Below are 72,089 nucleotides of genomic sequence, written 5' to 3' on the forward strand. Positions count from 1 at the left end.
CCAGACAACAACAAAAATAAAATGAAAAAGCATGTATGCCACTCCTTTATTCAACAATTATTTATTTGGCCTCAACTATGTATCACCCCATTTTAGTGATCACTTCCTATTTTCTGCCCTCCTGCCACCCCCACAGCCACAGCTCTAAACCCTAAAGGCACACTCATCACCTCTCAGCTGAACTTTAGCAACTGACTTCTACTTCATCTCCCCGTCTCTAGTCTTGCTTTTCTGTAATCTGCCATTTAACATTTAGAATGTAAAATCCCAAATCTATGGGATTTCCACTGTCCAGAGAAAAGAGCCCAGAAACCTTAGCTCTGTGAGGCCTTGGAACAAGGATTTTGGTTTAGATATGGCAGAGAATAAAAGCTGTTTCTAAAATGGTTTGTATGTCTTTTAAGTAATTACAGCTTTGAGTTAGAACAACGAATCTGTCATGAAGCCTGGTACAGACTCAAAGAGGCAAAGTGTAGAAAGAGCAACACATATGAACCCTAACTGTGTGCAGAATGTATCACAGGTAATATCTTAGATAAGACTTCCAGGGCACCTGGGTGGCTCAGTGGTTGAGCGTCTGCCTTTGGCTCAGGGCGTGATCCCGGGGTATTGGGATAGGACCCTGCATCAGGCTCCCCACAGGGAGCCTGCTTCTCCCTCTGTCTATGTCTCTCATGAATAAATAAACAAAAATCTTAAAAAAAAAAAAAAGACTCATTTCCATCTGACAAGGGAGAAATCACTACCCTCATTTTGGAGATGAAGGAACCAAGACTTAAAGAAATTATGTAACTTGCCAAAGATCACAGCAAATGACAGTAAATTTGAATCCAGATCTAGCTCCCTGTGAAGATTGTATTCTTTTAACTCTGTATTCGGATTGTATTCAATAACTCTGAGTGGTATAGAAGTCTACGTCATTGCCATACTTGACCAAAAATATGACAAGTCCTCTGAAATAAACACCATTTAAATTAACTTCTGGCTTTAAGATCTGGTTTATTTCATTGACAAGTAAGCAAGAAGACACATGGTATGATATAAACAATTCACATAACTTCTTTGGCCTTAGTTTATTCATCTAATTTGGCCATAATTATTCATTATTAGACAAACAGACTAATAATGATTACCTCCTAGAGTTGCTATGATGGACTAATGATTTAGTGACTTGAAAGTGCTTAATTAGTATTTGATACATACCAATACTTGATAAATATTAGCTACTGTCATTACTTAATAATACCATTCATGTAATAGCTCTAATCATTTAAATGTCTCTTTTATGAAAGAGACTAGAATAGTGGTAACCAGGGGCCGAGGGGTGAAGGAAATAGGGAAAAGTTGGTCAAATGGTACAAACTTCTAGTTGTAAGATGAATAAGTTGTGGGAATTTAATGTATACCATGGTGATTATAGTTAATGATACTATATTATATATTTGAAAGTTGCTAAGAGTAGATCTTAAATGCTCTCACCACAAATAAAGGAATGGCAATTACGTGTGTGACATGACACAGATGCTAGCTAATGTTAAGTGATAATCATTTTACAATACACAAGAGCAATATCAACACTGTTGTACCCTTTAAACTTATACAATGTTATATGTAAATTATATCTCAATAAAGCTGGAAAATAAAATGAAAGAAACATGAAATGAAATGCTTCTCTTCCAGATGCAAAACACCTCACATTTTGGATTAGGTGTAAGAATTAGTTTGCAAGTAAACATTTTGAAATGAGAGGCAACATATAAGTGAATCTTCTTTATATACTCTTCCTATAAATAGCTGTGCTATGGTCAAATCTATTAGAATTACTAAAAATTGGGGCAACCATGTCCATTACTGTGATTTTCTAAGACATCCCATGAAATATAAAATCAGACACATAATGAGGCACTGCTTTTGAACTTTTTATAAGCCCAAAAGGTACCACAACTTGTTTACTTGACAGCTCAGCCATTAATTTCAGAAAGGCTAAAATGAATAACCACCCAGGTTACAGTTGCCTTGCAGGAATCCCTCTGCTATAATCTCATAGTTTTTTCACCTAATTAATTTCCCCTTTCCTTGCACCAGAGTTTCATGAGTGTATCTTGTTTGGAGGAGATTAAGAGTCACACGCTTCATTAGCAAGGTGTAAATTATCAGCGAGGCCCTCTCCATCCACCTGCTTAATCGGGTTAATGAAGCACCTCTGCAGGGCCTTCCTCGTGCCCTCTCCATGCTCTCTGCAGGTTTTACCTCCCTTGGCTGCTTCAAAAACAGGGAAGTGTTTAAAGGTGCTACTGGCCTGCTCTGTTTCCAACAAGACTCTAAAATTCAGCTTAGCTTTGGTCTTTTGAAAGACAAAAATGTTGCTTAGGGAAAATTACCAACAGGTGTTTTTGCTTTCGCCTTCCTGTCTCCTGCTCTTTCAGAGAGTTTGCCCCGAGTGGGGCTTGAGTCAACTCTTGAGGGTAGGGTCGTGACCATCTAATAGAGAGTCCTAATCTCCTTTCAGGCCTCTTGAATCTCAGTGTAAATGTCAGGAAGGTAATCTTCATCGCAGTTTCTCCTGGTTATCTCTACTTTGGAGATCATCAGGGTTGCTTTTCTTTTTCATCACTGCTAAGTTCTTGAGTGTTGACTTAAAACCTCTGCCAAGAAATGTTTTAAAATGTGATACGTTGTAGGTTTCTGCAGTATCCTTCCTCATAAAGGAGTGTGCATGGTGGGTCTTCAAGCCCTCTGGGCAATCTGCAAGGCTACATGGAGCTGGCCGATCTTAGACCTATAGAGACAAAACGAGAGAATTACACAGGTCTAACGTAAGCATTTACTGGGACACTCTTAAATCTGCTTCTGTTCTACTCCCCACAGAGCTCTGTCCTCCAGGGGTAAAGCTAGAGACTTCGTGCTTTCCTCAGGTATGCATGTAGGTGCAGAGTGGATCCCTCTCTGGCATCCCCTCAGGCCAAATTTTCAATGAACTTAAAATCAGAGGTCAGGGGATCCCTGGGTGGCGCAGCGGTTTGGCGCCTGCCTTTGGCCCAGGGCGCGATCCTGGAGACCCGGGATCGAATCCCACGTCGGGCTCCTGGTGCATGGAGCCTGCTTCTCCCTCTGCCTATGTCTCTGCCTCTCTCTGTGTGTTTGTGTGTGTGTGTGTGTGTGTGTGACTATCATAAATAAATAAAAATTTTTTAAAAATCAGAGGTCAAAGTTGGATGTTAGTGAGTATCTTGGAAATTTTGTCAGAGAAAGAAGCCCATCGTGCTTAAATCCCTTGGCCATATGAAGTCAATCTCTTCTCAGAATTCACCTTCATCAGTTCACTGAACTGCGCGTCCCTGATGGCTGATAAGAAATGCGCTAGCCCTTGTTTTCTGAAACTCCCTAAAGTGTAGAAGACAGGTATGAAGAGAAAAAAAAAATCTTTACTAGATCAAGTTCCCCCTTTCACCATCTGTACATACTTTGATTCTGAGTGAATGGACTCAGGGGTGGGAGAAGAATAAAGATAGAAGTAGAAGGGAATCCGAAAGTACAGTCAACATGTGCACTTGTTTGGGGTACTCAGGTGGAAACTACCAAGTACAGGTGTGCTAAAGGCTTTAGTTTCTACTGTAATATTTATGCTCTTCACTTGATCCAATCTTCTGCACATTGAAATTTGAACTTTTAAGGCCATGTCTCATATGGTTAATGCCATCCCTTAAACATAAACATGCACATGAGCACACACATGCACAAGCACAGATGCATATGTATAGCCCTATATTTTACAAAAATCCTTTCTTCAGTCTCTTATGATAGGGCAATTTAAGGTGAATTATGTGACTGAGCAGATTGGTCCATCCGTAATGTCAACACTGATAATGCAAATATAGGAAAGGATTATAAACATGTAAGATTTTTCTTTTATTATTAATGAAAATTAATCAAATGACAGCTGAATGTGCTTCCATTCAGGCTGGTAAAACGGTGTTAATATTAATGTTGGCATATGTTTATTTTCATTCTCAGTCATGGTTACAATGATTATGTTGTTAAGATAAGGAACCTTCACACTTGCAGTAGGTCCCTCATTTACTTCCTTTATAATCACTCCCATTACAGTCACAACTACCCATTTCTGATGTAATAATTTTCTTTGCAGCCATGTAATCTCTAAGACAGCATTCATTAACATACACCACATTGACCTGAGGCCCCAAGAATTGTCCAGGGCTGCTTGGGGTGTCCAGGGGACAGCAGATAGCTCCTCCATTCAAAATGTGCTAGAAAGCAATGTACTGCCTCCTGTCCACATAAGGAATACTATTGCCCCTCTCTTCTCTGCAAGCAATTGCAATTTCTCATTGTCTTCAGCATAAATCTAAGGAAAGGATGTAGCCTTAAATTTCATACCTGGATGATGCCTGCATATGGGACCTGTTCTGGGATCTGATTTGTACCTCTTCCACACCATGCTGTTATTGTTGTTTTAAAGATTTTATTGATGTGTTTGAGAGAGGGACAGAAAAAGGGGCAGAGGGAGTGGGATTACATGATGTTTTTGAAGGCAAACTAGTAAAAAGAAACATCTCCCTGCACTGCAGGCACTGCTATGTTTGGACCATTCCCCACCAAGAGAACCATGTATTTCAGCCCTCTGTCCATTGCACCAAAAGTCTGCATTAACGCAGCCTGACAACTGTAGGCATTATGATCAGTGTGCAAATAATATCAAAGGATAGGTGAGAAACAGGATCTTTTGGGAGAACCACCTGCGATGTCAAATGATTCCCAAGAATGTGAGTGCAATCACATGATGCTCAACTGCCCCAAAGCTGTGAAAGTTGACTCTATACTGTTTTTTTTTTCTGTAGGCAACTTGGTATGTTTCTAGCTACTGAACTCTTAATAGCCACTGGTGTTTTTATGCCTTTAAATTTTCATTAATTAAATAAAAATCTAACGCAACTTTGAAGTCTTTTGATTTTCTGCTACCCTGAAAGCATGTTCTGACTTTTCAGATAAGATGATTTCATTCCATTAAGCTCCAACTTTCTCATATTCCTGATAAATAAGTCTGCATTAGGGAAGAAAAGAAAAAGAAAGCACACAATTTATAAGAATGAGACTTCCCTGCTGAAGGTAACTGCAAACTGGAGTGTCCCAGCTTTCACTGCTTTGACTCATATTTCATAGTCGAACACAAATCATTTCCGTTCATGTATTTATTCAACATTTGACAATCATTTACTGAATGCCAATACTCTGTGCTGAACACAGCACTAGACAATGGACTATATAGACAAAAGGCAATCCTGCCCTCAAAGAAACAACGGTCCAAATAGGAAGCAATACAACCTATGACCACAACATGTGGTATCAGTATGACAGGGATAGCTTCATGAGCACAGAAAAGGAGGCTAACTCCCATCAGGACAGGAGGAGATAAGGAAGGTTTCCTTGGTGAATAAAAACCAAAGATTTTATTTTTTTAATTTTTAAATTTTTTTAAACCAAAGATTTTAAAGTAGCAAGAGACCTTAAACATCCCACAATTCAACTCCCTTCTATAGACTACAGAAATTCCTTTTATTAAATATGACCAAAGTTTCATCCTGTTTCTGCATGAGTGGTTCACAGATGAAGGGCTCACTCCTCGGCAAGTCAGTGTTTCCCAGTATTTGGTGGCTCTCATTGTTGCTAAATTCTTTCTTAGGACAAGTCAAAAATTTTCTCCTTGTAATTCTATCTACCACCACTCCCACCACCTTTCGCTCTAAAATATAATTAATTCCTTCTTTACTTTTCCTATGCCTCACCTATTTAAAAGCAGTGATTAAATCCTCCCTATTCACTAAATATTCCAAACTTCCTCCAGCATTCTTCAACTGAGAGAATTTGCAAGTCACCATATTTTTCAAACTCCTTCATAAAGTGAACCCAGACCTGGTTGCAGTTCTGCAGTTATGATCAGGACATTGCAGTTCTACTAATTCAGTCTACAGTTGCATTTATTTCTTGATTGGGAAGTTCTCACTTTTCCTGCATTTCAACCCAATAGCTTTTAGAGCCCAAACCATTCTTTTCATGCTACTGCCTCCCAAATCATTTTTTTAAAAAGATTTATTTATTTGAGAGAGAGAGCATACACACATAGCGGTGGGGAGAGGGAGAAAGTCTCAAGTAGACTCCTTGCTAAGCTTGGAGCCCACCTCAGAGCTCAATCTCATGACCCTGAGATCATGATGTGAGCCAAAATCAAGAGTCAGACATTTAATCAACTGAGCCACCACATGCCCCCAAATCCTTTTCCATGTTTTCTTTTTAAGAATGTCATTGTATACACCCAAGCACCTAGATATGAAACCTTAAAGTCTTAAGTGGGTATTTATTATGTCTCACTTGAACTATTTATTTATTTTTTAAAAAATTTAAGTAAACCCTACCCCCAGAGTGGGTCTTGAACTCTTGACCCCAAAATCAAGAGTCACATGCTCTACCCACTGAGTCAGCTAGGTGCCCCATTTAAATGGCTGTCAACTGGTCTTTCTACTTTAAATCTCTCTTAGCTATAATTCATCCTTCAGCTACTACCACAGTCATCATCATAAGAAGACACCTCTGATCATGTCACTCCAAGCTAATATAAATTACGTATCTTTTTATTTATTTTTTTAAAGATTTTATTTATTTATTCATAGAGACACACACACACACAGAGAGGCAGAGACACAGGCAGAGGGAGAAGCAGGCACCATACAGAGAGCCTGATGTGGGACTCTATCCCGGGTCCCCAGGATCACGCCCTGGGCTGCAGGCAGCGCTAAACTGCTGCGCCACTGGGGCTGCCCTATATATCTTATTATACTTCACTTCTAATGGAAATGTTTTAATTTCTTAATCAAATATACATATTTTTTTTACTTGCCACATTCTATTTGTAATCCTATTATTACCATTAGGGTAATAACTGTGCGATTATATTTACAATCTCGGTTAATACTCCAAGTTCACTTTATTACTCATATACTCATGTATTCTATTGATATAGAACTATCCAAAGCCATAAGTATTATTTTTTACTTTCTATTCTGCTTTTCCTTCCATCATCAGGCATTTTTTCTAGCATGGTTTTTCTTCAAAAGCCACAACTGTTGATGTCCATAGTATCAACAAAGAAAGTTAAATATCATAAGAGAAATAAAGACAAAATGCTATTAAAGAGGGAGAATTTGAGTTGAACCTTAAAGGATGGGTGGGTGGGTACCGGGATGGCATACTTAGTTAAGCATCTAACTCTTGGTTTCACCTCAGGTCATGGTCGTGAGATTGAGCCCCATGTGGGGCTCCATGCTCATTGCAGAGTCTGCTGAAGATTCTCTCTCCCTCTTCCTCTGTCCCTCCCACTTGTGTGTGCTCTCTCTCTCTTAAATAAAAAATAAATCTTAAAAAAAAAAAAAAGGATGAGTAGGATTTTTGGATTGAGATAAGAGAAAGGGCATTATTGGTGTTGAAATTTAAAGAAGAATAAACTGGAAGTGGGCATAGAATTTTGATAGGTCTAACGGCCAAGAATATAAAGTTCATGAGAAAAGGATACAGGCCCTAAAAGAAAAAAAAAGCAATTAGATCTTAGTGTACTTGAATGCCAAATGGAGGCATTTGATACCATTAGAATGACAAACTTGCAATTTTGAGTGATCGAAATACCACCTGTGCCTCCAAGCTTTGGATTGCTTATCTCTTCAAAGTTGATAAAGATATATACTAGGTTAGGGTTTACACTGTGTCATTTGTTTCCATTTGAATCAGTTGAAGCAGATAGAGGGTAGTGGGTTTTATGATCCTTGCTACATATCACTATATAGTTCAGGAAGATGGGGACATTGCCCACTTTACCTTCACATAACCACTGCAGGCACACATCCCTTTGTGCTCCTCAGTATAGTAACAACACAATGTATCTTTCTATTGGGGACAGCAACAGAATTTCTTCTAATTGTTAAGACTTGTATGTACACTTTAAGATTCCTCCAAGTATTCCTTCACCATCCTCTTTTGAAAATCTCTGAGTTAACTCCACAAAGGAAGAGCTACTTACCTATTACAAAGCTCAGAAGCTGCCAGGTTGCTCCTCCCTCTCCTTATTATATTCCTTCACTACATGCCTCTTGTCACCAACTTTGTGCCATTTCTATGCACATGACAATTATTTTCCACCTAACTCACTTCTACCTCTGAGTACTCCAACCTCTTCAAAAAGGCAGAAAATTCTGCCTCTCTAGAACATGGATTCTTAATCTGAAGTTCATAGGATCAGTCCCCACATATACATATACCAAATAGTTTGTACATAGAGTTCGGGGGCGGGTGGTGGGTGGTGGTGGCCCATGAATTTGGATGGAAGAAAAAAATCACATCTTTAATTGTGATTCTTATAGAAATTTAGCATTTTTTTTCTATTATGAATACAAGCACCAAACTTCAGTACCTTGAGCAGTGCCTGTGACATCGTCTTGAATAGAGATCACAGATATTTTCATATTTCAATAGTTGCAGATATCTCAAAATATTGTTTAGGCCCATCAATACTTCAGAATTGAAGTCATTATTAGACTAATTGCTAGATCTTATTTTTAAGGCATTAAAAAAGGCACATATTACTATATCAAAGCTTTTTATTATTTTCATAACCATATTCAATTAATTGGTTTCCTTTGCAATTCTACATATTTTAATGTTTTATTTTGTTTTTTAAATGTTTTTCATTGTATTTCAAGTTTTTTTTTTAAAGATTTTATTTATTTATTCATGAGAGACATTGAGAGATAGAGAGAGAGAGGCAGAGACACAGGCAGAGGGAGAAGTAGGCTCCATGCATGGCGACCAACATGGGACTCAATCCCGGGTCCCCAGGATCACGCCCTGGGCTGAAGGTGGTGCTAAGCCGCTGAGCCACCGGGCTGCCCCAATTCTACATATTTGTAATGCATTTAAAAATGTTCTGAGGAGGGGCACCTGAGTGGCTCAGTGGTTGAGTCTCTGCCTTTGGCTGAGAGTGTGATCCGGTGATCCTGGGATCGAGTCTCACATCAGACTCCTAGCAGGAAGCCTGCTTCTCCCTCTGCCTATGTCTCTGCCTCTCTCTATGTCTCTCATGAATAAATAAATAAAATATTTTTTAAAAAGTTCTGAGGAGTTTATTAAAAAATAAAATGTTTTTTAAAAATATTTTTTAAAAAGCCTGGCTGGCTTGCTCAGTAGAGCATTCGACTCTTGATAGTAGTGAGGTCAAGCTCCAGATTGGGCATAGAATCTTCTTAAAAATAAAAAAAGCCCTTCAGTCCCTGTCCCCGAAGATGCATTACGTGGCCCCCTACCTGCTGGCCACCCTTGGGGGCAATGCCCCATCCAGTGCCAAGGGCATCAAGAAGATTTGGACAGTGTGGGCATGGAGGCTGATGATGACCCTCTCATCAAAGTCATCAGTGAGTTGAATAGGAGAGTACTGAAAATGTCATCACCGTGGGTATTGGCGAGTTGGCCAGCTTGCCTGCTGGGGGGCGCTGTGGCTGTCCCTGCTCTCCCAGAATGTGCAGCTCCTGCAGCTGGTTCCACTTCAGTGATCACAGAGGAGAAGAGACAAGGAGTCTCAGGGAGTCAGTCGATGACATGAGATTTGACTTGTTCCATTAGGCCCCATTCTCCTGCAAATAAAACCCTTTTGACATAAGAAGAAAACTTTTTTAATGTTCTGAAGAGTCTGTAAGTATCAGCTGACTCTCAAAGGAGTCCAAAGCACGGAAAGGGCCTAGGATGCCTGCCCTGGAGGGAAATCTCACTGCATTTAGAGTACATATAATTGGTGAATGCTTTAGGAAGCATACTTTGCAGAGCCCTAGAACTAGTCTATCCTTCCAGCATCAGAAAAATAGCTAAGAGCATGGCCTGGATCCACGAGTTGGGTTTCAAATCCCAACTCTATCATTTCCTGGGGATGCAGCATTGGATCTATCCTCAAAACTCTGTGTCTTTACTTACCTAAAAATAGGTTGTAAAAAAAAAAAAAAGTCTAGGAACGCCTGGGTGGCTCAGTGGTTAAGCGTCTGCCTTCAGCTCAGGGTGTGATCACGGAGTCCCGGGATTGAAGCCCACATCAGGCTCCCTGCATGGAGCCTGCTTCTCCCTCTGCCTGTGTTTCTGCCTCTCTCTGCCTCTGTGTCTCTCATGAATAAATGAATAAAATCTTTAAAAATATATATATCTCTAAATAATTAGCAAGTGCTTGGTACATAGTCATCATTCAGTAGATAAATAATAGCTATCAATAATAATTATAATCAATTATCACAGATGATAATATTAGTAATATTATTGATTATTAATATTAATTATTAATATAATTATGGTTTATCATAATGACTATGATCCCTTGTTACAGCATTTTAATTATTATTTAACGTCAACAAAATAGTGGCTGGGTGCCTATTTTATTAGATGAGTTAGTTACAGCATTTTAATTATCATTTAATGTCAATGATCCCCTGTGACTTCCCTTTCAATTCTGTCAAGATATCTTTTGTCTCAAAACATTCATCATTAAAAGTCTTCTGCAGAAGACTGATAATGAAAAATCCATTCAATTCAACTCAACTAGTATTTATTAAAGAACTATTGCATGTGCTATACGGTGCTGAGACTGTAAGATGGCTAAGGCTTGGCTGGCCCCCTGCCCTGTGTAGCTCATGGTCTAGCTGGAAAGACAATCATGTAAACAAACAGTTATGATAACTTGTAATAAGTGCTAAACATTAGTACTAGCAAAGTGCTGTGAGAACTTGGTAGACAGAGGGATTAGCTGGCCAAGGAGGCGGCAGCTGAGCTGGAAGTCTTCACAGAGATGGTGATATTTGAGCTGTCTGGAAGGATGAGTAATGGTTTAGCAGGCAGAAAGGGTATAACGTGAATCAAAGCACAAGTCGGAGAATTGCCAAGGAATGCCAAGAACAACAGTTTTGCTAGAATATAGGCTACAGGATAGGGAATGAATTGAGATGAAGCTCAAAAAACATTTAACACCTGGGCCTGGCCAAGTGTTGTAGAAACTTGCCACTCAAAATGTGGGACCAGGACCTGCAGCATCCACATGGTGTGAGATATTGTTAAAAATGCAAATTCTTGGGGCACCTGCGTGGCTCATTCAGTTGAGTGTGTCTCCCCTCAGCTCAGGTCATGATCTCAGGGTCCTGGAAGGCTCCCTGCTCAGAGGAGTCTGCTTCTCCCTCTGCCTCTCCTCTTACCCCCTACTCGTGCTTGTGTACTCACACACACTCTCTCTCTAAAATAAATAAAATATTTTAAAAATTTTAAATTTTTAGCTTTTTTTTATTTTTTAATTTTTATTTATTTATGATAGTCACAGAGAGAGAGAGAGAAAGGCAGAGACACAGGCAGAGGGAGAAGCAGGCTCCATGCACCGGGAGCCTGACGTGGGATTCGATCCCGGGTCTCCAGGATCGCGCCCTGGGCCAAAGGCAGGCGCTAAACCACTGCGCCACCCAGGGATCCCAAAAATTTTAAATTTTTAGCCCAGGGTGTGATCCTGGAGACCTAGGATCAAGCCCAGCGTCGGGCTCCCTGCATGGAACCTCCCTCTGCCTGTGTCTCTGCCTCTCTCTCTCTCTCTCTCCCTCTGTGTGTGTGTGTGTGTGTGTGTGTGTCCTGAATGAATAAATAAATAAAATCTTTAAAAAATAAAATAAAATAAAATAAAATAAAATAAAATAAAATACAAATTATTGGGCCTCATCCCCAAACTGCCAGATCAGAATCTGCATTCTTAAGACCCCAGATGATTTGTATGTACATTAAAGTTTGAAAAGCACTGTTGTAGAACCATAAATGCCAGGCTAAGATGGGAAGCCTCTATCCTGTGGCCCTTATATGTTACAGATCTGGTTTCTAGAAACTAAATTTAATACCAGCATGAACAAACAGACTGGAAGGTAGAGAGGAGAAAACAGGATGGGTAGATAAGAGAGCAAAGTGAGGGCTCTATCAAGGTAGAGAGGGTACAAAACAGACAGATAAATGCCTTCTGGCCTTGCCTTTGGTTGCTAGAATCATCATTATGTATCAACAATTTCTTTGTATTAAGCACCTGCTGTATTCCAAGTCCTGGACTGAGTACTGAGGGGTTAAAAATAAATTTAAAGTGAAAATTTCATCTTCTACAGTGAGACGACAGACACATGGAAAGTCAACAAATAAACAAGTGTGTGTGTGTGTTACACACTTGTGCACACACACATATATATGAATATGATGCTGGTAGATGTGAATTACCATCTCTCCCTGACTTCTACTGTACTCGGTGATAAAGTGATTACTGGTCGTCTTCTGCAGTTGAAACTGGTAATATGGAGACAACAACCAATCCCAGTTTCATGGCTGTGCCCGATTAATCTGAGATCAGAATGGATAGCTAATGGGGGCTTAGAGCATCATAATATCAGCCATTAACTTGAGGGGAGGCCGATTTTCTCTGACAATGCAATCACTTGCCTCGTGTCTGGAATGTTTAAACATAGATAATATTTTGTATCTAGCAATGCTATTTTTGTAAAAAATAAATTAATAAAAAGTTCTGCAACATACTTTTTTCTTTCCCCATTAATATTATAATTAGTTGGTTAGATGTTTGATGTAAATTTAATGGCTTCATGGGCCAGAAGATTTTAATACTATCTAATAAGTATTAGTGATTATTCTAAATATATTAACCATTTTATTTCTTAGCAGAATGCCTATCTGTTCTTGTAAAATGAAAGATTATTACCCCCTATCTTGGTCAGTATTGCACCCTAAAGTACACTGGGATTTTCTTTACTACTGGTGCAGGCAGCAGAATTATATCTTGTGGTATCCACACCTCCACATGTTTTAGCGCAGAAAAGTGTCAGAGGGAGCCCCACAGCCATTCAGCCTGAGGAAATGTTACCTAGTCTTCCTTCCTGGCCCAGGAAGAGTAGGAGAATGGGGGAATCAGAACTTGGCTACAAACCTAACAATCTCTAGATATGCCACCTTCTCTCTCTCTCTCTGTCTCTCTCTCTTTCTCATACACACACCTCCTTCAGGAATTTCAAATGTGAACAAGGCCAGCCCATAGTTGACATAGTAGAAACAGGGATTTGCACACTAAATTAAAGAATAAGTATAACCCCACTGTATTATTAAAGGAAATATGAACATGTATAGAAAGTCATCTTGTAACTTGATTTGATCATTCAACCTCATTGTGATCTAACAGCGTGTTGGGAGCACTGGCTGTTGACAAGGTTCAAGAATGTCAGTGCCAATCATACCACGTGAGGAAGACTTGGGAACAATGTGGGGACTCCCTCTCAGACAAAGCTTTCTAATATCTGTAGCAAGTCTGATTGCTTAAAGATACCTATATCTATTTTTTTCCCCAGTAGGATTATTTTTAGTGAGATTAACACTAGACCATAAAAAAGAAAACAGGGGAGCCTGGCTGGCTCAGTAGGAAGAGCGTGTGACTCGTGATCATGTGTGGTTGTGAGTTCAAGCTTCATGTTGGGTGTAGAGATCACTTAAATGAATTAATATACAGAAATTTAGAAAGAAAACAAAAACAAAACCCTGGTACCATTTCTCTTGCAATCAGTTTCTAAATTTAGCTAGCAGGTAAGAACTTTGGCACTCACTTGGTGTGTAACTCACTACTGATAGTACCACGTTTCCCTCTGGTTTTAAATTTTAGAAGACTACCGCAGAGGTTAAACATCTCCAACATTTTACCAATCCAGCTCACTTCTGCTGAATCAAGGACTTAACACTGACCACTGGGGTTTAAATTGAGACCTAATGGTAGTACTTGTTCCAGTCAACTTTTTCTAAATAGAATAATGCCATTCTTCATTCTGCTCCTGTCCCTACCACCCCAACCCTCCCCCGCCTTAGGACCAAGAGGAATGCTGGCCATCCTCTGGTTCTGAGAAGACAGAGGGGGAGAAAGGTGGTGAGCTGCGGATGGACTGCCAAGTTCATGCCAGCTGTAAAAAGGGAAATATTAAAGCCACAGCAGTCTTTTTGCAAGCCCATTGATGCCAGGCACTAAGAGAAGAAAATCTGCATTGCCAGGTTTTGTTATTTTTTAACTTGACCCTGACAATACCTGCTGGGCTACCTGTGCTTTCTGCCAAAGAAGTGTCAGCTGAGGGAGGAAGTTTGCACACCTGGTGAATTCAACATCACAATGCCATTTGGAGGGAGGAAAGAGAGAGAGAATGGCAACTACAGAAAAGAACAGAGCCAAGAAATAGAAACTAGGGAGGAGGAGGAAGAGTAATGAAACAAACAATTTGGAGGAATTCTTGTGTGACATTTTCCAAGATCATATTACACCACAGGGACAGTAATAATTAAGTATTATGGTAGCCTTGGAGTGTGAGAACACCCCACTCTGGGTTTGAATTTTTGTACCTGGAACTCAAAAGGAAACTCTGCACCAGCCACTGTGTCTGTCTTAGATTTTGATGCCGTTTGGCTGTGCTGCTACTCTGCAGAGTTTCCAACTGCATGTAATTAAACATTAAGTGGTCTCTTAATAGGCTGTCTTTTCCAAAAGGGCCTTTCTTTAATTTACAATCAGTATGTCTGTAGAAAACACTAAATGATTGCTTTTGCCTATCCCAGTGACACTTTGGCCATTCCATTAACAGCCCTGATTTTTAAGGAGTCGGTTTGATTGAGCCAATTGGAGGGGGTAAAGGAGGGGTTAGTTTCAAAGACGTTCAAGCCAAAGCCAAGCTTGTTAGCAGCAACTGTCACACAACAAGGCCAGGACACAGGACACCATATGGAGCTTCAGCAGCCACAGACCCTAGGACCCATGTATGTTCTCAGTGTGGAGTATCTCCTGTGCTCCAACCATCCTTCACATGCCCAGGACAGCCAGCAGGGCTTGAGTGTGTAGCATCACAAACTGCTTCCGTTCATTAGAACATCTGAATTCTATGCAGATGTGTTTCAAAAATATGTGTTCTCATTCACTAGAGTACCAACAAACCATAAACCTTCTAGTTTCACTTACATTTCCATATATCTTTAAACCCACCAGTATTTTCCATTAGACTCAGAAGTTTCAGCTCCCATTATGGGAGAGACCATACCCAGCAGTATGGTCTCTCCCATAAACACGAATATGAGGTCCATGGAATGTGAATTCCATGAAACCTTGTGTGCCTGGGGAGTGCTTGGTACTGAGAAGACCCTCAAATAGTTACTGAATGAATAGATACATCTTGTGATGGTCCTAGTTTTCCTAAATCCTAATGAAGATTTAAATGGAAGCTTGATTTTTTTTAAGTCTGACACCTGAGAATCCTTTCCTGTAGCCATTCTAATATCCGTTTTCATGTCTCTGGGGTCAGAAAAATATTATGATTTTATTATTCATATAATTGTTAGTAATGCAGTTAGCGTCTGCTGTTCAGAGAAATTTACAGCAGGCACGAGAAGCTACAATGTGCTTGGTTATTCTTTCAATCTCCTGAAGAGGTCAAAGCTGAAGTGTCTCCAAGGCATATACCGGCTCTTATTAAATAACTAATGTTTCCTCACGGAACAAATGCAAATCTATATGAACCTACAAAAATCCCTTTGGCAATAACACCATCAGTGTCATAACTGTCAAAAAGAATTGAAAAAGAAGAGTGGTGTTTAATAAGCATACAATTAGGTACACTGTAGGTGGAAATTCTCACCTAACAGGTCACTTAGCCAAGAGTGGAGCTCTCTGCTGACGCTGGACAGTTCCCAAGGCTTCATTACGAGATCTCTTTCTTTCCTGGCTTCAAATGCTCCTGACTGGAGATTGTATCACTTCCCGTGAGCGACTCTTCCCCAGCATCTGAGGTATCATCATTTCCCATTTCTGGGATGACCCTGGACAATTCTGATGGGTGATGCCTTTTCAGACACTTGCAGGTGGTTGTCTGGTCCCTGCTCCGTCGCAGACATCACAAAGGAGGTCTTGCCTCCTTGTCCGCGCACTCAGAGACATGTTTTGATTTTGCTATTTTAAACAAATTGCACAGACCTGAAGAACTGTGGAAGCTGATGACTAAAGCTTTGCTCTTTGGAAACGTGGTCCATTTTGCCTATTCAGGCTTTCTTGAGATATCAGCCCCTCTAGCCACTTACTCGTTTTCTCTGTAATTCCTTAGAGAGCTGAATTGCCGTCTTCAGTAAATTCATTTGAACAAATTCATTACCCTGTTCTCTTCTCCTTCTGCCATCATCCATACTAGTTGATTTGCATAAAGCTTTTTTTTTATTACCAATTATTCTCTTCTTTTTTTAAACCAAGGGCCCAGTTTACAAGGTCTTTATTATTTTATTACTAAACAACTTTACCTCACTTTTCTTGTTAAATGCGATGTTTAGGGGAAAAATTGTGAAATGTGTTGGCAGCCTTGTTTAAACTACACTTAAAAAGAAATTAAAATCATGTTTTGACAGCATTTTCAGAGAGGAGGAGGAGGCAATAAACATTGCCCACAGACTGAATTAACCTACGGTATGTGGGAATAAAGATGCTAGGATTATTCTCAACAATAGTGAGAGCACGTTGGGGTTCAGAGAATTTGGAACTGGAACAAAAAGCTATCTGCAATAATGGATAAATATTTTTAAAATCTTACATGGAGAGGAATAGAAGTATGATTTAAAGATAGCAGGGTGGTTTGTTTTGTTATACCCTGACCTCCTTGTCAGGTTTGTCTTTGCTCTTACTTCCTTCTTGCCAAGTATATTTGCAGATTTCAGAATCCTTACGGTTTCTTCGACTGTTGAACAAAAAGCAAAGACTTTTTGTGACAAAGGCAAACACAATGCAAAATGAATTTAACCATGCAGTTAGTCTACATCTATAGTTTGATACATACTATACAACATTATATGATCACTCTTCTTGCATTCTTCCTATATCTGTGTTCTTGTCCTTTTAGTAGAATGAGTAGAGTCCATGTTAGTTCATCAAGGATGCTGACTCTGGCTCAGTTTTGCTGGCCAGAGACTGATGACAATGACAATGTGGTGGTAACGGTAACAGGGAACATGGATTAAGTACCTATTACCTACCAGACACTGAGCTAAGTGCTTTAATCCTCACAACAATCAGGGACGTAGAAACTATTATTTTTCCTGTTTTACAGAGGAGGACACTAAGGCACAGAGGGGTTGTTAGATAGTCTTCATAAGGGAAAATATCTACTTCTATAAGATATTTCTACTTCCTTATAGAGGAATCTGGGTTCAAATCCAGACAATCCAATTTTTTTTAAGATTTTATTTATTTATTCATGAGAGACACGGGGGTGTGGGGGTGTGGCAGAGACACAGGCAGAGAGAGAAACAGGTTCCATGCAGGGAGCCCGATGTGGGACTCGATCCCCGGGTCTCCAGGATCACGCCCTGGTCCAAAGGTGGCGCTAAACCGCTGAGCCCCCCCGGGCTGCGCAGAGACAATCCAATTCTAAACCTGAATGCTCTCCCAGTATCCTTAACTACTCTCCTGTTGAAATGAGGGGTTAATTTCACAAATAACAAATAATATGTATTGGCTTATACTTTTTAAGGCAGCCGGAAGTCACATCTACTTATTAATGTTGTATGAGGGTTTCTACAATATTATGAGAGCCAGGGATACCTCCTTCTACCTTGCCACCACCATAGCAACCCAGTTTGTATGTGAAGTTGAGGTTAAAATTAACCAATGCTCAGAAAAAAGCTCAAGATGTTCAGCAGGATGAACATCTTGCTGCACCTCCACAAGGAAAGGCCTCTGTTGGCACCAGATAGACTCAAGTTATCAGTGAAACACACAAATGTAAAAGTTCTAGATCTACAGTAAAAAACTGACCTCTGGATAGCAGTAAATTTGCCAATTTCGATAGATCCTTGAAAGGCTGAGTAAATCACCTACTCCAATGTTCTGCTGATTCCATTAAGATACATGCAAATCATTTCAATATGGGAGATTGATCCAACCTTCCTCATTACCATTATGAAAATGTGGCAGCACCAGACCAAGAGAACATTCCTCTTATCAAGGCTCTAGACTCTATCCAGACCACTTCTTATGAAGCAGACAGATACTAAGGAGAGATAGTTCTGAAATTGTAATCTCCTCCAAATATCTAAACATATTTTGCTTTGCCTCTTGCTTGACCAGGCAAATGCTGTGATTCTTTATATGTTTTTTTTTTTTTTAACATTATATCAGCCAGATACCGAGCCAAGGCCAGTTTTAAGCAGTAACAAGACTTCACTGTTTATTCCATGCCCTATTTCCCCACAATCGCTTAAGGAATCTTCCATCGTCACAAAATACACCACTTTTATCAACTGGTGACTTTTTATCCTAAGGGGCATCCCTTTACCAATTGTATACAATGCAGCCATCCTAAGATTAGTAATTATAACTTGGGCTTGTTTATTTAGTGTATCATTTTGGGGACAAGATACCAAACAATGGAGTAGGGGTTGCAGATATCAGTTAATTTAAAAAGCTAGGTCAACAAACAAAAGGTCTAGGAATGAAGTTATGGGACAACATCATGGGATGTCTCTGTGACACTGTTTGCTGACCAATTGAAATTCTGCATGTGTCAAGCTGATCTTTGATCCTGTCCAACGGAGCTTATTGCTAAAAATATCTAGAATAATTCGTGTTTACTTTTACCCACAGCAACCCACTTCCAACGCATGGACCTTAAACAACATATTATTAAAATAGCAGTAGTATTTGTGAAACCTCTCAATTTTTTTATCCATCAATCTTTTCCAGAGCCACCTAGCAAAATCAAATAGAATGATTACGACTAGGATATTGGAGTAGCAGAGGCAAAATAATTCCACCAACCAGTAAAGGCACATTTCTATGACTTCAGGCTAGAGCTGAGTACCCTGGGATATGAGGCTAAAACTGTTCCCTCTGCATATTTGAAAAGTGCAAATAGTTAGCAGTTGCCTGCAGGTCCCTTAGCCTGGCTTCCCTCTGGGCACCGGCGCACAGCTTTCATTCACCAGTACATCCATTTCCTTTTTTCTCCACTGTTCCCCCTGCTTTCTGCTGCCCCTTTTGGCTCTGAAATGATATCGAATGACTATATGGTGATCTGAGCTGACCTTCCAGATTGCAAAAATAAAGCCATTTTCAAAACAATAAAACCAATTCTAGATAGTACTTTGCCTTTTATTTTTTAATGTGCATTTTCCCTCTACTGTTTGGAAAAAAAAAAAATTCACTTCCAGAGGCTTTTTCTAGCCATAGTCACAGAGATGTTGTTTAAAGTTTATTGGGCAGGAAAAACACAGTTACCTTTTCAACCTTTCTAATTTGTATTGGATTCTAAGCTCCCACATCTTGGCCCTCGGGCATTTTCCTTGATAAAGCCCTCCTACCTTCCAGTCCAACAAAGACCAAAGACTTTGGATATGAAATTTTAAAGTAACCACTGGAGAAGAGGCTTCAATTGTATTGGCCCAACTGGCAATCTGTGGAAGGCCACATGAATTGCTCAGAGATAACGCCCTGCCTTTCACCTTGCGGTCACCAGTTTGAGTCAAGCAGAGATTAACGGTGTCCAAGGGTTGTTATCTGGTGATGGCTTGGGAGCTGATATGAAATAAATTGCTAGTATCTAGCGTCTACTTGCCTGAGGTCGCTCGGTTCAGGCTATTTTAGGGACCAGATCCAAATCTTAGCTGCAATGGTTACTCTAAATGGAAGCCTCTGCGCAAAGATCAAATGCTAAATAAACCCATAGATTATGCTTCCTCTTGCACTAATGGAAGATATCCTCTCAGACAAGGCTGGAAGTAAACTGGGGAGTTGTGTGTGTGGGGACCGGGGGAATGGGCTAGATCTGGGATTCTGAAGACAGGCCTCTGAGTATTTAATTTAAATTCTACCCTGGATCCCCTACAGGTGACTATACCACCTGCCCTTGAATTCCTTACCTGGATGTTGTGGCCATGTCCTCCTGATTCAGTCAGAATCCCCCCCCCCCCTTACCTATTATTTCATCCACCTTTGACAATCATTAAACTTTAAGGAAAATGAAAAACCTTTCAACAGAAAAATTTGAGAACCTAGATATACTAAATTTATATATGTGCATGAAGAGAAAGAGAGAGATCCAATTCACACTAGATGTTCTGAAGTTTTAAATCAGGCCCAGGTAATATTTTGCTGTTATTATAGTTGATTGTTTTGTTTTGGCTAAAGAGGCTTTTTGGTCTGAATCATTAAAATATTTGTTTACATTTTCTACTTTGCATTTCACATGTAGATGATATTAAAAATAAGTCTTATTTACTTCATCTGTTATTTTACAATGTGTTCTACATAAACAGCCTCATGGACAATAATTCAAATTATGCCTAACTAGATACGATTTAAAAATAAAAGGAATTTTTTAGATTACTTTGTTAAAAAAAAAATCAAGGTCTCAAAAAGTTAGGGGTAGATCTAAATTTCACTGGGCTGCCATCTTGTCCAGCTTTTAGTGAGAACTACAAGTTTTCATCTCCGAGTTCACCATTGGTTCACAACATATGAATCATAAAAACCAATGGCCCTTAATTTCAATTTGATTTTCTACCCAGAAAAATTGAAGTGAACAAAGACCAAAAAAAGTATTCTGTACAATTGAGGAAATTTACTCATTCTCTAAAATCTATCCGTGGACAACCACCCCAAAGAGAAGTTTGAGCCAGAGGTTAAGAATTTCTGAAAAATATATCAGCTCAGGCATCTCTTAATAAAAGTGTGTGCATTATACCCTCCATACCTTTAGCTATATATATATGGAAAAGGTGAAAAAAGGAAAAGGGAAAACACTGCACCCATTTAAAATGGTCAGGAATCAAAATTATTGGTTTAATCAATTCGAGTATTTGTTCTTGAAAAAGGAGAATGTGTGTTTGTACCAAGTTTTTTACTTCTCTCCCATCTCAAGATCAAAGGGCCCTATCTATAATCAGTTTTAAGACTAAATAAAGGCTATGATTTTTGGTAAAGATAGTAATAAACTGAGTTCTTATTAGCCTTCTAAAGCTTCAAAGTGGCCAACTTAGACTAAAATTAAAAATAAAATCAATTTAATCAGTGAGAAGAGCTATGGAAAAATGCATCTCAATTAGAGACTTGAATCAATTTAATATTTATAATATTAATGTGATTGTTCATTCCAAAATTATCTAATTTCATTTTTGGATGTGTGTGTGTAAAATCTGGAAAATATCCACCCCCACCCCCCACCCCCGCCCGCCGTGTTAAAAAAATAAATCCCTCCGCCCTGTTAGAAAAATAAATCCAAAAAAAAAAGAAAAAGAAAAAGAAATCCCTCCGCATTGCAATAGCAATTAAGAATGAATGGCCGGGGGCAGCCCGGGTGGCTCAGAGGTTTAGCGCTGCCTTCAGCCCAGGGCGTGATCCTGGAGACACAGGATCGAGTCCCACGTCGGGCTCCCTGCATGGAGCCTGCTTCTCCCTCTGCCTGTGTGTGTGTCTCTGCTTCTTTCTCTCTCTCTGTCTCTCTCATAAATAAATAAAATCTAAAAAAAAAGAATGAATGAATGGCTGGAAATTTCAAACCAAACATAACTCAAAGGTTACCAAACATGCATGGGTCAGTGGGCAAGGACTAAGGTACACCCTTAGTGTTCATCGTAAAGCACTGCTAACCAGCCGTGGGCACGTGCCCGCACGGGGCACCCGGCCTCCAGCTGGAACCCGAGGGGGCTGGCAGCGGGCGCCCAGGCCCCGAGGGGCGCATCCCCGGGGCTGGCGCCGGCTGTGGCCTCAGAGGCAGAGGCAGTGCTAGGTCTCGGGCTCCAAGGACAGGCCAGCCCCGGCCCCGCGCTTCCTGGAAGGAGGAAGCGTGGGCTTCGGAGCCGCCCGCAGGGGGGCAGCGCGGGGCGTGCGGCCCGCGGGCGCCCACGTGGGCCACCGGGTCCGAGCGTTGTGGTGACGCTGGGCCCGCGGCCTCCCCTCCCCCCGCCGCCTCCGAGAGCGGCGCCGCGAGCCCGCTCCTCCATCTCCGGGGGGACCTGGGCGCCGCGGGTTCGAGGCCCGCTGCCGTCGGAGGAACGGCTCAGGGGTCGTGGTCCCGGAGCCCCTGGCGGCTGGCCCGAAGCTGCCTCCCCGCGGTGCTCGGGACTCGCCCTGTTCTCCAGGGGTGGCCGCCGGGGGAACCCTCGGCTGCGCCTGCCGAGCGCGGGGGGCGGGGGCCCCATCTGCCCGGGACCCCGGGACCCCGGGACCCCGCTCCTTCCCCGGCGGCGCGGCCGCTGCCCGGGCGTCCTCGGCGCCGTCGACTGCGACCTGCCGGGCCCGAAGGCTTCCGCGCCGCCGGCGGGAGCGCCCGGGAGCGCCCCGGACCCTGCGGGCCTAGTCGGGGCGGGAAGGCCGCGGCCTCGGGGGCGCTGCGCCGAGGCGGGGAAGCGCGGGAAGGCCGCGCGCAAGGCAGGGTCGGGCCGGGCGCCCCGCATCCCCGGCCGGGCCTCTAGCGACCGCACCACTGCCTTTCAGCAACGCCGTTAAAAGCCGGGAGGAGGGGCAGTGGCCGGCGACCCGCCCCGCCTACGTCTGGGGGTGACCTTGTTGCCTACGGGCACGTTTCCCCTCCCCTTTCCAAAACTCTCTGCGTTTGTTAAATCCGGTTAAATGAAGAACGCAGAAGACTCCCGCTCTGCTGTCGGGAAGAACGCCTCCTCTTAAGAGCATCGCAGCTAAAATGTGGTTCGGCTGTAAGCTGATAATCAAGTAGCTGTGGTCAGACACCCACTCCAGAACATCGCTATTCAGGGACCATGTTGTCACACATGACGTCCATTAGGCCCCAGTAATCCGCCATCAACGCATTTTAGAGCCATTTGAATGTTAAGGAGATTTTTATTAATGGCCCGTGAGCCTAAAATGTGACTATTGGTTCTTGGAACAGATTTTAACAACTAGAGGCTGGGATGAGTGATTTTCAGATTTCAGTGTGGCCTCAGGCCTCTGGAGATTCCAGTTGGGAGATTGGGGGAAGGACCTAAGGGAGAGCCTTCACCCAAAAGCTGACTCTAAGGGGTGCTTTCAGGCCTTTACCTGGGGAATTTAGGGTGAAGGGCAGCAGACCCTGTAGCAGGGTGCAGCAAACTGCTGCTCCTATGACTTTCAAAGGTGGGATTTGCTGGTCTCATCATGGGCAGTTCAAGGGGGTAAAAATCAGCAATGGTATAGCTGCTAGAGACTGGCATCTTATTTATGAAGACACCTTCAGCCTGTAAGTGTTTCCTAGTGATGTCAAGTAGACTAAGAAACCCTTAATCCAAAGGCCCCCTTCTCACTTCCACAGTAGGCAAACTAAGACAAGGATACTAGGAGAGGGTGGCAGAGGATTCTGATTCTTGCACAGCTTTTTTTCCTTTGTGGTGCTGAAACAGAAGTCAGTTCAAACTTTAGCCACTCGCCATTATATTTGCTGTGGGATTCCCTTTTGGGTTTTGTTGTTGTTGTTGTTTTCCACCCCAAATTCCCTGTTTCCTTCCACTAAGAGTTGAAGGTAAAGAGTGGGGGAGATTAAGGAATAAAAGTGAGTCATAGACCTCATGCTGTTCAACTTTCCCTTTAGGAGAAAAACAAAATTCGAAGTCGACCCTCCCCCCAGTGATAGCCGGGCCTCTCAGGCACCTGCAGTTATCTTTGACCAAATGAGTTGGATTTGGTAGGGCTCCTTTATTTGAATTTGCTTATTGTTTGTTTGCAGTCGGCAGCAGGTTGATTTTTAAATATAAAACACACTGCTTGCTTGCAAGAGAGGAAATCTGACAGATTCCCTTTGGAATGGGGGGGGGGGGGGAGTGTTGCCTTGCTTTTGGGAGCTGCTGCTTAGTAGAAGGCCTTTCAGACGTTTTGCCTGCTTACTTCTCCTCTCCAGCCACTTTTGCATACAGAAGCTTCCTCCATCTCCCGTATTGGGTTCCGTTTCCTTCGAATTGCCTACATCAGAAAAACTGTCCTTTCCAAACAGTGTCTAAATTTTATTTTAATCAGGTTAAAAACAAAAACACGTATGATTTCAAGGCCTCATATTGCTATTAACAGGCAGTAGGAAGAGATGCTCCAAGCAATCCTATACAATGTGTCTCAATACACCAGAGCACTATGGTTTCACATGTAATGTTAATTCTGTCCGAGACAAATCCCATAATCTGTGCAGTTTCAGAGCCTAATACTGAAAGACATCGGGTGGGTTTTGTTTGGGGTTTTGCTCTCTCCATCCCAGGGGCTCCCTGTGTTTCCTATCATGCTAACCCAAGGGCGGAAATGGAGCGGCTGGGGGATCAGGTTCTATCAGGGCTTGCTGGGCTTACAGGGCGTTGCCAGTTTAGGAGCGAAAAACAGGTGTGTTGAGCTGGGCATGCAGATGTGTGACTGTGCTTGGACCCTTTTGTAGTAGGAAAGGGAAAGATCGGTCTTTCCTAAAGATTTGGAAGGAAGAGAAGGAGCAGGAGAGGTCGTGGCTGGGCCCGACCCTGCCTGTTTCCATTTGGGTTGTTTTGTACGAAGTCAGCTTCCATTTGTGTAGGATGCGCCCGACTCCTGCCTGGCTCCTTTGTTTTTCTCTTTTGCATGATTAAAACATGTCTCTGTATGCAGTAAACCACCACCTAACGCAGGCACGCCTGGTTTTGGGTTACAGCTTTGTCCCGGGAACATCGCCGAGGTTTTCACCGGGTGTTAGAAGCGGGTTCAAACTTGCGTTGCGCATGTCGGGTCTGGCTGCCTGAATACCCACTTCTGGTTAAGCGGGGGCGGCCACAGGACTGGCGCCCCGGCCTGCAGGTGGCCGGAGCGCGCTGCCCGGCGCTGTCCCGGACGCCACAGGCGCCGCTTCCCCGTTCCAGACCCGGCCTGCAGCCTGCGGGGCCGTGGAGTGCTGCGCCCGGGTCCGAAAAGAAGACAGGGCCCTCGGTTCAAAGCCGGAATGTAGAGGGGTAGGAGGGAAGGGTCGAGTCGAAGGCACGAGGCGCCCCTCTGAAAGCCTCAGCTCGGAGCCAAGGACACCTTCCGCAGGCCCGCCTTTCCTGGCACCTGCCTGTCCTGGGAGACCTCCGACGGCCCACGGCGGGCCCAGCTGGACTCCGGGCGGCGGGAGCCCCCGCGGTCGCGCAGGCGGCGGCCTCCCCGTCGCCGCCCGGAGGGGCCCAGCGTCTGCGGCGCTTCCTCCCGGGGACGGGGTCGGGGACGGGGACGGGGACAGCCGGAGGCCCCTCAGGCCCGTCTTCGCCCCCCTGGCCCCCCTCTCCCGGCTCCTGCTCTCCTCGGGCCTCGCCCCTCGTTCCCTCGGGCGCAGGGTGCTCGCCCCCGGCCGGACCACACACGCTCACTCACCCCCACCCCCGGGAGCCCGACCGCGCGGCTCCAGGAGGCCGCGCTCCCCCGGGGCTGGCGGCGCGCACCGACCCTGCCCCCTGCCCCCTGCCCCCTGCCCCGCGGCCCACGGGCCCCTGGCGGATCCCGGGACGCCTGCAGACCAGGCCGAGCGGCGGGCTGCGGCCCCGCGGAGGTCCCGGGCTCGGACCTGAGCCTCCGGCCGACCAGAGGGAGGGAGCGACTCCAGGGCGAGCGAGTCCTCGGTCCCCCGCCCCGGCTCGCAGGGCACAGGGGCGACCACTCCTCCCGGCCGAGTCCTCGCGGAGCGACGGCCCCGAAGGTCGCCGGGGGCTGGGCGGAGAGCCCGGGGCACAGCTCACAGCCCCGCGCGCGGTTGCCGCAGGCGCGGGCAGGGGCGGCCGCCGGGGCCGGGGGTGCGGACCCCCCCACACACGCCGAAGGGGTGGTGCGGTCAGGGCAGTTGAGGGGAATGACCATTGTCTAAAAAGTTCCGAGAGCCGGAACTTGGTTTGGTTGATGTCTCTGGTCTGCGAAGGCTAGAAACGTTCCCAAAGGCGCACTACGAAGGGCCAGGAATCGTGCGTAGGACACAAGGTGTGAGCAGCAGATCTCGGCGAGGCCGGCTCCCCGCCCCACCCCCACCCGCGTCCCCCGTCTCAGGTGATCCGTAATTGCCCGCACGCCGGGCAGGTCGCTCCCCGACGCCTTCAGACGATGACGTCACTCCAGCCCAAGTGTGCACCCTGCCTGGGCTTAACTTTATCAAACCGGGTCGGGCCTGAGAGCGGCGATCCACCCGGCTGGCTTTAAGGCGGCGCTAGCTCCCGCCTCCCTCTCCCTCCCTCCCTCGCCTGCAGTCAGGGGGAATTCATTTCTACTTGGCCGTCAATTCAAAGGGATTGGACTCCGTGGTCTGTTAAACGAAGTTGTGCAAAGGTGATGGAAAAATTAGTTTCAGAGAGTGCTCAACGCCTCTTCCCAACCTCCCTCATTTTTACAGTAACGGGAGAGAAACCAAACTGCGTTATTTGCTGGGCATGTCAGGTTTGTCCTGAGGATTTTTAGCGTGTGGGGTGGTGGAGGGGATGTAGGGGGGGGAGGGGGGTCTTTTCTGATTCTTCGTGAAGCATTCTGAAAACTAAAAGCAGTGTGAGAAATTATTTTGGATCTGCTTTACTGTTGCAGGAGAAAAGCTGGGAGCACTAGACCCAGACGCTGGAAAATCATAAAGATTCCCGCTCTTGGGCCTCAATTTCCCCTTGGTGTAAACTACAGTAGGGTGAATATGATCAGTCGGTACTGGATAATCTTGCCATCAAGCTTTGCCTCAGTTGTTGGTTGTAAACTATTGCATTTCCTTCAGCAATAAAACAAAAGCAGTTTACTTATTGGGCAAGACTAAGTAGGGATCAAGAGAGCATGCACAGCCAGGGACAGAAAAATTAGCCAGAAAACAAAATGGTTGCAACTGCTAAAGTTCATTTAAAAATTTACAATCAAGAGTCACTTAATTTTGGTCAAACTTAAGAGCATAGAGTTTTAAATGAAATTAAGTATTTCTTTTACCTGAGGAGCACCATGATCATTGGCTCATTTGTCTTTTCTGCTGATTGGTTTACAAAATGCAGGTAGAACGGAGAAGGGACCTATTTTTTTCCCCCTCAGCACTTTCTTTAAACAAAACAAAAACAAAACTGACCAGGATGCCTTATGTTCAACTACTGAAATTATAGGTTTTAAAACTTTTCTGAAACTCTTTTGTTCAGAAATCATTTCTGCTTGAATTGCTTTCAGATTCTGATTACATTCCCTCTCATGTATACCTCAGATTTTTTTGAAAGTTAAAAAACGAAATCCCCTTAATCAAATGAGAGAATAAAAAACAAGGAATTCTTGTCATTCTCATTTTCTCTGAGGCACTTCAGTTCTTCCCTTCTCACTTAAAAAAAAAAAAATTGATCTACGTTAAAACATATCAATAAAGTGCCTAAGAAATCATTATGGTATGTGGCAGGGAGAGAAAAGCAAGTAGAGCAAGATCCTAATGATTGGTAGGCTATGTTCTATTTCAGAGCAGTCCTGATGGAAGTCACAAAAAAGTTTACATACCACAGTCACTCATTATATCTAGTTCATCCATAAAGCCAAAAAGGCTTTTAAAATAAAGTTTGCTAATTTCCTCCCTGACCTAAATAAAAACATGTTGGGGGAAGGAGAGGCTGAATGTGGGCTTCTCATCCATAAATAGTGGTATAAAATTAAACTGGACCCAATGTTGTGCTAGAACCATTTTAATATAATTATACATATCTGCCAAATCCAGGAAGAAAAGGTTTATGCATATATAACTTTTCCAGTTAACATCTGCAAGCATAAACGACAATGATCTCAGTTTATAAATTCATCAGGGTCAGAGCAATTGACCAATGTCTCTTTACTGCTAGGCTTACCAACAGTAAATTACAGATGAATTAGTGTCCTTTTGTTTCTCTTCTCTCACTCTCCTTGTCCAGAGACATTTTTGTTGTAAAGTTTCAGTGCAGCTCACCTCCAGCCAAAGGTAATCTTTTTAGATAAGTACTCAGTTGCTCTGAATTTGCTTATAATTATAACCTATTTAATCACAGAAGAACCCCTGCAGAGGTGGAGTTCAAGGTTGCATACAATAACAGGAGATCACAGTTTTGAAGTCTAGCACAGATTAAAAACCACAGATGTACCATTTATATAAGACACACACTGATTGTCTCTTAAACTACATATTGACTCCTTATGAACATTATTTTTTAAATAAAGTAGTGCATCTAGGACAATCAGTCGCACAATTCACACAGCCCTGAAAAGTTTTTCAGTGCCAACTACCAGTTGGTCATGAAACGTGAGTGAGCTTGAGACACTGTTCATTCCTAAGATTCAACCACGGATTGGCTAAAACATTGGAACACCTCTGCTTAAGAAGGCTATGTCCTTCCCTCTTTTCCTCACAATTTAGTTTTGTTTATTTTTGGTGGTATTTGGTTGCACATGGCTAGAATGCTTTTGATCACTTTGCAAATCAGGAAAACCAATGATCTAAAACTATGACAGGCTCTTAAGTAGACTGGTTTGTCCATTTCAGGTTGCTGGTTGGTAGGCCCCTCTAAGGCCCTTCATTTTTCCTTCTATGCCTCCCGGAACATTGATCGGAAGATGAGTCTGAGCATCATCCCATCTAACTCTTTTAACCAATGCCTGGCTAAAACTGGAATGTCCAGCCCAGTATATTTAAAAATCACCCACAAAGAGGTTCTACAGATCTTCACAAAACCTGGAATTTCCATGAGGATGTCTGATCTTTATAATCCAAGCAGTCAGCATTGAAGTTAAGCTTCCAGGAGGCAGTTTGGTCCTTATAATCCAAGCAATCAGTGGTTGAGTTAAACCCCAAGCTTGAAGCTCCATATCCCTGGGTGGAAAGAGAAGCTGGGGACTGATTGAGATGGCTGGTGACTGCATTGGTACCCATGGGGCTAAGTGTGGCCCCCGGTCCAGGAAGCTGGTGATGCATTGGGGTCAAATAAGATCCACAGTCCATGCCCCCAAAGTAGGAAGTTGAGCCAGCATATCCTTGACTATAACCTGAAGCCTGAGTATAGGTCATGGGATAGGACCTCTGCATGCAGGAGGAGGAGGTGGACAAGGGATCTGACAGTGGGGAGATGGAAGCTGGGCTCCAGATAGACACAGGAGCACTGCTGCTGGAAATGGCTGGGACTGAGGTGCTAGAGGGGGGAGTGAATTGGCCACTTGTTCCACTCTCTGAACTCACTTCCCGGGCTGGAGATGTCTTCTTTTTGGCAGGTCTCACTTTGTTTTGACCTCCATTCTGTTGTTGCTGCTGCTGTTGGCGGCACTTAGCTCTCCGATTCTTAAACCATACCTTGAAAGGGAAAGAAATTTCTTTAACATGGTATAAATAAGGAAAGAGTGGCTCCCAGATTATAGATGAGCTAAGCAGACAATCTATCTTGCCACTAAAAACCTACTTTATGGTGCTTTTATATATACCCCTGGGATAGTAAGAAAGTGGGGAGACTCTCTAAAAGCATTTGACTCCTAGCCCAGAATAATAAATCCTGTGGCTAAAAAATTTCCCTCTCATTTTCCTTTCTCATATTTCACATCAAATACAAAATGTGTACATAGACCCAGTGGCATGTGGAACACTCTTACAGTGAAATATAATATATTTCACTTGGAGGGAAACACAAGAGAAGTGAGGGAAAACAATTCTGTTATTACTAGCGTAAATTCAAAGTGCACAGTCCATCTTTTGGGGAATAACTGCTAGTCACTCTACCTTTTTTCCTCTCCTTGAAAGACTCACAAAAGAAAGCTCCAAGGAGAAGCGATCTTGTTGAAGAAGAAGGTCTGAAAGGCACTATTTGCTGAGAGCTTCTCTACGTTAAGTGGAAGGACTTGTATATAGTATGTTTTGAGCTTGAGGACAGACTTCTCTGCTAGTCTCAAGTCTGACTCTGGAGTCTGGCTGCACGGGTGGTAGTGCCGCTCATCACACAGATTCAGTTTCCTGTACTATGTTCACTGGCTTGTCAATTTAAGCCTCTGCCTGCAACTTTGAAGATTCTCTTTACCAGCCCTGTTCATGTTCTGCAATGAAGGAGCAGTGTTTGGCGTATGGGGGAGGGGGGTGTCAGGGGAAGGAGGCTATCAAAGAAACTACCACCCTTTTTTGAAACTGGTTTCTGAGCAACAAGTCCTTAGTGGTCTTCTTGAATGAGCTCAATATATGGGCATGTTAACTGTGCCACCAAGGCTGAGCATATCACCACCAATCATTCAGAGCCATTTATTTTCTTTCAGTAAAGACTTGAGGTCAAGCCTCACAAAGATGCCAAAACTTGAAAAGTCTTTTGTCTGGTTTTCAAGTTCACACTGATGCGTCCTAGCTGAAGGGGAGTCCCAGGTGTGTGTGTGTGTGTGTGTGTTTAGTTGCTAAATGTTCTTTCCAGAGAACTCTGTATGGTGCTTGCATTTCAGAAAAGTTGGGAGTTCACTTTCCCACTCCAGCTTAATTTCTAGTTAAAGAGGGAGGAGGGGTGTCATTGAGGATATTGCATTGATATTTTATCTGCTGAATGGCTCAGAGCTAGCAAATTCTGCTCAATCCCAAATAAGTCAAAGAAAACCCTTTTATTGTGTAATTTCTTTGGCAAGAGCACCAGCTGCTTTTATAGCCTGGCTCTACCAGCCAATTGACATGTGACCTTGAGCAAGTCATTGACTGCATTTCTTTACCTGTAAAAATATTGGGACTATCCAGGAGCTAAGCTTCTTTCACCCCTAAAAGAGATGAAAATGGGGTAGGATTTCCACATGGGGAAAGGGAAGTATTAAAATATTAAGTAACTGTCCTTGAAATCTGCCCAAACTGGGCCTCTGTTGGCTAGGGACCCAAGAGCTCTAGAATTGTGCTTTTTTTTTTTTTTTTTTAAACTGCAGCTAAATTGCCAGTCCTGCCTTACAACCTAAGCTGAAAGGCTCTTGCTTATACGATGGGGTGGGGGAACAAAATGGAGTACAAGGAATTATCAGGCATATGAAGAGGCCTTAGGAGAAGAGTTTACTAGCCTCTAATGGAGCACTTAGTTTCAAGCCTTCCTTTTGGTCCTAAGACGTGGGATTCTCCTGGGTCCTCAACATACACCGTGCTCAGGGGAGGGGCAGCATGGTCGGGAAGGTTGGTTCTATCTACATCTGCCCTACCTGCACCCTGGACTCAGGCAAGTTGATTTTCAGCGCCACCTCCTCCCGCATGAAGATGTCTGGGTATCGGGTCTTAGCAAATAGAGCTTCCAGCACGTCTAGCTGCGCCCGGGTGAACGTCGTCCTCTCCCGGCGCTGTTTCCGGGGAGTGGCTGCGGGACAAGAAGCCCAGGGCCCTTTAGGGTGGGGGAGCAGTTTCTCAGTCATAGGGGTCTCTGCGGGTGCTCCGACTCCCCCAACCCCCACTCCCAGCACTTCCCTCGTCCTCCCAGCCCTCCAACCCAGAGCCTACCAGGGTTCTCCCCACCCGCCCTTCCCAGCCTCGGCTCCTCCAGCGAACACTGGGTCGCAAGACACACACTGTCCCTTCCAGGTGAGGCCCCCACTCCACCTGACGTCGGAGATCGCTCCAGCCAGAGCGACCCTTCGGTAGCTAACAAATGAAATAAAAGGAAGCCAAAACCCAAACACCCCTCAAAACCATCCCCTAGACCATAACACAAACAAAAAATCCATTCCCCGAAGTCAAAGGGTCCCAGAGGACCCGCAGTTCGGATTGAGGGGGCGAAATCTCGATCCTACTCGAGATCCTTGTTTTGGGGACTCCAACTGCCTTTGTTCCTACATCTTTAAAATGGGGGCGTATTTAAAACTTCTACAAGGATTTTTTTTTTTTTTTAAGCAAAACAAAACAAACAGATTTGACCGGAAAGGAAAGCACCCATACGGACGGCAAATCACACCTCTAGGGATTAGAGGCATAGGGCCTGGAGGTCAGAGGGGAAACCCCAGGCGGGGCGAGGAGAATTTAGGAGAGACCCAGCTTCTCCAAGAGGACACTTCCGAGAAACTGGGCTTTGAGATACGGGTGGAGGCTGTAACCTTCCTCCAACACCCCCCCCACCCCACCCCCACCACCACCACAGCGCGGCTCCCCCATTCACTCCAATTAAGAATAGAGCTCTGGGCGTTTCTGCAAGTGTGGCGGGATCCACCTCCTCCCTCCGGCCCCTATCCTTCCCTCCGGCCGGTAAACGTGCTGTGGCTCTGGGCTGCTTCTTAGAAGGAAAACCCAGTGGGGACGCTTCGCCTGGAGCCGGAGTAGGGCAGCAAGACGATCAGCCCCAGTGCTCCGGGGGAAAGGGTGTCACATCCCCGCAGGGCGGGAGTGGGGAAAGGCGGGGCAGGAGTGCCGCGAGGCTCACTTACCCGGGTAGCCCACCGAAGGGTGCAGCAAGTCCATGCCCGAAGTGGTCAGACTCAGCCCATTGACTGCGTAAGGCGGTTGCTTAAGATAAGACATCATGCTAAGGTTGTTTGGAGGCGCAAAATCGGCCCAAACTGGGGGGACCCAGCCAGAAGGTCTCGCTTTGCTGGGGGTGGACAGATTCAGGGTCCTTGGTGTGTGGGTTTGGAGCAGTTGAACTATGAACAAAGCAAACAAACAAACAGAGGTGCTGGTTTACTGCTTCGCAGGCGGCAGCTCTTCCACGTTCCACCACTAACTTAAAAAGAGCCTGGGCTATGCAAGGTAGAAGCTTTTAAAAGACTTGCCACCAACCCCCCACCCCCACCCCCAGCTGCTCTGGAACTAGAGGGGATGGAGAGAGACCAGATAAACCTGTCTTCCCCACCCCCACCCTAAAGTTAAAAAAAAAAAAAAGTACCAGAAGAAAGCAATTACAATCTGCCTTCCCTGAAGAACAAAACCCCACGCCTTCAAATGCACACATTGCATTCCTATCCCTACATTTGCATAGGACTCATTGGCTGGCACTAGCTAATTGTCTCAAACAAAACTTGATTGGGGCCATTTGCAGAGACAAAGAACTCTTTGGCTAAATAAATAATGCTGATAACAAAGCCCATTGGTGAGAAACAAAGAAACAATTCAAGAAATCTACCTCTCCCCAGACTGTTGCCTTTCCAAGGCAAATTTTAATTACCTTAGCTTTTTACCACTTTTAACTGCTGTGAACCTAAAATGTCAGTGCATTTAACATCTAAAATACCAACTTGCTAATCGACAAACTTGAGAAAACTGTTCAACCGCTATTACTCCACATTTGAAGTCATTTCCAGTAATCATTTTCACCTAATTAGTAGTCTGGGTAATTAGATTTTGAGGTAAGTAACAGATTTATTAAGGTTTTGGAGGACCTTGATTATGTGTCTAAAGAACTAAAGCTAAACAAACAAGTATTTAACTTTTAATCGACACCCATCAAATATTTAAACATACTGCAAAAAAAAGTCTTAAAGATTGGCATGAGGTTTGCTAGGAATTCTGAAGTTAGAATCCCACCAATCAGATAATGACAGGCCCCCACATTTGCAAGTAGAAAGCGTAAGCATTTGTAGTGCAAGCCGCTTCCATGTTGATTTTGGTGTTGTGGAGGCTGTAGATCCTGCGGGAGGCAAATTTTCAGACATTTGGGTCCTCAGCAACTAGAGCAGAGTTTCTTGTTAATTCCGGCTGCCTTTTGCACATTTTAGTTTTGAGGAAGGTAGATACACAAACACCCAAAGTTGTGAAACTAATAGAATTTCTCCCTACCTTTCAAGTTTCCTACAATCCTATAAAGAAAAAGAGCTCAGGGAAGCAAAAGAAAGGAAGGAAAAAGAAAAGTTATTTACTGTCTTCAGCTGAGCGTCTCTCACTGCCCCAAGCAAAGGGATCCAAACTGGATGTTAATATGGGCTGACAGTTTTCAAGTCTGGCTTTTATTTGCCTAAAAAATGGCACTTATCCTGCAAGGATCTCTACTTTGCAACTTTGACACTATGAGAGATTGCTTCAAAATGGCGGATACAAGATTAGGAGAAGTTGCCTCTTACTTTGACAAAGGTCCTACTGAGTTTTCAGCATTGGATTTTCATATTTACATTGCTTTAGAAATCAAGACACAAAAGTCCACAAATGGAACCCAGTTACTCTAACTTCTTCCTGCTTTAAATTCATAGCACAAAAAACATGCTTTTCCACCCTCAGATCTGATTTAATGTAATTTTATAAATACCCCTTTTGGGGGAATTTGTACTATCTTATCAGCAAAACTAATGTAGATCCTATAACAAAGACTTGATATTTTCTACTCTCTTTTCAAGACAGTTATTTGGAGGCTGTGAAAATAATATTGCTTTAAAATACAGTCATTTTATTTGTCTAAATAGCCTCTGAGCTGGAGTTCTCTCTTAATACAATCCTACTACATTGGAAAGTTCTGAACTACTGTAGAAAAAACTAAAATCATAGCAGATGTACACATGAGACACACGCAATTGTTTTTACATGTAGAATTCTCACCCAATTAGAAATGTCTGTTACAGAAAGTGGCACATTCCAACATAAAAGGCAGTAGCAGATAGAAAGCACCAGGCAAAGATCCTTCTTGGAGCTCCTGTGCCCTTACCAACGCAAATAACACTAAAATTTAGGAGTAAACAGTTTTTCGCTTTTACTACTGGATTGCATCTTTGAAAGAGAAAGAGACATACCCCCAAACAAAACTAAGTACTCTCAGCAGCCGGCCTAGGTATGCACTCTCCAAAGAAGAGGCCATGGGCCCTTCCATCTAACTTCCAAAGCCCCAAATGGACACCTTTCTCCCTTCCTCTCTAAGCCGAGCCTAGAAGGGGGACAGAAAGACCCTTTCAAAGCTACAAGCTTCCATATGATCGCTCAGGAGGTGGCGGCTGGAGAACTCCTACCTACGGGAGCGGGTGACGGTGGTTCGGCGAGTGCCCGCGGCCGGCGGGCGCCGCAAGTCCGGGCGCGATGCCTCGGTCCGGCGTCCCCGCGCGGCAGCCCCGCAGTCCTGGCGCCCCGGGTCCGGCTCCACTGCCCGCCCCGGCCCGCGCCGCCTTATATCTAACGGTCAATTCGTGCAATCTGTCGCTCTCCCCCCACCTCCCCCGCATCTCCCCCACCCCCCGCCCCGCTTGTTGGTTTTTTTTTTTTTTTTTTCCTTCCAAGGAGCCCATCTACCAGTTGCTGTGTCCTCGCTCAATAATAATTACCTCGTCCAAGAATTAATTATAATAAATGTTTTCTTGATAAACTAACGAGATAATCCGAGGGGCACACGTCCCTTAATTACAGGCCGCCGTGCTCAGCTCTGCTTCTCGTCCGGGCTGATTAATTTTCTGCATGATGGAAAAGAAACAAAACTACGCGGACTGGCGACTGGCCTGTGGCTCGGGAGAGAGCGCAAGGCAGGAGAGAAGAAAGAGGAGAGATGCGGGCACCGCGGAGGCGGCCGGCGCGGGCCTCCCTCTCGGGCGAACTCGAGGGAAAGTTTCTGGCCTCGGGGAATCGAACAGCGCTGCCACCCGCGAGGGAGGGAGGAAGAAACGTGCCAAAAGGGTTGGCCTTGACTATTAATTATGGTGAGGAGAAAGCCCCAGTGTTAGCTCGGAGAGGAGAGGTCTGGGTGTCTACCTTCCTTTGGGGGGAGGAGTTTGCTCTCCAACTCGCCTCCTGTGCTAATAACTTTTGGTGCCTGGAAAAAGTCCCGAAGTGAGCGGGAGCGAGAAATCCGGACCCGCAGCTCTAGGACCGAGGTGGGGTGGGGTGGGGGGTGTTCAAGGATCCGACTTGCCCCGTGCCCTCCCCAAGTCCCCCAGCACTCCAGGGCCAACGCAGCTCGGCCTTCTGTCCCCACAGCCCACCACTGTCTGCACCGGAGGAAAAAGCCAGCTCGGTGGGAGTTCTGACCGGGGACTTCGATTTCAGAAAGATGCGTTCCGAAGTCGGACCGTGATTCCAAGAGGCCCCTGAACGCATCAGCGGGAAGACCTCTTTGCAGTTGGCGGCGGAACACGTCGCCGAGGCTGGCTGCTGGTGGAGACCTGATGGTTCTCCCTGGGTGGACCGAGAACGGAGGGCTGGGCCTCGGGGTGCACCCCCTCGACCCCCGCCCGGCCCCACGGCAGCCGGCTGTCCCCGAGCCTGGGAGGGGAGCGCGCGAGCGCGCACGCAGGCCCCGGCGCTGCCCCCAGGCCAGAGGGCGGAGGGGCCGCCTGCCCCAAGGTGAGGCTTCCTGTCCCCCGGCCCGCCGCGGCCTCGGGCGCAGCAGGGGCCACTCCCCAACACTTCGGCCAGCCCCGGATGCCCGCGGACGGCTGCCCCGCGCGGGCCGGTAACCATCCCGGGCAAACAGCTCTCGCCCGGCCTGGTGACCCGGGGCTGGGACCACGACAGCCGGCGGTGGGGGAGTTCCCGCACTCCCAGGTTATTCTGGGAGGAGACAAGTGGTGATCAAAAAGGAAAAGGAGGACGGAGGGCGAATCGCAGGGAGCTGCTCTGGGCTCCGGGAGAGGGCCCCGGAAAGAGCGGCGAGCCTCCTCGGTTATCCGCTCGGGTTTCCCCTCCCGTTCAGTAGGGGCAGGCGAGGGCTCGAGCTGCGACCGTCCTCACCCGGCAATCGGAGAGCGAGTCGGGCTACGGGCACGCGGGCCCTAGAAGACGCCTGTCTTATCACCACCACCACCACCATCATCATTACCCATCCATCTAGCTACATCTGCATCGTTTTGTCTGACTCTGAAAATGCCCTTGAGATCGGTACAAATGACCCAGCCACATCTGAGAGCCAAAACGCAAAATTAGCAGGGAGAAGCCCAGAATGGGCGTTGACATAAAACAAAACCACAAACAAAACCCGTCCAGAACACCCCACATTAGCCTCGCAGGGTTTCCACGACGTTTGGCGGAAGCGGCGACCCCAGGAGCGCGCTGCCTCCCCTCCTCTCACTCCCGCCCTCACCTCCAGATCACACATTTTTCGCAATGATCGTTACTACACCTAAAAACATTTACGAGGGAGAAAAATACAACATGCTTCAGAAGAACTCCACGTTCCCAGAAGTGTGCTTTAGTCGGTCTATTGGAGGTAGTGGGGCGATGGTAGTCAGAGGAACACATGGGTGTAGACAGGCAGACAAGACAGACGGACACTTACCTTACGGCCGCATGGGAAGTTAGAAAAAAATTTAATTATCCTTCAAAATTCCAAATAGCCCGCTATCCTAAAAGAAATCAAGAGTATTGAGTTAGAAATCTTGCAGTCTTCAACCCTCCATGAAAAGTCAAACAACGAAAAAAAAATTTAAAGAATAGAAAATGAGGAAAGTAGCTCGAGTTCGAAACACGCGTGGGCCCCTCTGGGATACATACAAAGTAGACGTGATGAGGGCTGCTCTAGCGATTTTTATTTTTAATAACAGTGGAGGCTGAGTTGGAGCTGAGGTCGGTTCCGCTCTCAGGGAGATTTGCTGAGAAAGCGCCTCTCTGGCAACTTTTTGACGCAAACTCTCCAACCAATGGCAGGGAGAGAATGATTGACACATCTAAGCCAGAGGGAAAATAATAAAAACACACAACAGGGGGAGGAAAACAGGCCGCTGCTGCACGGGGGGACGAGCGGGCAACAAATCCAGGCCTCCGACATTACCAGAATGTTCTTGAAAGACACTGGGCTCCGCTTAAAATATACATTATGGGCCGGAGCATGTGAACTAATTGTATAATTAAAATGATGGACAGGGAGGCCTCCCTTACCTTTCTTCTCCTTTTCTTCTTTTCCTTCCTTTCCTTTCTCCCCCCCCCCCTCCCTTTTTGTTTTATTTTGATTTTCGGGAAGGGGAAAAAGGAAACCCATACAATAAGATGGAAAGATAAAAATGTTTAGGTAAATGCTGGAGAAGAGCGAGGGTGGAGCAGTAGCTGGGTTATCGCCTGCAACGCCGGCGGTGAGCGTGTGGGTCAGACGCAGAGAGCAAGTCGGGCTGAAGCCTAAAACGGCCACGACGCCGGTTTAACCAGGGTCAGAGCACGCTGAGGGCCAGAAAGGGGGAAAGAAGGCGGCCTGGGAGCGAGCGTTGGGCGTGTAGGCAAGGGAAAGACGGATGCACAAGTCCAATCACAAACTATTTTCAGAAACTCAGGGTCTCTCCCACTCGTTGCGCCCTTATCGATATTCCCCGGTCCCCGAAGCGAGCGCCTCGGGCTCCTGTTACCCGCACAGGGTTTTAAGAGTTTGCAGGAGCCCAAGGCAGGCTGCCGGGCACACCACCGGGGCGTCTGACCCCAGGGCCGGTTTGGGGAGACGGCGGGAGCCAGGTCAGGAAGAGGGGTCGGCCGGGCACCCGGGGAGGGCGCGAACGCAGGAGGCCCGCGCTGGAAACGGCTCCACGTTAAGACAAACGCTCCTCACTGGCCGGCGGCGGGGCCTGGAGCTAAGAGCCCGCGCGGCCCGAGCCGGGGGCCGAGAGCCCGGAGGCGGGAGACTGGCGGCACCAGGGGACCCGAGCCAGGGAGCGAGCCCCAGCCTAACTTTAATGCCTGGCACAGAGAGCGGGACCCGACAGCTTCCAAACCCATCTGAGTCCCTAGAAAAGCAGATTGGGCGGAGGGAATGGGGGGGGGGTGCACCAGAGGACCGGCTGAGGGTGGAGGGGTGGTGGGTGGGGGGAGCAGAAGACATCTCTGCCCTCATGACTCCCACTGCCGGAGAAGAAAAATAAAATCTCTTTCTAAACACCCTCCCCCTTCCTCCACCACCACCACCACCACCACCACCACCACCACCACCACCACGGCAAGTGGGCCCAAAGAAACAGCTCGCTGCCTTTAATTTGGGGACCTATGTTAATGAAGTTGGTAATTAATTCGTCGCTTTGTTGTCGGTTCTTATACTGTATGTGTAATCAAATGTGGCCGTCCTTGGGATTTACAGCAATTAACGAATTACGGGAGTGCGCACGAGGCAGCGAGCGCTCGGCAGCGCGGCTGGGCTCCGGCTGCGGCTCGGCCTGGGGCTGGGCGCTCGGTGGCCGCGGCCAGCCTCGCAGGTGTCTCTAGAGCTTTGGGCCCCCGCGTCCCAACGAGCCCCCGAGCGGCCCGGGGTCTGCCCAGCAACTCCCGAACCCTCAGCGCCCGCTCCAGTCCGGAGAGACCCGCTGGCTGTCGCGGTCCCAGGAGTCGCGACTTTCTGGGGTCCCGGGCTGGGGGGGGAGGGTGAGTACAGACCTTTTTTTTTTTTTTTCTCACCCCGCCCCCACTGTACCGAAACACCTGGCGACTGCCCCCCGCCCCCGCCCGGCCCTTAACTGGGGAGGGAGGAGAGAGCCACAAATGCCCTAGGCGGTCTCGCCCATTGGTTGGGAGCACTTGGCCAGAGTCACGATACTTTCGGTGAAGGAAGGGCCAAATCCACCCAGATCCCCTGTGCCAGAGCCTCCTTCCCACCCCGAGAAAAGACAGTGTTTCTCCCAGTTTGATCGCAATGATGTTTAAAGCATCAAAGAAGGAAAAGAAAAAATGGACGTTGTGCGTCTGGCGAAGGGGAAGGGCCGCAGGGAGGCCTTGGGGACAGTAGGGGTGGGGGGTGGGGGGTGGGGTGGAGAAGCCTCAGAACACGTACTTGTGATCTCCACGAAGTAAGGGAAGCATGTTAGACTGGGAGATCTATTTGCTGTAGGGTCCAGTGTTGTGGGAAAACCTGCAAGACCTCCGCAGAGGTTTGCGCTGTCCTCCCAGTTGGCGGGGGCAGCCGAATCTTCCTGAAAATTCCCGGGTTCTGTTGGACGAGGGCAGATTTCGGCGCCGTGGGGGCGTGGGAGGGCTTTTCCCTTCGCAGCGGCTGGGAGCAGACCGCTCTCGCTTCTCCTTTGCCCTTTAGTCTAATAACTTCGCAGAAATGCAGGACCAATAAACCACGAGTTGGAAATGGACAGTGTTAAATAAACAAGGGTCTCTTTAAAATTCTCATCCACTTCAGATGTCTAAAGTAAGATTGTGATGATTTTGTCACGGTTTGGTAAATTTACCCCTTTAAGAGGCTTTCATAAATCCCAGAACACACCTTCAGCCAGATTTGAATATAGATTTAGGTTTTAAAACCCAGAAGCTGGAAACGCCGCTTTATCAAAGAGAATTTCCCTTTAGCTTAGCAATGTGCTGAAGCTCTTAAAAGATTGGATCTGAGAGAGAGAGAGACAGAGAGAGAGAGACAGAGAGAGAGACAGAGAGGAGAAAGAGAACTAGAGACAGAGGCAGACAGGGGGGGAAAAAGACTTTCTTTTTCTTTCTAGAGGAATTCTGCTCAGACTCTGCAGCAGTTGGTAGCAAGAAAGCTTTCTCCTTGGTGTCTCCTGGAAAAGTTGCAAAATTGCTCTTCACCTGTAAGAACATGCTCTTTATTCTCCAGTCTCTTCTTGTCAATTCGGAAATTGCAGACAGCCCGGCTCAGGTACAGTCCCCACAAACCCTACTCTAGGTCAGGACAAAAGCCACTGGCTTGGGGGGGGGGGGGGGAGGGATGTGGGGGTTGGGCTGTTGTACTGAAAACCGTAGAGACTTGGTGGGAGAAAAAGACTCCTTGGATGAAAAGTCTAACTCTTGATTTTCAGTAAGTCCTTGAACTTCCAATATACTTACTATGTGGTCATTGTATTTTTCTCTGTTCATGTTTAACTTTTTTTTCCCTACATCCTGTGTCTTTAATTTTTTTCTATGAGTCTGACTTATGGTAGGTAGCATGCTTTGTATTTTTAAGTAATTTTCATTAACAACTGGATGGTTTTTAATTGCCACGAGTATAATTATCTTGCTATGAATATGAGATATAAGTCTTCAGAAGCTAAATTAAGAAAACCAGTACACAAAGAATCAAATTATTTGTCAGAGCTTGCATGCAGTTTCCAAAATATGGCCGATATTCATATTTTGCAATCTAAATTTATGTCTCACGCTAGCTGGATTTACTTTCTCCACCCCACATGCCAGGCCAGTTTAAAATATTCCAAACTTTCCTCTGAGTTTATTAACTATGGTGCTTGTGTGTGTGTGTGTGAGATGGGGTGGGGGGGGGGGAGTGGAGGAGTCGGAAGAGAAAGGAGAAAGATTTCAGGATTCTTCCAAGCTAATTAAAAAAGAAGAAGAACAAAACCCATATTCCGTGAGAACATAGCCTCTCAGGGGGAAAGGAGCCAGTTAGACTCCCCGAACACTTACTTCAGAAATATGAAGATTAATTTCCAATCTTTTCAGTGATTCAGTGGACAGTAGGGGACCACATCTTGCCTTAGAACTGCCACGATATTTAGAAAGAAGTCATTTTTCATTAGGTTTTTAGATATGTCTTTATTAAAAACTTTGACAAGATTAACTTTAATTAATTTTTTAACGAGGGTTAAAGATTGGCAATGCAGGCAGAATTTGGAGGGAAACAGAAGGCAATAGATCACTTGTGAATTAAGCTTGGGTTGCTTATTCCCTGCATTACGACTGCCTCAGAAAAGAGGGTAAGAGAGAAAGAAACAACTTCAAAGATAGGATTGTGCTGTCTTGATAAAAGAGTAGGAGGCAAATTCCAAATGCAGAAAAGAGGAAAAGAGGACCATGTTGTTCCGGAATGAAACGGATTAAGATTGTGTGACAAGTGCGAGATGTGGGGCTGGGAGACATTTATGAGCTGAGTGTGAGCTGGGAGCTATGCGTCTGTCCCTGAGCATGTGGGGACCAAGGGTGTGTGCAGAGCAAGGTTAGGGTGGGGGCCAGGCAGGGCTCGAATGAGTGTGAGAGATGGAGAGAGCAATATGAGGGGTGTGAGTGTGGATGTGGGTGTGCATTAGGAGGGTGTGGACGGGAATGTGTATGGATTGGTGAAGGGTGGTAGCTGTCAGTTTATATGATTTTCATCTTCTGTTTCTGAACTTTCCTTGAAATCCATTCTACTGCAGGCAGTAGCCTTGAGCTTACAGAGCTGATATAAAACAACCATTACAGTCCCATATCTTGCCTGTTTGCAAACTTCATTTAAAAGTGGGGGAAAAAAGACCCAGGAATGGTTTTGTAAGAAAAGGAAAAAAGAAGAAAAGAAAACCGCAGTGAAGCTTTAAACCAGTTTGGATAAATCTCTAATCTTTTATTTGTAACCTTTTACAAGCTTTATTTCCCGTATATGAAAAGCTTCTTTTATATGGGCACGACAGACTTTTCCTTTGGATTTTTAATTAGAGCCCATCAATTGTAGCCATATTTAAGAATCAATATAAAGTAATCCTTCGAGATAGGATAAGGTTTTAATCGAAAATCTAATTTCCCACTCTTTGCAGATCATTTTGAGGGTCCGGTTGATTAAAAAAGAGTTCAATTTTTAAAAGACCTAACACCTAAAAACCTGGAAAGATCGTGTCTGGGGGGGGAAAAAAAAAAAGCAAGTTATGTTGTCTTACAAAAGAAGTCTGGCTGTTGTTGGGAACTTTTTTCTTCTATTTAGAAGAATTTGACTTATTTTTTTTTTCTCTCAAATACTACTCTCTGATGGCTCCTATGAAAGTATTCACTTTGAATGGGAGAGGGAAAAAAAGACGAATTATTTGTCTAAAACAGTACTTCATATGCAAAAGATAGTAACTTAAATTTTTTATTAACAAAGAAAACATAGATCTTGACAGATCCTTTTCACGACACACTTAAAAATTCCCAAGATTAGAAAATGAGTAACACATATTTCATTTTTGTTCAGGGATGCAAACTTTCCACTTTCACATATAGGAATGAATATTTCCAACCAATTTTTAAACTTCAATATTGCAGTTCTGCAATTTTAATTTTCTTACAACTGAAAAGTTGCCTATCACGAAGACGTAGAATATTCAGTAGTTCTACCAGATTCACTAGCTTTCAATTGTCTTTTTTTTCTTTAAGGGAAGAAAAATGAAAGGAAGGAGGGAAGCAAATAAACAAGTAATTGTAGGTGCACAGCCCAGACATTTTTTTTGCTCCTCAATGATCAAGCTGAGGTATTTGTTCAAAAACTGCACATTATCTAAATGGGCATAGTGCGTTTTCAGCAAACACCACTATTCTAGTTAAGAATCTGCAAATCATCTCTTAAACTAGAAGAGATTTCTCCCAAAAAGTTTATAGGTGTATTTGCAGACATTCACTATCTTGTTTTTATTGTTGTATCTGTTAAATGCGTTTCAAAAAAGAACTCCCCGTATTTGCTTTTTAAAATCTGAAGCGATTTGAACATATCTGATACTCATGCTTTTCTTTCATCTGCAGAAATCCCAATTTATTTAAAAGCCTGGCGTTTAATGCACTACATGAGCGCATAAATTTTAGAGAAACTCTCTTGTATTTCTCTGTAATCGCGTCTAATGAAAACCTGGGATTTTTCCATTATTTAAAAAAATGTGAAAATATAATGCATCTTCATTAGGAAAATTGACTGCTGTGCTCACGACAGTTCTTAATTGAAAAGGCAACCTATTTTAATGGTGTGGTTGAGAAGAAGATTACATACTTTATCCAAACACAAAGACAATTAATAATGAGAAGCAGGCTGCTGCCATTAACTCTAATGCAGTTGCATCAATGTCAGTGAGAAGTGCTCATACCTGAGATACAGGGTGCAAACTCCCCGGGCTCCCTCCTTCCCAATTCACCCGCTCCTTAATCTGGGTTTCTTAAGCAAGCGCCCGGACCGGCTGCGATCCGCGGGGCAGGGTCGGGCAAGCGAGGCGCGGGGCCAGGCGTCCCTTCCCGCGGGTGGCGCGGTCCTGGGCAGCGCCGCCGGGCCGCAGTCGCCCTGGCCGGGTAGTGTCTGCGCGCACCTCGCGCCCTCTCGCCTGCGCGCGGACCCTGGCAAGGGCAGCTGCGGCCCCCAAGCCTGCAGGCTTGGCAGACCTTGGGCTACCTGGTACACACGGAGAAGTTTACCAAAAGGGACGGGACTGCTTCGGAGTCTGACTTCTGCTTTGACTCACGTATACGGAAAGGTCGTAGGGGGGGAAGCAAATCTTAAAATTGAGAGTGCGGTGGGGACCTCTGGGCGCAAACGGTCATCTGGCGAATCCACCAAGTTTTGGAAGGCGCCCCCTCTCCAACTCCGGCCCGGAGAGCAAAGCGCGCGTGAATGCGTGTGCGCGCGCTCCTGTGCCTCCGCGCGCGCGCGTGTGTGTGTGCGCGCGCGCGTGTCTGTTGAAGGCGGGGGCGGGGATCCCGACCTTCCCTGGGTTCGAGCACGCCCGGACTCCAGGCTGGGAGATGGGGAGGAGGAGGCGGCCACCTCTTGGCTTTTTCTTTTCTTGGAGAGGCCTCCACCCGGCCGCCTCGAACCCGGGCCCGCGCGGGAAGGGGGGACCCCCGGCCCCCAAGCCTCGGTGCGAGAGGCGCGGCGGCGCCTTGTGCCGGGCGTGGCCGGGCGCTGCCGCGGCTTGAGAGCTGGATCTGCCCTGGGTGGGCCGTGTGGCCGCCAGGCCCCGCGCTCCGGTACAGGCTGAGGATGGGGCCGAGGTCAGTTTGGGGAGAAGGGCTAGGCGCCCGCTGCTTGGCGTCCTGCAGCCCTCGGAACCCGCTTAGCCCCCGGCCCTTCCCAAGCGCAGCTTCAACGCAGGCTCGGAGCGGCGGGGGAAGGGAGTCCCCTCCGTCGGTATCTCTCCCTTCCCCCAGTGTGAGCCCGGCACGGCCGCAGGCCAACAGGCGCTTCCACACCGGGCGGTTACCTCCCTTCACCAAACGGTGGTGGGGCCCCGCTCCTTCGGGGAATTCTGGAGGCTTCTCGCCTTGGCCGGCCGTGCGCAATGCCAGGGAGAGAGGTACTGCTGGGCGGGGAGGACACACAAACGCATCCCGTGGAGGAAGAGTGAAGGACCCTGTCCTCCAAGGCCCAACTGGATACAGCCCTTTCCCTTGAGGGGTGGCCTCACAGGAAAGTTCCTTCCGCAAATGCACCTTCTCTCTGCAGCCCTCAGTGTCCCTGGGCCAGCCTTGTCCTACCTCACTTTCCCTCTTCTTTCTTTACAAACTTCCTGCAGACTTGCCATTTTTTGTGATTCTGCCCATGAGTTAGGGAGCCTCTGAAAGCTTCTGAAGACGGTTTTCCCTGATGCACCAGGCTCCTCCTCACCCTCCCTGGGGACAGGTGGATCTCTAGAGCATTGACACCTCCCTTTGGTAAAAGCCAGCCATTGGCTACTTGGCATGGTCTAGGAACTTTCCCCTATTTTCTCATTTCATTCTGTATGATGTATCTAGAGCTTTTCCTGTTCCATTCAACTGCATTTTTCATATTGGAAAAGTTGAAGTAATCTAGTTTACTATTCATCAAGGCAAGTCTTGGTTTCTGCTGGTGGTGAGGCTATGTGTGTCAGCTGAGTACCAAGGGAGAGACTAGATCTCCTAGACCAGTAAGAAGTGGTTTTCTTCTTGGGATAGCTTGAACCTGAGATGTCATACTTGCCCAAGAACATAAGAGCAACAAACAGACTAACTTGTATTTGTGGATCTGTTTCTTGGCCTTTGACCTGTGAATGCTGGAGGCATCTTTATTAGCATGTACATGACTTTGGATTGCCACCCAATAATGACATTCCTAATCATTTATTGGAAGCCATTGAAGCTAGTTCAGCAACAGACAGTAGCTCTTAGCCTAAATGGTAGTTTTCTGGCAGCTTATTCCACTCATGAACAAGCAAAAAATGAAAGAATTGCTTCCAATACTTAGCTCCTGAATATGACAGTCACCACCTAAGGAATAGAGACCACACTAAAAGGTGATGATCATGTTCTAGGTTACTTTTGGAAAAACAGTTTCTTTCTGATTGTGGCCTCTTGTAATTAATGCACAAAATATGTCAAAGAAACGGAAGAAACAGGCATAGTTTATAAATATTAAGTATCAATAGAATCATGGCCCTAAGTTTATCCTGGCCTTTTCCTAATATTTCAGAAAAAAAAAAAAAAAAAAAAAAAAACAGAAGTAGCAAAGGCCTCAGTGCAGACTCTTTCTAACAGAAATATCCTGTAGATACTAGATATTCACCAAGGAATAAATCACCTCAAGTAAGCCTGTGTCTGTCATAAAGAACGAACTTAGAGGGAAATGAAACAATTCTTTTCTTTTTTTTAATTTCAAGCAAGTTCGGATTTTTTTTTTTGTTAAGATTTTATTTATTTATTCATGAGAAACACACACAGAGAGAAACAGAGACACAGGCAGAGGGAGAAGCAGGCTCTATGCAGAAGCCCGATGTGGAACTCGATCCCAGGACTCCAGGATCACACCCTGGGCTGAAGGCAGGCGTTAAACCGCTGAGCCACCCAGTTGTCCAGAAACAATTCCATTATGATTAAGAAATATTTTTAGGGATCCCTGGGTGGCGCAGCGGTTTGGTGCCTGCCTTTGGCCCAGGGCGCGATCCTGGAGACCCCGGATCGAATCCCACGTCGGGCTCCCGGTGCATGGAGCCTGCTTCTCTCTCTGCCTCTCTCTCTCTCTGTGACTATCATAAATAAAAAAAATTTTTAAAAAAAAGAAATATTTTTAAATGTCCTGATAGTTGACATTGGTAAATACAATCTCAGTCACCTCTAGAATCCCAATGAATATATTCCACTAAAAGAAAAAAAAATCACACTAGATCATACATACAATAGTGCCCATTATCCGTGGTGTCACTTTATACAGTTTCAGTTACCCAAAGTCAATGGTGGTATAGAAGCAGATGATCCTCCACTTGGCCCATCATCAGAAAGTCAATAATAGCCTAAAGCTACATCACAGTGCTTACATCATTCACCTCACTTCATCTCAGTTCCAAGGCATTTTGTCATCTTCCATCATCACAAGAAGAGGAAGAGTGAATATACTACAATAAGATATTTTGAGAGAAAGAGAAACCACATTCACATAATTTTTTAGAGTATATTGTCATGATTATTCTATTATTATTAGTTTTTGTTAATCTCTTACTGTGCCTAATTTATGAATTAAACTTTTTCATAGGTATGTAGGAATAGGAAAAAATACCATACATAGGGTTCAGTACTATCTGTGGTTTTAGGTATCCATTGGTGGTCTTGGAACCCGCCTGCTGCTATTGCATCTTAAATCTGATTGCACATTTGGATCAATTTGGTTGATTAACCAATTTATTCATACATGGCAGGATGAATAAATCTATTTCTTTTTCATGTTTAGAATTTTTCATTGAAGTCTCTGATTTCTCTAAAGATTTGTGATTTTCAATCTAAGAAGTCTCCAGAGTACATGTATTTTTTAAAAAGTTGATTGTAACATGAGTTCACATTCATTCATTTATTCATTTCCTCATTCAGCAAACATATTTGGGATCCTACTATGTATTATGCAATTGCTAGGAGTTGATTATGTTTAGAGATTCATGCTCAAGACCAGGATTTAAGTGTTGTAATTTGTTTTGATTTTTGTTTTTCTCATGTAAAGCAGAGGCATATAGTTATATAATAAGCATTTGATCTAAAAGTTTACATTATCTACTCTCTTCTGGAAAACTCTCTTCATCCCAAAGCTGATGGCAGAAGTCCTCTTGATTTTTCTGCACTCCAGAGTATAGATTTCTGGGGACAAAAATTAAGCCTGGAGAGATTTGTCAGTTGCTCAAAGTTATAAGAACTTGTTGGTCATCCACAGCAATGTTCCTACAGAAAGCTATAGGAGTTGTTTGCATTGACGGAAAAAAATAGGTGACTCTTAATGTTCAAATTTGATTTGTTTCTAAAAAATAAAATCTGAAGGCAACTGAGTGTATAATTAAGTGTTTTGATAAATTATGTGCATTGCAGTAGAAGATAATTTTTTGAAAGGAATAAAAACAAACTTGATATTTAACATTCTTTTATTTAGCCAATATCTAAAAGATGTAGAGACTGTATCTGTGTATAGCATCATTACATTCTTATTGTATTTTTAAGAGAATGCAAACAATGGGGTGCCTGGCTGGCTCAGTCTATAGAGTGTATAACTCTTCACTCTATAGACTGAGCATACACTCTAGAGTGTATGATTCTGGGGTTGTGAGTTCCAGCTCCGTGTGTGGTATAGAGTTAACCTAAAATTTTTTAAAAAATAATAATTAATTTTAAAAAGAGAATGCAAGAAGTGTTTGTAAGTCTTATACTATTTATGTTTTGAATCCCTGTTTCTGGGCTGGAAAAAGTTAGTCTATTTGTTTTTGACCTTTTTAGTTTCAACTACTTGCCAGTCTCGTAGTTAATGAGTTTTATTTCTTTCTGAATTCAGAATTTACAAAGAAAAAACTTGCATGAAAATATAGTATTATATTGGGGGATCCCTGGGTGGCTCAGCGGTTTAGCATCTGCCTTCGGCCCAGGGTGTGATCCTGGGGTCCCTGGATCGAGTCCCGCATCGGGCTCCCTGCATGGAGCTTGCTTCTCCCTCTGCCTGTGTCTCTGCCACTCTCTCTCTCTCTCTCTGTGTCTCTCATGAATAAATGAATAAAATATTAAAAAAAAAGAAAATACAGTCTTATATATAATGGTTCTCTCCTCCTCTTTTTAAATTTGCTTCCCATTCATAACAGAGTTATTACCATGAATTCCCCCATAGATCCTTGATGGAGTTCGTTCAATGTGGTGAGCAAATGGTAGATTAGGACTGGGTCTCTATAGAGGTGGCCAGTGTAGAGAGCCTCTTTTTTACTGGTGAACTCTAGCAGGAGGAATTAAGTGCTACCTCTTGTAATGTAGTCTTACTGCTATGTCTGTTTGGGCCCACTATTCTTTGAGTCATCTCTTGGCCAGTAGTTATTTTATCTTTTGAGCATGATTTGTGGGTCGTGGCACCCTTGTATAGCCTGTGGTCTGTAGAGAGGTCATATTGACTAATGCCTTTGGTGCAAATATTCAGAAGGTTATTGTTGTTTTTTCATCCTAAGAACATCCAAACACTCATTCTTTACTTTCCAAATTTGGTCTTTTTAATTTTCTTCACAGCTAAGACGATATGAGAGCCCCTTTGTTCTGGAGCTGCCGATTCTAGTGTTCAAGGTGTATGTTTGTTCCAAGGACTGCACTTATAATTTTAAAGTGCCATAAATTCTTCAAACTAAGCCCCTCTAGTTTTTATAACACCTCACCAGCTTTATATTGTGTGATCTTGAGAACGAAAAAAAAAAGTTTCCATGAGATTAGGTAGCTATTCATATTATAAATATGACTTTATTAAATTTAACTGGCAAAGAGATCTATTGCAAGTAAAGAAGGTGGAAATACGGGCTTAAAATATCCAGGACTGCAAATAGAACATTTAATTTCTGATTCTCTCTGCAGGTGGGGGATGAAATAGAATGCTAGTGTTGCTGCTGCCAGAATGCTTGCCTGTTTTTACACTTTTGTAAAGGATGTGGGCAGTGGAAAAGAACACTTACTGAAGTACAACAGGGTTTATGTAGACATCCATAAGGCTTAAGGAGGGCAGTATTTACCTTCTGCAAGAAAGTGGGTCTCTTGATGCCGGAAAGGTATATGAGAAAGATGGCGAAATGAAAGGAGATGAGAATCCAGACACTCCATCCACAGCCTTACCCTGTGACAGACCCAGAGGCAACTCCAAAGCCACCAGGGCAACTGCCTGTTCAGTTTGCCAAAGAGCCAGATGCTGTTGCTTGGAAGAATCTCCTCCACAGCTTGATGTCTGGGTCCTGTGATTGCCATCCAAAGAACAGTGGTGGGGCATGCTGGGATGAATGCAATCCCGGCATCCCACTACAGTGTTTTCTTTTCAAAAAGAGTCATTTTAAATTAAATAAGTTTTAAGACTCACATTATTTTTTTTTAATGTAAAAAGGAAATTGGAAGACAATAGTATAAGCGGAGGCTGTGTACTTGAAAAAAAAAACCTCTTAAAGTTTATTTTGTTTATGGGTCATATTTAATGATCCCTTGAGGATTGGGACATTAGAAAAGACAAAAGACCATCTACTATTCACAGTAATGAAATAAAAATCACTACAATCTAGATGAATCGTGATGCAGAGAATATTTATTATTCACGTTATCAACTATGATCAGATAATATCTATTTGCATGAAATAAAAGTAAGATACTCAATATTAGATTTGCAACAGGATTTTGATAAATGATAGGTGACATTTAAGGGAAATAAATCATGCCCGAGTGTCTGATGAGTCACTAACATCTCTTCTTAAATATCAGCAGTATTGTCACATGAACCAACATCTCTCCTTTTCAAAATATGTGTCGATATCTGCTGTGTTGTAGCTGAGTGAATAGTAGCTGCTGTATGTCTTTTGAGTCATTCAGACCACTTCAACAAATGAATGTAATTGGATTCCAGTGTATAACCAAAATCTTTGCTCTTTTTGTGTAATCTCTTATTTTTGTAATTATAGGAATTTTTTTTCCTTTAATATTACCAGGCTTTGTCTAATAGCCTGATAGTAAGTGCTGGAGTGCCAGAGTAAATCTGTAATTTCTTTAATCATTGTGATCAATGTGAATCATGGCATGATTAATGCAGCCATGGTAATAGGTAATGGCTAAAAAGATAATCAAAATATTTGGATAGTAATAACTTACTATAGAGCAGTGGTTCTTAACCAGGGACGGTTTCTGCCCCCAGGGGACATTTGGCAATGTCTGGAGACACTTTTGGTTGTCACAACTGTTAACCAGTGGGTAGAAACAGTGGATAGAGATGATATGATTCTTACTGTCTGTAAAATACACTTCTTATTCTCACTTCAGTCATTACTTAAACACATAGCTAGCCACATCTTGATGAAATCAGTTAGCAACTTTGAGTTATTATGCTCTATTTCATGAACAGGGTACTAATTCAACAGGAAAAACCGTATTAAAGAGTTTTTTAGTTTTTAATCTTTTTTCTCTTTTTAAAAATTCTTTCCAAAAAATTTGGAAAATACATAAAACTATAAAGAGGAAAATTAAAATAATTCTTAATTCTACCATCGTAAGTTTTTAGTTTAGGTTTTTTTTTTAAGATTTTACTTATTTATTTGACAAAGAGATAAAGCACCAGCAGCGGGAGCAGCAGGCAGAGGGAGAGGGAGAAGCAGGCTCCCCACTGAGCAGAGAGCCCAATGCAGGGCTCGATCTCAGGACTCTGAGATCATGACCTGAGTGAAGGCAGATGCTGAGTCACCCAGGTGCCCCAAATTTTTAGTTTCTGTAAACTCAAACTTATGCGTATGAACATTGATTTCTCACTATGGCAACAAATACTGTTTGACAAATATTTCCTTATGGCTAAATTTTCATGATTAACTCCCCTGTGCAGCAGATGAAAATTGAAATTTTTGGTTATTTTCAGAATTGTTCTCATTCTAGTTCATAGCCCTGCTTTTGAGTGTGAATTTTTTTAAAGTGTTTTTAAAGTAATTTGTTCAGTTCTACTAAATAGAAGGCCTCTCTCCATAGAAAACCTTGCTTGGATAACACTAGCATCCTGCCTTATCTGTTTTTTATCTATCCTTATGTATGGCTTGTCTCATAATTTTTTTAACTCGGGTGTTTATGTTAAAGTTGTTTTTCAACTTCGAACTGTTGTTCATCAGGCAATACTTCTGTCTCAGTTAAATCTGTGGATGAAGATCACCGCTGGATAAGACTAAGGCAGTAGTTAGTTACTAATGGGTATTATGGATCCTGGCAGGGAGACCAGGCACAGAGTCCTTGTCAGGGAATGAAACCCAGACAGAAGCTTAGGGAGGATTGCCAGAATGGTAGGCCAGTCCAGGATAGAAAAATGGCAAGCGAAAAGGACAAATCAAAGTTAATAGAGCAAAGCACAGGCTTTAAATAACAAACGGAACAACAATGAGTTTGTACTATCATTTAGGCAGTTACATCCCTTAACACAATTTCTGCTTTCTTTAAGCCATTAATGTTTGGTCTCCTCCTTGGACCCAATTACTTCTTGTCAGGGAAGCAGAGGGGAGAGTGCAAATGGTCCATAATTTACAGGGTTTACCTTTTCTAGGATTTTAAAATAAGGACTAGTCCTCCAGCTACCAGTTTTGTCTTACACAGTTGATAAGGGCAATTTTATGGAGGCCCCCTCAGTACAAAACAAGACTTTCACTGAATGGTTTTCAGAGCAGAACCACTTTCCTTTTTCGCAAAGTAGATCTCATTCCTGTTCCTGAGTAACAGGTGGCATGTTCAACAGTAATAAGCCTGACAGGGGTTTTGGGGGCTTTTTTGTTTTTGTTTTTTTTAACATATTCTGAGCAACAGGACTTACAAGTCCATCCTCTTCTGTCCACCAAGTTCAGGCACATGAAAAGGAACATAATATAGGGCTTTCTAAAGGTTGCAGGATTCTTTGAGGAGAAATAAAACATACTGTGCATACAATTAAAACATAATATTTCAGTTAGTAAAAAATAATATAAATGTACAACTGAAGTATGAATCCTTTCCATGATAAAGAATGGATGAACCCTTCTGCCAGTGGACTGTAGAATGACTTGTTCTGGTTCCCTTTGGGGTCTTTTTTCTCATTAACTGATAATAGGTATCTGCTGGGCCTGCTCTAGTCCTGACCCGGCCACATCTAAAGTTGGCCCATGCCAGCCTAGCCATTTCTATGAATTACAGGGAAATTCTAGTCTCTGGGTGTCTCAAACATTAAATTTGAAATCCAATGTGAAGTGTCTTTGTGAACTTTATTTCTACACCTTTAGTTATTTCTGTTCCTGTTTATATATGCAAATGCCAGAATGGGCTGCTCATTTAATCCTGTGTCTTAAAATTTTTATGGCTGTTAATTATAAAATTTATTTTTATTTTATTCTGCTGCTATGGAGAAAGGAACCTGTACATCCACCCCAATGTTGACTGGAAGGGAATGGTAACTCCTCTGGGCCCCATCTAGAGGAGGTTTCCTTCTCTATAACTTACATGTTCTTAACTTGAGGCTACTTGCCATATTCTTGCCTGTACTTTCATAATTAACTAAAAAACAAACTAAAGAACCAAGTGCCTCTCTATTAGGGTTTTGCACTTACGTGATGCCCATTTGTATGTGGTTTGTATACACTACACTTACCTTCTTCCTAGACTGTTTTAAGAAAGAAAAGCAAAAAAAAAAAAAAAAAAAGGAACAGAGTATTCATGGCCTAGGAAGCCCTTGACCCTCAGGACTGGGGCTGAGTATTTTTTTTGGTGGGGGGGGGGGGGGCTGAGTATTAACAAGAATATAGAACCTACTTTAGTCACTGTTTTTAAAAATACATAGAATGTGTAGAACCCCAAGTGAACATATTATGACAGAAGTGTCTTGTGGACATCTCTATGTGCATACCACATAATTAAAGGGGGATAAGTTTGTTGAACCTGAGGAAGAATGGTTAAAGTAATGACCAATTAATATCATGAAAAGCATCGATAGAAATTAGAGGAGAAATTTTGAAGGACACTGTCTATGCCTTCTCTCTGAGATTAGAGCTGATGAAAAATGTAACATTGGAGCTATGTCAACTAAACACACAGACAGCTTTACCCAGACCAGTTCTAAAACACAGGAATATATTTATTGGTAGCCATTGTTTTTGGAGATCTCTAAGAAATTTGAAAGCTTTGGTTATGGGTGTGTGGGCAGATCAATTGTTTAAGTATCTGACTCTTGATCTCAGCATTGTGAGTTCAAGCCCTGTGTTGGGTTCCACAGAGGGTGTGGAGCTTACTTAAAAGAAAAAAAAAAAAAGCTTTGGTGTAATAGCTTTATTTATACCTGCCTGAAGATAATCAAATGATTCCTTAAGTTTCTTTTTTTTTTTAAATAAAGATTTTATTTATTCATGACAGAGAGAAAGAGAGAGAGAGAGAGAGAGAGAGAGAGAGAGAGACAGGCAAAGGGAGAAGCAGGCTCCATGCAGGGAGCCTAACGTGGGACTCCACCCAGGGTCTCCAGGATCATACCCTGGGCTGAAGGTGGCGCTAAACCGGTGGGCCACCGGGGCTGCCCAATTCCTTAAGTTTCTTTCCAGTTCCTATTCTGTTACAAACACAATTTTTAAATTATTTTTGTTAATGACTAAGAAAAATATTTACTCCCAACTAGTAAATCCTAGGAAAGTCTTCCTATGTTTTGAGACTATGAGAAGTTTATGCCCTGAAATTCTCTCTTAAGGAATTCTCTCTTGGGAGAAGCCTGGGTGACTCAGCAGTTGAGCATCTGCCTTCCGCTCAGGGAGGGATCCCAGAGTTCTGGGATAGAGTCCCACATCGAGTGCTCCCTACAAGGGAGCCTGCTTCTCCCTCTGCCTATATGTCTCTGCCTCTCTCTCTGTATCTCTCATGAATAAATAAAATCTTTAAACAAATTTTTTTAAATAAATTCAATCAGTCCCAGCTTTCGTAGTTCTTTTATATTTCTTAGTATGTATTTTTCCTTGTGAAACATCTGGCTGGCTCAGTTGGAAAAACATGCTACTCTTGATGTCGGGGTTGTAAATTCAAGGACCATGTTGGGTGTAGAGATTACAAAATAAATAAATAAATAAACTTAAAAAAATTTTCTCCCTTGTTCCTTACAGTCTTAGCGCTATTTACTATTTATTTATAAACCTTTTTTACTTGCCATAGGTTATATTTTATCCTTCAGAGGTCAACACAAGCTTTTAAAAAAGACCTAAACCATTTGTTAATATGATTTATAAAATTATTTTAAAATTTAAAATCATTAGAACATTTAAAAAATTACTTTCATTGTTTGAATTATCATACAGTAAAACTGACCTTTTTTGGTGTATAGTTCCATAAAGTTTTAAACATATATATAGATTCACGTAACTACCATCACAATTAGGATACCCTGAACTCTTTTAACATCAGACATCCTCCATCTTTTAATAATTTTGCCACTGAAATCCATTCTCTAATACAATTTCTCCATGAGTTTATATCCAGCAAAACACATGGTAGATTATAGTTACTGGAAAAAATGTAAAGGACTGTTTATCCACAAGAAAGTGCTTTACTCAAAATACTCTTAAAAAATTCAAGTTGCAGGATCCCTAGGTGGCTCAGCGGTTAAGCGTCTGCCTTCAGCCCAGGGCCTGATCCTGGAGACCCGGGATTGAGTCCCATGTCAGGCTCCCTGCATGGAGCCTTCTTCTCCCTCTTCCTGTGTCTCTGCCTCTCTCTCTCTCTCTCTCTGTCTCTCATGAATAAATAAATAAAATATTTTTAAAAATTTCAAGTTGCTGAATTGGACCCATTGTGTACAAATTAATTTTATACAATTCTTTGTTATCACAATTGCTAGCATCACTAACAGACAATAGTACATGTAAATGTGGATGCCAATATTCCATAAGTTTGAAGACTTGATAGTGTTTCGCAAGGTTTTTAATTTTTAAAAATCTAATGTAAACTATGATATGAGCTTATTTTTTTTTTAATGATATGAGCTTATAATCACATTATAACTTAGAACATTTTTACGCATTTGCCTAGTATAGAATCCATCTTGATTATATTTTAATTTATTCTTTCTGTAAAAGTTGCTTAGGATAGATTGCAGAAAATATGACTTCTACCATAATCTATCAAAACAAAACACAAACTCCCTATCATACAAGATTTACATATCCTAAAAATACTAACCTCAAGATGAAAGAAATGGATTTGAAGACTCTACTCATATTTTTACGGTTGAATTGGATACAGCAAAAAGTTTTGGTCATTCTGACTTGTATAAACTTCCCAAGAAGAATTAGTAGTACATGCAGAGTATTTTATTTTATTTTTATTCTAAATAAACTCTACACATGAGGCTCAAACTCAAAACCCCCTGATCAAGAATCGTCTGCTCTACAGACTGAGCCAAACAGGCAACCCTAGAGTCTTTTTGATGGGCACAGGGAGTCAGATCTTTTAGCAATGCCAAATTTGCCTATCTGTTTGTAGATGTACTGCATGTTAATAGTTTGTTATAAGCCCAATTTCTATACACATAGAAAAGTAATAGTATAGGTAAAGACAGCATTGATTTTGGGGTATGTTGTTTTTACAGACTGATGAACATATGTGTTTGTAATTTTTTAGACAGCTAAGTTGAAAAAGTCAAGGATTTGTACTCCACTAGTAACAGTCAACACACTGAATAGAATTCTGTTAAATGTGCCCCTTTCTTTCTATCTTTTCTTCAGAAAGGAAGGTTATTACAATAGAGACAGTAAACATAATAGGGTTAAAAATACCTGGAAATTTAGTACATGGTGTCAGAGACGATACCACAATAGTCAAATGTAATGAGGTTGGATTGTGTATATTCTTCCAATTTGTCATTTCCTTTCAAAGCTATTATTTCACCCTACTGATAACCTCTCTTCAGTTAAAAAAATTACCATTAATATTCACTACTTTTTGCAGGTTTTGAACAATTTTTTAATCCAACAAGCTATTTTACCTTACACAATAGATGTGGTTTTAGCCAATAATCTTCATTGTTAACAACATCCAATGGCTTTTTAACAATTACATGACATCCATTGTGTTTCATTTTCTTCCTATGTCAGTAAATGCCTTCTAAAGCACTCCAACTAGTAAGGTACACGAAGTATCACTTTCATAAAGCAATGCTAGCTGTCTCTAATTCAATTATTCAACTCAAAGACTTCCTTCAATGCTGCAGAATTGTCCTGATGCTTCCCCATTTCTGATGTTAACCTGAGTGGTTTGTGGTTGCTTGGATTGTAAAGTGTTTTTTATCTGTTTTACTTATCTTTTAAAACCATTCTATGTGTCATGAAGGAATGGTTTTAGATTTTTTTTTTTAATCCTTAGCAGTGACCATAGGGATTATAGGTGGTTGTCATTTGTATAAGTGTAAAGAATAAATGAGCATCTTGCAGGAGGAAATGTCAGCATCTCTACCCGTGAAGAAAGCCATGATGTTGGAGCTCAAACTCTGTAACACCCATGCCACTGCTTCTTATTGCTCACCACTTCCTACCCCCTTATTTCTGGGGTAAATCATATTTGGGTCATTTGATTATTTACTTATTATCTCCAGAGGCTGGGTAGGCTAGTACTATCTGAACTCTAAATACACTCAAAATGCAATAAAGGCCAGAAGCTAGAGAGGATTAACCCCTCTACATTTTATAGTGATTGTTATATTTACCTTTTGAAAACCTATCCAGCTTCACCCCATGATTTCATCCTGGGAAAGAATAGAAATGATATTGGATACATGAAGAGAGTCAGTATGTAGTTCTTTGTCACTAATCACGAATCATGTCTTCTCATAAAATTCATAAAATAAATTATTTGGAGTTAGTTTGTGATTTCTTTTTTCTTTCTTTCTTTTTTTTTTTTCTGAATTTTTAGGTATGGAAACCACAGATCCCCAAATCTCTCCTATAGATTTGATTCTACAGTGACTGAAATGATAAATCATTTGGCTGACATGATTTTGCCTTAAAAAAAAATATCCCTCGAGGTTGATGGTTATACCTCTCAATCTGGCTACCCTACTGTTAAGGTTTTAAATGGTAGGCCCTGGCATACCCACCATAATCAACCTGCATTGCTACTCACTGACCTAGCAAGCTACCAAATAGTAGTTTTTCACAGACTATATTAGCAAGGAATTCACTAATTGCAACATTATTCTTGTTTGTTTTTTTTTTTTTTTAAGATTTAATTTATTTATTCATGAGAGAGAGAGAGGCAGAGAGGGAGAAGCAGGCTCCATGCAGGGAGCCCAACATGGGACTCGATCTCGAGACTCCAGGATCTCACCCTGGCCTGAAGGTGGAGCTAAACCGCTGAGCCACCCGGGCTGCCCACAACATTATTCTTGATGAACAATGATAGTTATGCTAACAGGATGTGAATCAGAATTGGTACTCCTCAAATAAGCATGGTCCAAGGAGCATATATTTCGTGGTCCTAGGCCATCTCCCAAGTGTAAAAGGCACAGAAGAACCTAAGCTAAATGTTTATTAAGGAAGACCACTGAGTAAGGAAGACTACTTGCATTTATCTAATTCTTGTGAGGTGCCAGTCTTTGTCCTTTAGAAAGGTCAGGGCAGGCAGCCTGGGTGGCTCAGCGGTTTAGCGCCGCCTTCAGCCCAGGGTGTGATCCTGGAGACTTGGGATCAAGTCCCACCTCCAGCTCCCTGCATGGAGCCTGCTTCTCCCTCTGCCTGTGTCTCTGCCTCTCTGTCTCTGTCTCTGTCTCTCATGAATAAATAAATAAAATCTTAAAAAAAGAAAGGAAGAAAGAAAGAAAGAAAAGAAAGAAAGGAAGGAAGAAAGAAAGAAAGGAAGGTCAGGGCTTAAAGAAGTCTTCTCTAACCTATTCTTGAGGTCATCTTTGGACACTTATCTTCTCATCTCTGCTTCATAGAGCCAGCACACTTCTTTTCTCATCCATGTGTTACAGGCATATGTCTTGTGGCACCTTGGACATTCAGTAGAACAGGGAGTAGGTATGCTGGTGAAAAAACTGTGATTTTCTGAAGAGATTGGCAGCTTGTCTATTTATTAGATTTATTTTTTACCATTCAGACTTCAGGTGTTCATTAACATGTTCAGAAAAAGGCCTGAGAGTGGAGAGGGGAGTTTGGTATGACTGGGGTATTGGTAAAGGGACTCCTAATTTAAAAAAAAAAAAAAAAAAAAAAAAGTGAAAAAGAGAAAAGGAATGGAAAAAATGGAAATTTCAGTTCAACTAACCCAACTAATTTTTCCCCCAGAAGAAGAAATGGGCTTACATATGTGAAGTATATTTAATATAGATTAATATAAATACAGATTCAGTGGAAGTCTGAAACACTATAGTAAAAGAAATAGTAAGCACTATATTTAGTTATGTATGAATACTAGCTGAATGTGAATCTTCTTATTATTGAAGAACCATAGTTCATGGAGTTGTTTTTTCTTCTGCGAATTATAAAATGTTAATTTAAGTCTGGTAATTCACGCTTGGTTTTATTTCTTCCTTCGGCAGATGCTTGCTAAGTACCCACAGAGAGCTAGAAGATGTGGGGGCTATATCGAGGTATAACCCATGGGAATACATAGAGGCAAAAGCCATAGTGGTATCCTATCAGTCAGGTTCATGGCAAGGAACAGATGGTAATTGAGGAGAGTTTAATGAAGGGACTATTTCCAGAAGTGTTGGCAGGGGTAAAGGAACCCATGAGAGATAGTGAAGTGCCATGGTACTAGGAATATTGGGAAGCCATCTCCACTCCTAAACCTGAAGGGATAAAGAGAAATAATAGTTACTGGAACCCAAGGCAAGCTATAGCTGTGGTTGTGGCTGTAGCTATAGAGAGAGCCACCTGATAGGAGTTGCGGCCTTCATGAAAAGAATGCTGATACACTGTGTCCAGCAGACAGGGAACTGGGCAACAAATACCACCTCTCTTCCCACCCTCTCATTTCCTGATGGTGACTGTCATTGATTAAACTCAACTCCAAACTGGATAACAAGAGAGCCCATTGACAAAATCCATGAAGGTGAGTATCTTGGTTTACAGAAGAGAGTGGGAAAGGGTGGAGGATGATTTTAGAGGGGCAAGCAGCATATCCAGGACACTGCACTTGAGATATCCATGCCAAGAAAGTTAACCACAAAACAAGGCAAAAATACAAAAGATGTCCCAAGATAACTGATACATGGTATAGACAATTGGTCCTGGGTGGGGTGTGTGCTGTAACTCAGGGAAGACTCCTGGAAATAAAAGGAATACTTCTGTGATTGAGCCTTTAAGAATGGGTAGGATTATGTCAGCTCAGAGGAATGTGGAGGATAGTTTAGTTGGGGAGAGAATAAAGGGAACAAAGGCATGGAAGCAAAAATAAATATGGCATGATTGAGAGATTCTATTCAAATGGCGGAAGCACAGAATATAGGTAGATGGCACAAGAAAAATACGAGGGATTATCTGTAAGAATGATGAACCACTTCTGTTTATGATGTTTGCATTTTTGCTGAGTGCCTGCTGTATGCTTATACTATGCAAAGCTTTTGGACAAAAGAAGACATCAAAGATAGGCTACTGGGCCCCAAGACCTTTCACTTGCATTCACGGGGAAACAGTGAACTAGTTAACCATAAAAAGACAAAATGCCAAAGTGAATGCTACTTGGGGTTCAAAGGTGGAGTCCAGAATGTGTGGACTGATGTGTGTTCACTCATTTAAAAAATGATGTGTGTTCACTCATTTAAAAAAATTCATCCAACAATCATTTTTGAAGCATCCAGCACATGCCAGGCACGATCACTGAAGATACAGCCCCTTGGGTGATCCAGATCTAACAGCCAACAACTCAGAGTTTGGCTCAGATCAAAGCTCATCTAATTTAGACAAGAGCTAACTGAAGTGTACTCTTCCAAAATATACCCTAATAGATCCACAATAGGTGCTTGCTAAATATTTGTTGACCAAATGAATGACATAAATAATTATAATGAAGACCTATTAAAAACTTTTATGATTTTTTTAAAATAATGCATAAAATAGGCATTTATGCTGATGTCCAAAATCTAATCATAGTGCAGCCCACTATGAAACAGCAACTTGGCCTGTCTTGTTACTGGAATAATCCTGGCTTCTAGCATAGAGCCCAGCACAGAGCCAGAGCACAGTCTATACGGAATAAATGTTGGGATAAATTAATAAATGAATGCATACTTGAAGCAAGTATTTTTACAGTGAGGTTGCTTGGGGTGATGGCATCCCTTGGAAGTGGGGGGTCCTTTGGGGGAACGTAGTTACCATTACAGCACATTAAGTACTCTTTTTGATTTTTAATGAGTACTTCCTGTAAATGCATTTTAACTTTTCACTTTAATTATTTGTGAGTCCCAGATGTGCAGTTGTTTAAATAACTCTGAATATAAAGGGGGAAAATCATGTCCTGCATCACCTTTGAAAGGCAACACGTGACGGCAACACACGAAGATGCAGGGCTTCTGTCTCTGGCCAGGGCCCAGGTGTGTACACCTGTGGTTGGCCTCAATGTTGTTTGCACTCTTACCTTTGTTCCTTTCTTTAAGAACTCTAACTTCTTTTCCTACTGCCATTAAAATCATATTAAGTCATTCTAAAGTGCTTCCCATAAACACCAAATGAGAAGTACAGCCGTGAGAAAAATTATCTACCTGTGTCGAATAGGTTATTACTTTAATTTGTAATCTGAGTGGCATATATTTTAGAGAAGAGAGTATTGAGGTGGGCACCCTCCCCCATGCCACATGTACTCAACAAGGAGTGTGGGTTTTTTGTCCCCCTGGGGTAGTTTTAACCCCACTGGCTTATTAATTATGATACCTGAAGGTAAATTTCTATTTACTGGCATTGTATTTTTTATTTGCCATTGGACACAAAAGAGACCTAAGTTCAAACTGATTTTCTGGCTTATAGAAACTGAAAGTCAGAGGATCCCTGGGTGGCTCAGCGGTTTAGCTTCTGCCTTCTGCCCAGGGCATGATCCTGGGGTCCCGGGATCGGTCCCACATTGGGCTCCCTGCATGGAGCCTGCTTCTCCCTCTGCCTGTGTCTCTGCCTCTCTCTCTCTCTCTCTCTCTGTCTCTCATGAATAAATAAATAAAATCTTTAAAAAAAAAGAAAAGAAACTGAAAGTCAGATAAGATTAATGTTGTCAGAGGATGATGGATATGTGAAATTTTTAACTTAAAGCAGGCAGGCCTCCTTGTAGAGTGAACCACATTTATACAACTGGATTTCTCATCTGGCGGCTTTCAGTTTAACAATTCCTGCCTCTGTGGGGATGAGACAGGAGATCCGAGGCTTTCAGGTATCTGAAAGATCTGGGAATGCATACTGCAACCCAGGTGTGAGTGAGGTGCTGGACGCACCAAATCTTCATGTTTATAGTTAGGAAGAAATAGAAAATGATTGTTAGGGCTGATGGCATCTTGCTGACCTGAAGACAGAGTTTTTGATGAGGGGATTTTCAGAATTTCATAGCTGAGATGGGACAGATTTTTTTCACTTGAGCAAAAAGTTATTTATGATGAAAACCTTAACCTATTCTCACTAAGACCAACTGAAATGTGAAAGAGGTGAAGGAAGTCTGAAACACATGGATGAAAAAATGTTTTAAACATGTGCTAGGAATGGAATTATGCACATGCTACTTTGAGCTGAGTATTTGTCCCAGTTTGTGAAATTCTTTTCTTGTTTTAAAGATTTCTGCCCCACTGCTAAATATACCTAGGTAGCAATGTGCAGATGTCTCTGCCAGCATTCAGTTTCTAATTGTATATGTAATATTCTAGGCAAGTTTTTTTTTACTTCAGATTATGAAATTAAACTGGTATATTTAATTTTCCCCTCAGAACGATTATTGTAGATACTATATAAAAATAAAAGCAGGAGCGTTTGGATGGTGCAGTGGTTAAATGCTACTGACTATTGGTTTTCCCTCAGGTCTGATCTCAGAGTGATGGGATTAGAGCCCACATCAGGCTCTGCTCTCAGTATGGAATCTGCTAAGGTTTCTCACTTGCTCTCCCTCTGAACCTCCCCTACAGCTCCTCTGCCCAAGCATGCTTTTCCCTCCACCCAAATAAATAAGTAAATATTTTAAAAAATAAATAAAAAACAATATTTTGGGGCACCTGGCTGGCTTACATGGAAGAGCATGTGACTCCTGATCTCAGGGTCATGAGTTTGAGCCCCATGTTGGGTGTAGAGATTACTTAGATAAATAAATAAACCTAAAAAAATTAAAAAACAAAAGCAAAGATTTGAACACAGTTGACACCACTATAATACTACAATTTGTGAGAAAAAGACACTGTTTTTCTTTTGAAGGTTTGTACAGAGAGGAAAGAAGTGCTTTGGGCTGAAAAATGAAACATGAAATTTCAGTTGAGAAGTATAATTTGGAATAATTTAAACATTAAAAAAAATCTTCTGAACTTCAAGAAATTACAATTAAGACAAAATAAAATTAACTAGATTTTTTTGTTACTTCTCATCTTTATCAGTAAGTAAGAAGCAAAGATGGTCTATTTATTATAGACTATTATTGGGTAAGCCCTAAGTATTTTAACAAAAAAGAAAGAAAGAAAGAAAGAAAGAAAGAAAGAAAGAAAGAAAGAAAGAAAGAAAAATTGGTTTGCTCATATGATTTCAATCTTTTTAATTGATAGTTTATAATAAGTACAAATAAAAAATTTTATTACGCATTTCAAAACTCACATTTAGGGTAGGCAAGGCTGCAGTGATGAATAGACCCAAACAAGTAATGTGTCAACACAATGGAAATTTCTTACTTGCTCATGTCACAGTCCTAGGAAGATTGAGCAGATTGGTCAGTGGCTCTCTTCTGTGTACTCATTCAGGTATCAGGTTGACAGCGGCTCTGCTACTTTCAAACTGTGGGCTTCTGTAATCACCACACTATCTCTGTCAGAGCCTGCTGGAAGGGAGAAAGAGTACGGAGGAGTGAGTAAGAGGGCACTATGAGTTATGCCTGGAAGTGGCACACATGAGTCTGTTCCCATTCCATTGGCTGGCACTCAATGATATGACTACATAACTGTAAATAGGAGTCTAGTTCTGTGCTTGAGAAAAAGGGGAGAGACAGATTTTGGTGAATAATCAATAGCCTGCACCACAGATTAGCACCTTCCCAGCCTAGCAGGGTGTGTCATGCATACTAGGCCTTCCATTAATATTTGCTGAAATGAGTATGTGTATATTACATTTCATATGTGTGTATATTTCTATTAGCTAGTTAAGTGTCAGACTTGGTTTTGGCTTGGGTTGTGATCTCAGGGTCCTGGAATTGAGCCCCAAGTTGGGGTCCCAGCTCTACACAGTCTGCTTGGGATTCTGTCTCCCTCTCCCTCTGCCCCTCCCCCACAAAATAGATAAATAAAATCTTTTTTTTAAGGTTTTATTTATTCATGAGAGACACAGAGAGAAAGGCAGAGACATAGGAAGAGGGAGGAGAAGCAGGGTCCATGCAGAGAGTCCCATGTGGGACTTGATCCCAGGACACAGGGATCGTGCCCTGAGCCAAAGGTGGATGTTCAACCACTGAGCCACCCAGGCGTCCCAAATAAATAAATCTTTAAAAAAAGATGAAATACCTTGTCATTAACTAACAAATACTTGTTCTACAAACCATCTGCAAACACGGTTCTGCATACCCTTCAAAATTACAGTGTTGCAATATAATTTATTAAGACTTATACCTAGGGGTCCCTGGTGGCTTGGGTGGTGGGACACTGGACTTCTTGATTTTGGCTCAGGTCATGATTTTGGGGTCATGAGGTCAAGCCCTGAGCAGGATCTGCACTGAGGGTGGAGCCTGCTTGAGATTCTCTCTCTGCCATTCCCCTTACTTGTGCTTTTTCTCTCTCAAATAAAATAAATCTTGGGACATCTGGGTGACTCAGTGGTTGAGCATCTGCCTTTGGCTCAGGGCATGATCCCCAGTCCGGGGATTGAGTCCCACATCAGACTCCCTGAGAGGAGCCTGCTTCTCTTTCTGCCTGTGTCTCTGCCTCTCTCTCATGAATAAATAAATAAATCTTAAAAAAAAAAAATAAAATAAATCTTAAGAAAAAAAACTTGGGGCTCCTGGGTGGCTCAGTTTTTGAGTATCTACCTTTAGCTTGGGTCATGATCTCAGGGTTCTCGTACGGAGTCCCCCCATGAGGCTCTCTACCCATTGGGGAGCATGCTTCTCCCTCCCACTCTCCCTTTGTGCTCTCCCTCTCTCTCTTTCTCAAATAAATAAAATCTTAAAAAAAAAAAAAAAAGGGCAGCCCTGGTGGCTCAGTGGTTTAGCGCCACCTTCGGCCCAGGGCCTGATTCTGGAGACCCGGGATCAGGTCCCACGTCGGGCTCCTTGCATGGAGCCTGCTTCTCCCTCTGCCTGTGTCTCTGCCATTCTCTCTCTCTGTGTCTCTCACGAATAAATAAATAAAAATCTTTAAAAAAAAAAAAAGACTTCTACCTTACAGGTGGACATATTTTTTTCTTTTATACATACAGTATAATAAGTATATGTGCATTGAAAATGATTTGGTGGGCAGCCCTGGTGGCTCAGCAGTTTAGCGCCGCCTACAGCCCAGGGCCTGATCCTGGAGACCCGGGATCAAGTCCCATGTCAGGCTCCCTGCCTGGAGCCTGCTTCTCCCTCTGCCTGTGTCTCTGCCTCTCTCCTCTCTGTGTATTCTCATGAAAAAATAAATTAAATCTTTAAAAAAAAAAAAAAAAAAGAAGAAAATGAAAATGATTTGGCTGGGGCAGCCCGGGTGGCTTAGCAGTTTAGTGCCACTTTTAGCCCAGGGCCTGATGCTGGAGACCTGGAATTGAGTCCCACTTCAGGCTTCCTGCATGAAGCCTGCTTCTCCCTCTGTCTGTGTCTCTAACTCTCTCTCTCTCTCTGTCTCTCATGAATGAATGAATAAATAAATAAATAAATAAAGTCTTAAAAAAAAAGAAAATGATTTGGCTGAAGAAATTTCTTAGGATAAATTCCTAGAAGTGAAAATATTGGATCAAAATGAATAAATATTGCATATTTTTTGCAAGATATTTATAGCATTTGCAGAAAGAAGTGCAGACCCAGTGAAGCAACCTCATCAACTTGAATGGTATTTGAAACATGTTTTATTGCCTAAAATGTGCAAAATGGTATAAATGTCTTAATTTATATTTCCTTGATTGTTAATGACATCTCCTTACTACTACTTTCCTCCTTTTCGGGGTAGTAAAGCTTTCTATTTAGATATAACTTATTGACTGCTATCATTAAACATGTCATTTAGAAATGAAATTGACTTTAAAGTCTTTAAGAAAATACAAACCCAAGGTTCTTTAATCTGGGTTCTGAGGATTCTTAGAAGTCCACATATGGCCTTCAAGTAATAGTAAGTAACACTCCTGGAATTGTGGGCAAGATGTTGTGAATAGGCACTTATGTACATTTTTCTGGGTATAGTGTAGATAGTATTTTAAATCAGATGCTTCTGCTCCCATTCTTCTTTGTTTCCATAAGTAATCTAAGAATTTAGGCCTGTTCTAAATAGAACAATATATTCTGGCTTAGGAGTGCCTGGATGTTTCGGTTGATAGAACTTGCAACTCATGATCTCAGGGTTGTAAATTTGAGCCCCATGTTGGATATAGAAATTATTAAAAATTAAAAAAAATCTTAAAAAAGAAAAAGATTCATGATAAGTCCTTTAAACCTTTTTTCCTTTTGCTTTGCCTATATAGAATTCTGGGAACTGCTATTCTGTAAGACTAAGAAAACAATGTCATGGATAATTATTATTCAAGATAGCAAATGTTGGGAGCCCTAAGAAATGTATAGGTAAAATATTATGAGGGTTTGGAAGAAGAAATGATCGCCATTCTATCAGTATCTTTGGTTGCAAATACAGAAACTGGAAGTGACTAATTTTACAAGAGTTAACTGGATGGATATGAAGTTCTTCATAAAATAAAAAGATAGGTCAAAGAAACTAATGCTGAGAAGGACTGGAGCAGAGCAACTGACACTGTGCTGCCCAGACCTTGAGTGTATTCAATCACTTAAACCTGAAAACAAACCAAGTTTTCATGAGAGGTGACTGAGACTGAGACCTAGAGGAAGTAACTTCCGGGGGTCACACAACAAGCGAGTGTGGGCTTCCATGAGCAGAAATGATGAATGGATTGCTCAAGGCATAAATGAGCTCTAGCCATTTCCCATGCTTGGATCACTCAAGAATCAAACTGCAGAGAGCTAGAGCTAGAAGGAGAGCTAGAGGAAGCTGAGGGAATAGCTCCTAACTGGACAAATAACTGTCACATCTCCACCCCCTAACCACAGAGGGTGGGGCATTTTGAGTTATACTCCCCTCAAGATTGCATGCATCACCAAGATAAAACCAATGCATTCATCCTGGAAGAATGGTGGATGAATGATGGCAGGTAAACAAAAACCTATAGGTGTTTGAATACTTATTAAACTTGGGGTATAACATAAATCTTCAGGAAAGAGTTGGGATTGGGATTAGGCCTTAGGAAAATAAACAACATTTAAATATTTAGGAGTGGACAGAAAGATTAGGTCTGAAGACAAAAGATCATGGTATGGAGAGAGAGCCCAAGATGGCAGAGGAGTAGGAGACCTTAGTTTTGTCTGGTCCCATGAATTCTCCTAGATAGCTATCAAATCATTGTGAACATCTGTGAACTCAACTGGAGATCTAAGAAAAGAATAGCTGCAACTCTACAAATAAAAAAAGTGACCACTTTCTGCAAGAATAACAAGACAGAAAAACTCACCTCAAAAAAGAGAACAAGAGGCAGTACTGACTGCCAGGGACCTAATCATCGTGGATATAAGTAAGATGTTGTAACTAGAGTTTAGAATAGCAATTATAAAGATACTAACTGGGCTTGAAAAAAGCAGAGAAGACACTAGAGAATTCCTTTCTGGAGAAATAAAAGAACTAAAATCCAATCAAGTTGAAATTAAAAAGGCTATTATTGGGATGCAGTAAAGAATGGAGGCTCTAACTTCTAGGATAAGTGATACAGAAGAGAATTAGTGATATAGAAGACAAAACAATGAAGAATAAAGAAGCTGAGAAAAAGAGAGATAACAACTGGATCATGAGGAGAGAATTTGAGAGATAAATGATACCATAAAGTGAATCAATATTAGAATAATTGGGATCCCAGAAGAAGATCCCAGAAAGAAAGAAAAAAGTGTAGAAGGTATATTGGAGCAAATTATAGCAGAAAACTTTCCTAATCTGGGGAAGGAAACAGGTGTTCAAGTGCAGGAGGCACAGAGAACCCCCCTCAAAATCAATAAAAATTGGTCAACACCTTGACATGTAATAGTGAAACTTGCAAATCTCAGAAACAAAGAGAAAATCCTGAGAACAGGTTGGGACAGAGGTCCATAATCTACAAGGGTAGAAACAACAGATTGGCCTCAGACCTATCCACACAGACCTGGCAGACCAGAAAGGACTGGCATGATATATTCAGGGTGCTAAATGAGAAAAATATGCAGCCAAGAATGGTTTATCCATCAAGGATGTCATTCAAAATGGAAGAAGAGACAAAAAAGCTTCCAGGGATAGGAACAAGGGATGCCTGGGTGGCTCAGCAGTTGAGCTTCTGCCTTTGGCTCAGGGCTTGATCCCAGGGTCCAGGATTGAGTCCTACATCAGGCTCCTTGCAGAGAGTCTGCTCCTCCCTCTGCCTATGTCTCTTCCTCTCTCTCCCTGTGTTTCCCTTGAATAAATAAATAAAATCTTAAAAAAAAAAAAAGAGCTTCCAGGAAAAACAGAAACTAAAAGAATATGCGATCACTAAACCAGCCCTGTAAGAAATATCACTTTTTAAAAAGATTTTCTTTATTTAATCATGAGAGACCCACAGAGAGAGAGGCAGAGACAGAGGCAGAGGGAGAAGCAGGCTCCACACAGGGAGCCCAATGCAGGACCCGATCCCCGGACAGTAGGATCACACCCTGAGTAAAGGCAGATGCTCAACCGCTGAGCCACCCAGGCATCCCCCTGCAAGAAATGTTAAAGGGGATCTTTTAAGTGAAAAGAGAGCCCAAAATATCACAGACCAGAAAGGAACAGAGACAATATACAGAAACAGTGATTCTATAGGGAATACAATGGCACTAAATTCATATTGTTCAATAGTAAATGGGCTAAATGCCCCAATCAAAAGACACAGGGTATCAGATTGGATAAAAAAAACAAAACAAAACAAAACAAAAAACAAGACCCATCGATAAGCTGTCCACAAGAGACTCATTCTAGACCCAGATACCTCCAGATTTAGAGTGGGGAGGGGGTAGAAAACCATTTATCATGCTAAATGGACATCAAAAGAAAGCTGAGGTAGCAATCCTTGTATCAGACAAATTAGATTTTAAACCAAAGACTGTAATAAAAGATGAGAAAGGACACTCTCATAGTTAAAAGTTCTGTCCAACAAGAAGATCTAGCAATTAAATATTTGTGCCCCTAATATGGGAGCAGCCAATTATATAAACTAATTAATAACAAAATTGAAGACACATGAAACATTCCCCAGAATAGATCACATACTGGGTCACAAATCAGGTCTCAACTGGTGCCAAAAGATTGGGATCATTCCTTGCATATTTTCAGACCACAGGGCTTTGAAACTTGAACTCAATCACAAGAAGAAATTTGAAAAAAACCTCAAATACATGAATCTAAAGAGCATCCTACTCAAGAATGAATGGGTGAATCAGAAAATTAAAGAAGAATTTTAAAAATTCATGAAAGCAAATGAAAATGAAAACACAACTGTTCAAAACCTTTGGGATGCAGCAAAGGCAGCCCTAAGAGGGAAGTATATAGCAATACAAGCCTTTCTCAACAAACAAAAATGGTCTCAAATACACAACCTAAACTTACACCTAAAGGAGCTGGAGAAAGAACAGCAAATAAAGGCTAAATACATCAGGTGAAGAGAATTAATAAAGATTTGAGCAGAAATCGATGAAATAGAAACCAAAAGAACAGTAGAACAGATCAACACAAAACTAGGTGCTGGTTCTTTGAAAGAATTAATAAGATTGATAAACCCCTGGCTAGACTTATCCAAAAGAAAAGAGGATCCAAATAAATAAGATCATGAATGCAGTCACAACCAACACCAAAGAAATGCAAACAGTTATAAGAACATATTATGAGCAACTATATGCCAACAAATTAGGCAATCTGGAAGAAATGGATGCATTCCTAGAGACCTATAAACTATCCAATTGAAACAGAAAGAAATAGAAAACCTGAACAGAGCCATAACCAGTAAGGAAATTAAAGCAGTACTCAAAAATCTCCCAACAAACTAGAGTCCAGGGCTGGGTGGCTTCCAACAGGAATTCTACCAAACTTTTTTTTTTTTTTTTTTAAGATTTTATTTATTTAGTCATGAAAGACACAGAGAGGCAGAGACCTAGCCAGAGGAAGAAACAGGCTCCCTGCAGGGCACTTGATCCCAAGACTCCTGGACCTTGCCCTGAGCCAAAGGCAGACGCTCAACCATTTAGCCACCCAGGTGTCCTTCTACCAAACATTTAGAGAAGAATTAACAACTATTCTCTGAAGCTGTTTAAAAAAATAGAAATGGTTGGAAAACTTCCAAACTCTTTCTATGAGGCCGGTATTACATTGATCCCAAAACCAGACAAAGACCCTACCAAAAAGGACAATTACAGACCAAAATCCCTGATGAACATGAATGCAAAGATTCTCATCAAGATACTAGCCAATAGGATCCAACAGTACATGAAAAGGATTATTTGGGGATGCCTGGATGGCAACATACAGAAATCAACTGCATTTCTATATAGTAACAATAAACAGAAGAAAGAGAAATTAAGGAGTCAATCACATTTGCAATTGCACCCAAAACTATAAGAGACCCAGGAATAAACCTAACCAAAGAGGCAAGGGATTGATACTCAGAAAACTGTAGAACACTCAGGAAGGAAGAATAGGGACACCTGTGTGGCTCAGGAGTTCAGCATCTGCCTTTGGCTTAGATCATGATCCCACGGTCCTGGGACTAAGTCCCGCATCTGGCTCCCTGTAGGGAGCCTGCTTCTCCCTCTGCCTCTGTCTCTGCCTCTCTCTATTTATCTCTCATGAATAAACAAATAAAATCTTTTTTAAAAATAAAATAAAATCTTAAAAAAAAAGATATAGAAGAATGTTCCATGTTCATGGATTGGAAGAACAAATATTGTTAAAATGTTTATACTACCTAGAATAATCTATACATTCAATGCAATTCCTATCAAAATACAATCATTTTGGGATCCTTGGGTGGCTCAGTGATTAAAGCGTCTGCCTTCAGCCCAGGGCGTAATCCTGGAGTCCCAGGATCGAGTCCCATGTCAGGCTTCTTGCATGGAACCTGTTTCTCCCTCTGCCTGTGTCTCTGCGCTCCCCCCCACCCCATCTTTCTCTCTCTGTCTCTCATGAATAAATAAATAAATAATCTTAAAAATATATAATCATTTTTTTTTTTCACAGAGCTGGAACAAATAAGCCTAAAATTTGTATGGAACCAGAAAAGACCCCAAATAGCTAAAGAAATGTTGAAAATGGGCATTCTTGGGGCTCAGTGGTTTAGCGGCTGCCTTTGGCCCAGGGCGTGATCCTGGAGTCTTGGGATCGAGTCCCATATCAGGATCCCTGCATGGAGCCTGCTTCTCCCTCTGCCTGTGTCTCTGCCTCTCTCTCTGTGTGTCTCTCGTGAATAAATAAATAAAATCTTAAAAAAAGAAAAAAGGAAATGTTGAAATTGAAAACCAAAGCTGATGGCATCACAATTCTGGACTTCAAATTCTGTTACAAAGCTGTAATCATCAAGACAATATGGTACTAGCAAAAACACAGATGCATAGCTCAATGGAATAGAATAGAGAACCCAGAAATGGACCCTCAACTCTATGGTCAACTCATCCTTGACAAAGCAGGAAAGAATATCCAATGGAAAAAAGTCTCCAACAAATTGTGTTGGGAAAATTGGACAGCCACATGTAGAAGAATGAAATTGGACCATTTCCTTACACCATACACAAAAGTAGAATCAAAATAGATGAAAGACCTAACAGCAAGACAGGAATCCAACAAAATCCTGGAGGAGAACACAGGCAGTAACCTCTTTGATCTTGGACACAGCAACTTCTTGCTAGACATGTTTCCAAAGGCAAGGGAAACAAAGACAAAAATGAACTATTGGGACTTCATCAAAATAAATAGTTTTTGCACAGCAAAGAAAATAGTCAACAAAACCAAAAGACATCTGACAGAATGGGAAAAGATATTTGCATATGTCTTATCAGATAAAGAACTAGCATCCAAAATCTATAAAGAACTTATCAAGGGGCAGCCCGGGTGGCTCAGCAGTTTAGCACCGCCTTTAGCCCAGGGTGTGATCCTGGAGACCTAGGATCCAGTCCCACGTCGGGCTCCCTGCATGGAGCCTGCTTGTCCCTCTGCCT

The 72,089-nt window shown here is 42.7% G+C and overlaps 1 protein-coding gene across 1 annotated transcript; it reads right to left on the reverse strand.

Moving 5' to 3' along the window:
• Nucleotides 1-27,740: 27,740 nt before the first annotated feature.
• Nucleotides 27,741-37,499, reverse strand: OTX2 (orthodenticle homeobox 2). Its single transcript, XM_072837728.1, has 5 exons — nt 37,410-37,499; nt 37,195-37,261; nt 32,441-32,656; nt 31,232-31,383; nt 27,741-29,384 (listed from the first exon to the last, which is right to left on the reverse strand). Exons 3-5 carry the CDS (start codon nt 32,535-32,537, stop codon nt 28,764-28,766), a joined length of 870 nt encoding a protein of 289 aa, XP_072693829.1. The 5' UTR covers nt 32,538-32,656; nt 37,195-37,261; nt 37,410-37,499; the 3' UTR covers nt 27,741-28,763.
• Between the last annotated feature and the right edge of the window lie 34,590 nt (nt 37,500-72,089).

This window comes from Canis lupus, chromosome 9 (assembly GCF_048164855.1).
Source record: "Canis lupus baileyi chromosome 9, mCanLup2.hap1, whole genome shotgun sequence".
Classification (NCBI taxonomy): Eukaryota; Metazoa; Chordata; class Mammalia; order Carnivora; family Canidae; genus Canis; species Canis lupus.

Excerpts from the sequence above, each read along its gene's own strand:
- OTX2 (XM_072837728.1), bottom strand. The coding sequence starts at position 32,537 with ATGATGTCTTATCTTAAGCAACCGCCTTACGCAGTCAATGGGCTGAGT. Across the intron at positions 31,384-32,440 it reads CCCTTCGGTGGGCTACCCGG|CCACTCCCCGGAAACAGCGC; the intron begins GTAAGTGAGCCT and ends CTTGTCCCGCAG. Across the intron at positions 29,385-31,231 it reads TGCCTGAGTCCAGGGTGCAG|GTATGGTTTAAGAATCGGAG; the intron begins GTAGGGCAGATG and ends TTCCCTTTCAAG.